Source organism: Anser anser, assembly GCF_964211835.1.
Source record: "Anser anser genome assembly, contig: HAP1_SCAFFOLD_312, whole genome shotgun sequence".
Taxonomy (NCBI): domain Eukaryota; kingdom Metazoa; phylum Chordata; class Aves; order Anseriformes; family Anatidae; genus Anser; species Anser anser.
In genome coordinates, this window is record NW_028153783.1 from 1 (window position 1) to 62,500 (window position 62,500).

Here is a 62,500-nt window from a genome sequence, read left to right on the forward strand (position 1 = left end):
TCCTTAATTATCCTATTGCCCCCCCCCCCCAATTAATTAACCCCCCCTCATTAATTAATCACAGCTTTGGCCGCATCGGGCGCCTGGTGCTGCGCGCCTGCCTGGAGAAGGGGCTGCGCGTGGTGGCCATCAACGACCCCTTCATCGACCTCAACTACATGGTGAGGGGGGGCTGGGGAAGCAGGGACCCCCCCCACCCAATTAACACCCCCCCCTAATTAATACCCCCCCCCCAGGTGTATATGTTCAAGTACGATTCCACCCACGGGCGCTTCGGGGGCGAGGTGAAGGCGGAGGATGGGAAGCTGGTGGTGGACGGCGCCGAGATCAGCGTCTTCCAGTGGTGGGGGGGCGTTGGGGACACGGGGGGGGGGGGGACGTTGGGGACATGGGAGGGGCTTTGGGGACGCCTCCGGGGGGGGGCAAGGGGCTGGGGGGACATCGGGGTGGGTGCTGGGGTCGGTGTCCTGGGGGGACATCATTGGGGAGGGGGGGACACCGGGAGCAGGGTCTTCCAGTGGTGGGGGGGGCATTGGGGACGTGGGGAGGGGACCTTGGGGACACCTTGGGGGGGGGACAAGGGGGTGGTGGGGTCAGTGTCCTCCTGGGGGGGAACATCGGGGAGGGGTTGATACCGAGACCAGCACCCCCCGGTGGGACAGGGGGATGTGGGGGGAGGGGGTCAGAGATGCCCCAAGGACTTTGAGGGGGGCTCCCCGGGTGTCCCCCCCCGCGTCACCGTCCTTGTCACCTTTGTCCCCAGCATGAAGCCCAGCGAGATCCCCTGGGGTGACGCGGGCGCCCTCTACGTGGTGGAGTCCACCGGGGTCTTCCTCACCGTCGACAAGGCCTCGGCGAGTGTCACCGTCACCAGCTGGGGGCGCGGGGACAAGGGGGGGGGGGGGGACGGGGGGTTTTGGTGGCCCTCAAGGCTTGGAATTGGTGGCCTTTAGGTACGGGGGGTGGCCACCCTGGGGGACGAGGTCTGGTGGCCCTCGGGGACGTGGGGTGGCCACCCTCGGGGGTGAGGTTTGGTGGCCCTTAGGAACAGGGGTGGCCACCTTTGGGGTCGGGAGCTGGTGGCCCTGGAGAATGGGAGCTGTTGGCCCTGGGGGACGGGATTTGGTGGCCCTCGGGGACGTGTTGGTGACACCCCGTCCCCCCCCCCCAGGCCCACCTGCAGGGCGGCGCGCGGCGTGTGGTGATCAGCGCCCCGTCCCCCGACGCCCCCATGTTCGTCATGGGGGTCAACGAGGACGCCTACGACCCCGCCACCATGCCGGTGGTCAGGTGAGGTGGGGGACCGAGGTGGGGACACCTTGGGGACAGCGGCGTCCCCGCACTGACGTCCCCCCTCCGTGCCCCCAGCAACGCCTCGTGCACCACCAACTGCCTGGCGCCGCTGGCCAAGGTCGTCCACGACAACTTCGGCATCGTTGAGGGGCTGATGGTGAGCGGGTCCCCAGGGCTGGTGGCACGTCCCCAGGGCTGGTGGCACGTCCCCAGGGCTGGTGGCACGTCCCCAGGGCTGGTGGCACGTCCCTGACGTGTCCCCGTGTCCCCAGACCACGGTGCACGCCTACACGGCCACCCAGAAGACGGTGGACGGGCCCTCGGGCAAAGCGTGGCGCGACGGCCGCGGCGCCCACCAGAACATCATCCCCGCCGCCACCGGCGCCGCCAAGGCCGTGGGCAAGGTCATCCCCGAGCTCAACGGGTGCGTGTCCCCTCCCTGTCCCCTCGTGTCCCCTCCCTGTCCCCTCCTTGGCACCTCCTGCCACCTCCCCGCCACCGCCGTGGTGCTGGTGGGGGGCTTCTGGCCACGGGGCGCTCATCCTGAGGGGCTTTGGGGTGTCACCGGGGCGTCCCCAAGGTGTCGTGACATCCCTGGGCTGTTCCAGAGGTGCCGCCGTGTCCCTAAGGTGTCACCAAGGTGTCCCCGTGTCCCCTAGGGGATGGCAGGGCGGAGACCCTGCTCCCCACGCGCCACCACCGTCCTCCCCGGAGGTCCCCGAGGTGTCCCGGGGCGCACCCCAGGGTGCCGCTCTCGGCTCCGGGTGCCAGCCCGCTGTCCCCCCCCGCTGTCCCCTGTGTCCCCAGGCGGCTGACGGGGATGGCGTTCCGCGTGCCGGTGGCCGACGTCTCGGTGGTGGACCTGACGTGCCGCCTGGCGACCCCCGCCTCCTACGGGGACATCAAGGACGCCGTCAAGCGCGCGGCCGCCGGGCCGCTGGCCGGGATCCTGGGCTACACCGAGGACCAGGTTGGGGACGTCGGGGGGGGGAAGGGGTGGAGTTTGGGGACGCGGGGACGTTGGGGACCCCCGAGCGTGACGCCGCCGTCCCCAGGTGGTGTCGTCGGACTTCGTGGGTGACAGCCACTCGTCCATCTTCGATGCCGCCGCCGGCATCGCCCTGAGCGACAACTTCGTCAAGCTGGTGGCGTGGTGCGTCCCCGTCCCCGCGTGTCCCCGAGGGGTGGCACCGTACGCGCGTGTCCCCCCCCCCACCCCACCCCCCCCGGTGCGTGACGCCGCCCCTTGTCCCCCTGCAGGTACGACAACGAGTACGGGTACAGCAACCGCGTGGCCGACCTGCTGAGCCACATCTACTCCCGGGAGATCTGAGCGCCGCCGTGTCCCCGTGTCCCCCGCCGTCACCGTGTCCCCCTGTCACCAGGACCCCCCAGGCGTGCCCCCGCAGTCACTGGGACGCCCAGGCCCTGTCCCTGCTGTCGCCGTGTCCCCCCACTCGTGTCGCCGTGTCCCCGTGGCACCCCGGTAGTGTCACTGTGACCCCCGGTCATGCCCCCAGTGTCACCAGGACGCCCCCAGTTGTGTCCCCGCTGTCACTGGGGCACCCCACTTGTGTCCCTGTGTCCCCCCCCCCCCCGTGCCCCAATGTCCCCAGGCTGTCCCCAGCCCCCCCCCCCCCCCCAATAAAGCTCCCACCCGTGACTGTCCCGTGTGGTGCTGGTGCCGTGTGGGGGGCGTGGCCTAACGCGGAGGGGGCGTGGCCTAACGCGGAGGGGGCGTGGCCTCATCGCGGGGGCGTGGCCTCATGGGGAGGGGCGTGGCCTCACGGCGGGGGCGTGGCGTCGCCTCGGGGGAGGCTCGCTGCGTGGGGGTGTGCCCAAGAGGGGGTGGGCTTCTGACGTCACTGTGGGCGTGGCGCGGGGCGCGCTGGGAGTTGTAGTCCCGCGGGGGCGGGGCCTTCCCGCCGTGCACCGCGCTGGGAGGGGGGAGGGGGAGGGGGAGGCGCGTCCCCGTGCGCGTCCCCGCGGCCGTGGCCGGTGCCCGGCGCGTGCCCGGCGCCATGACGCTGTTCCACTTCGGGAACTGCTTCGCCCTGGCTTACTTCCCCTACTTCATCACCTACAAGTGCAGCGGGCTGTGCGTGCGGGCGGGGGGCGCTGGGAGGCGCTGGGCCTTACTGGGAGTGGACCGGGAGGGACTGGGAGGGCGCTGGGAGGGACTGGGAGGGGACTGGGGGGCGCTGGGCCTTACTGGGAGAGCGCCGGAGGGACTGGGAGGGGACTGGGGGCACTGGGCCTTACTGGGAGGGAGTGGGAAGGGACTGGGGGCGCTGGGAGGGACTGGGGAGAGACTGGGGGTCTCTGGGCCTTACTGGGAGGGACTGGAATGGACTGGGAAAGGGCTGGGGGAGACTGGGTGGTTGTACTGGGAGGGAGTAGGGGGGACTTCAGGGGAAATGGGAGGGACTGGGGGAGACCGGGTTGTACTGGGAAGGGGGCAGGAGCACTGGAGGGGGACCAGGAGGGACTGGTGCGTACTGGGAGGTGGCTAAGAGGGAGTGGGAGGGACTGGGAGGCACTGGGTTGCACTGGGAGGGATGGGAGGAGGGGATTAGAGGAGATTGGAGGGGACTGGGAGGCACTGGGGAAGGTTGGGGTGCCCTCGGAGGGGGGACTGGGGAGGTGCGAGTAGGGATGCTGTAGGACTGGGGTATACTGGGAGGAGACTGGGGCAAACTGGGGACACGGGGAAGGGCACACGGGTAAACTGGGATGCACTGGGGGAAAGCAGAGGGGCACTGGGGGGGGGGACATGAGGGCATTGCGGGGAACTGGGCATCCCGAGGGGCTCCTGGGCGGGCTTGGGGGGCTGTTACTGGTGAGCACTGGGACGTACTGGGATTTACTGGTCCTGCGCACCGCAGCTCGGAGTACAGCGCCTTCTGGCGCTGTGTGCAGGCGGGAGCCACCTACCTGCTGGTGCAGCTGGGGAAGGTGAGGCCGGCTCCCTTGGGCCGGGGGCGGGCGCGGGGGGGTCCCTGGGAGCCTGGAGGACCCCCCCCCCGAATTTTGAGACCCCCCCAACCCCCTCTTTCCCCCCCCCCAGATGCTGTTCCTGGCCACCTTCTTCCCCACCTGGGAGGGTCCCTCAGGCGGCTACGACCTGGTGGGGTAAGTCGGGGGGGGCTATAAGGGAAAAGGGGGGTCGTGCCCCCCACCCCCCCCATACGTTGTGCCCCCCCCCCCTGTGTTTTGTGTGCCCCTCCCCCAGGAGTTCCTGAAGGCCACGGTGGACGTGGCCGACCTGGGGGGGCTGCAGCTGGCGCTGGGCCGGGGCGCGGGGAAGGGGAGCACCGCATCCTGGTGGCCGCCATGGGCTGGGCCACGGCCGAGCTGCTCACGTCCCGGTGCGTGGTGGGGGCTATAGGGGGGCTGCGGGGACGTATGGACATCTATAAGGGTCAGGGGGGGCTGTATGGGACCCTGTGGGGGGCTATAGGGGATTGTTAGGGTTGGAGGAGGCTTAAAGGGGGGTGGTGAGGGGGCTGTGGGGAGGACTGGAGGGTTGTGAGGGATCTATAGGGGATTTTGGTACCTATAGGGTGGCTATAAGAGCTTGTAGAGGCATATGGTCCTTCGGGAGGGTTACGGGGAGGGCTATAGGGGCTTTTGGAGCCTATAGGGTGGCTGTAACAGTCTATAGGGGCTCGCAGAGCAATATGGGGCCCTTAGGAGGGGGGGTCTATAGGGGATTTTGGTGCCTATAGGGTGGGTGTAAGGCCCTATAGGAGTCTGTAGTGGGATATGGGGCCCTTTGGGGGGAGTGGGGGGCATCTATAGGGACCTGGGGGCATCTGTAGGGACCTGTGATGGGTGGCTGTAACAGTCTATAGGGCTCGCAGAGCAATATGGGGCCCTTTAGGAGGGGCTATGGGGGGGTCTATAGGGGATTTTGGTGCCTATAGGGTGGGTGTAAGGCCCTATAGGAGTCTGTAGTGGCATATGGGGCCCTTTGGGGGGAGTGGGGGGCATCTATAGGGACCTGGGGGCATCTGTAGGGACCTGTGATGGATGTGGGAGATGCGGGGTGGTGCTATAGGGGGCTGGGGGGTTCTATAGGGGACTGGGGCGGGGGCTACGGGGGGTTTTGGGCACGTTCCTAAGGTTTTTGGTCCCCCCCACCCAGCTGCGTCCCGTTGTGGGTGGGGGCGCGTGGCATCGAGTTTGACTGGCGCCACGTGCAGATGGGGCTGGACTCCAACATCAGCCTGGTAAGGGGGGGGGCTTTTTTTTTGGGGGGGGGGCGGGGCAGGAATCCCATTTATTGCGGGGGGGGGGGGGCATCTGCCCCAGGGATGGGGGGGGGACAGGGGGCAAATGGGGAGGGCAAAGGGGCAGGGGAAGTGTCCCTGGGGGGGTTATTGTCTTTGGGGGGGGGGGGTTATTGCCCTTAAGGGGGGGGGTTTGTCCTTGGGAGCGTTGTTATTGCCCCTAAGCGGGGATATTGTCCTTGGGGGGGGGGCTATTTTCCTTAGGGGGGCGATTATTGCCTCTTGGGGGTGGGTTATTGCCCCTGGGGGGGGATTTATTGCCCCTGGGGGGGGATTTATTGCCCCTGGGGGGGATTTATTGCCCCTGGGGGGGTGTTATTGCCCCCTCCCCCCGGTGATGTTGCCCCCCCCCCCAGGTGCGCCACGTGGCGGCAGCAGCACTGCTCTGGGCCTCGGGGCGCCACGACCTCCCCCCCCGCCTGCGCCTGCCCCTGGGGGGGCTCCTGGTGGCCGCTGCCTACGAGGGCTTCCTCACCGGGTGGGCGGGGCTTGAAGGGGGCGGGCTTGAAGGGGGAGGGGCTTGAAGGGGGAGGGGCTTGAAGGGGGCGGGGCTTGAAGGGGTGCTTAAGGGGGAGGGGCTTGAAGGGGGCGGGGCTTGAAGGGGGCGGGGCTTGAAGGGGGCGGGGCTTGAAGGGGGCGGGGCTTGAAGGGGTGCTTAAGGGGGCGGGGCTTGAAGGGGGCGGGGCTTGAAGGGGGCGGGGCTTAAAGGGGGCGGGGCTTAAAGGGGCGGGGCTTAAAGGGGGCGGGGCTTAAAGGGGGCGGGGCTTAAAGGGGGCGGGGCTTAAAGGGGTGCTTAAGGGGGCGGGCTTAAAGGGAGGGGCGTGAAGGGGCGGGGCTTAAAGGGAGGGGCTTGAAGGGGGCGGGGCTTAAAGGGGGCGGGGCTTAAAGGGGTGCTTTAAGGGGGCGGAGCTTAAAGGGGCGGGGCCTGGGGAGAATCAGGGGGCAGGGCTTCTTTGGTGGGGTGGGGCTTCCGTGGGGGCGGGGCTTCCTTGGAGTGGGCGGGGCTTCCTCGTTGGGGGCGGGGCTTCCGGGGGTGGGTGGGGCTTATGCGGGGGCTGGAGCTTCTGCTGGGGGTGGGCGGAAGTGGGGGGGGGGGGCGTGTCTCCGTAGGGGAGGGGCCTTGGGGCGGGGCTTGAGGGAGGGAGGTGGCTCCAGGGCCCAATAGGAAAAGGGAGGGGCGTGGGGGCGGGGCTTGAAAAGGGGGGGCGGGGCTTGAAAAGGGGGGGCGGGGCTTGAAAAGGGGGGGTGGGGCGTGGTAAAGGGGGGGCGGGGCTTGAGGAAGGGGGAGGCGGGGCTTGAGGAAGGGGAGGCGGGGCTTGAGGAAGCGGGTGGGGCCTACAAGTTCACCCTGGGGGGCCTCGGTGGGGATGGGCGGGGGCCTTGCCCCCCCCCCCCGGAGGGGGCATGCCCCACTGAGGCCCCGCCCCTTTTCCCACAGGTGGGCGGGGCAGGCGCTGGCGCTGGGGCCCTGGGGGGCGCTGGGGGTGCGGGCGCTGGGGGCGGCGGCGCTGGGGCTGGGGGCGCTGCGGCTGCTGGTGCCCCTCCTGCCCCCCCCCTGAATAAAGCCTGCGGTGTCTCTGACTCCTTTATTGTCACGCTGGGGGGGGGGGGGGGGGGGGGGTACGTTTTGGGGAGGGGTCCCAGAGTTCGGGGGGGGGGGGGGTGTCCTGGAGGGGGTCCTGGTCTCCTGGGGGGGGTCCTGGTGTCCTGGAGGGGGGCATCCTGGAGTTCTGGGGTGGGTCCCAGTGTCCCAGGGGGCGTCCTGGAGTCCTGGGGGGGGTCCCGGTGTTGTGGGGGGGTCCAAGTGTCCTGGGGGGGGCATGGATGCCCCCGTGCCCCTTGCAGGGTGGCAGCCTCAGTAGTAGAGCTCACGATCCCACCAGCCTGGGGGGAAAAAGGGGGTGAGGGGGGGTCCTGGGACCCCAAGGGGGGTTACAGGGCCCCCGGGGGGGGGTACAGGACCCCCGGGGGGGCACAGGACCCCTGCTGGGGGGAACTGACTCCCTGGGTGCCGCCGCACGCCCAGCTTGCGGATCTCGTCGTAGATGAGGATGAGGAGGCCGAAGGGCATGGGCACGAACCACCACTGGAACCTGCAGGGAGGGGTCGCTCAGGGTATGCCTGTTTTTTAGGGGGGGGACACAACATACCGTGGGGGGGGGGGCCCCCACCGGATGGGCATGAAGTTGAAGATGTTGGGCATCCCGGGGCAGTAGCAGAGGAAGCAGCCGATGGACACCTGGAAGACGATGGCGATCACCAGGATGTGGTTCCTGCCGGGACACGGAGGGGGGGTGGGTGTAAGACAGGGCCCTTATAGCCCCCATGGGTGCTGCTGGGCCCCTATAGCCCCCGTAGGCACCGGAAGAGGCCCTGCTGCAGCAGGGAGAGGCGCCGGGTCTTGCGGATGAGGACGTCGGCGATCTGGCACATCTCGATGCTGATGAAGAAGACGGTGTAGCATGTGTACTGCTGGTAGCGGCGCTGCTCGAAGGTCTGTGGGGAGACCGGAGAGAGGCCATATAGGGCCATGTGGGGCTGTATGGAGGCGTATGGGGCTGCATGGGGACCATATAGGGGCCGTATGGGGCCATATGGAGTTGTATAGGGGCTGTATGGGGCCATATGGGGGCTGTATAGAGCCATAAGGGGCTGTATAGGGGCTGTATGGGGATGTATGGGGGTTCTATGGGGCAGTATGGAGCCATATGGAGCTATACAGGGGCTGTATGGGCCCATATAGGGGCCATATGAGGCTGTGTGGGGCCCTATAGGGGCCATATGGGGGCCATGGGGGGGCGTTTAGGGGCCATATGTGGCCACAGGGGGCTGTATAGGGGCCATATGAGGACATGTGGGGCTGTATGGGGGCTGTATAGGGCCATATGGGGGCCGCACGCACCCACTGCTGCCCGTAGCTGTCCTGCAGCTCCTGCTCGTGCGTGTCCTCCCAGCGCGGGCGCAGCCCCAGGCAGAGCAGCGGCCACCAGCCCTCCTGCGCCATGGCCACGAAGTAGTCGGTGAAGCCGGCGAACGACTGGATGGCGCCTGCAGGGACGGTGGGCACGCTGTCTGTGTCCCCCCCACACCACCCCCTACCTCCGGGGGGGTCCGGGCCACTCCCCCGCCAGCTCGGGGACCCCCCCCCCCCCTCACCGATCTGGAAGTAGGAGTAGGCAGCCAGGGGCTCGTTCACCAGGCGGTCGCGGCGGGGGTTGCGCGGCTTCAGGTGCATGATGTCGCTCTCGGCGCGCTCGTAGGCCAGGGACACCGAGGGGAACTGCGGGGACATTGGGGACATCGATGGGCGGGTGTCGGGGACGCCGGGTGGCAGGGACGCCGGGGACACGGGCACTCACGATGTCGGTGCAGAGCTCGATGAAGAGGATGGTGATGCAGCCCAGCGGCAGCGGCACGCTGGCCGTGATGTAGATGAGGTAGGGCGTCAGCTCGGGGATGTTCTTGGTCAGCGTGTAGGCGATGGACTTCTTCAGGTTGTCGAAGATCAGGCGGCCTTTGGGGGGGGGGTGGCGGGGTCAGCTCAATGTCCCTCGTCCCCCCCCCAGATTTTTCTGTCCCCCTCCCCGTGTCCCACCTTGCTCCACGCCGGTGACAATGGAGGCGAAGTTGTCATCCAGCAGGATCATGTCGGCCGCGTTCTTGGCGGCGTCGGAGCCAGCGATGCCCATGGCCACCCCGATGTCGGCGCGCTTGAGCGCTGGGGAGTCGTTCACCCCGTCCCCCGTCACTGCCACGATGGCGCCCTGGGGACACGGACTTGGGGACACCAGCCGGGGGGGTGCTGGGCCGCACCCAATGTCCTCCCAGTGCCCCCGAACCCACCCAACGTCCCCAGATCCCCCAAAGCTTTCGAGTTGTCCCCGTGTCCTCAGTGTCCCCCTATTCCCTGGTGTCCCCCCATGTCCACAGTGCCCCCCCATGTCCCCACCAGCCGCTGGCAGCTCTCCACGATGACAAGCTTCTGCTGCGGTGATGTCCGGGCAAAGACCATCTCCGGGTGGGCGCGCAGGATCCCCTCGAGGACGCCCGGCTCCATGCCAGCCAGCTCGGCCCCCGTCACCACTCGTGCCCGCGCCTGCCTGGGGACACCGGACACTGGGTCCCCCGGTCTGGGTGCTCCCCTGTCACCCCCCCAACCCTGGGGACGTCGGGTCCCACCTGGGGTCCACCTGCTCCAGGGGCACCCGCAGCCGTGCCGCCACGTCCTCGGGGGTCTCGCTGCCCTCCGAGATGATGCCGACGGCAGCAGCGATGGCCTTGGCCGTGATGGGGTGGTCACCGGTCACCATGATCACCTGGGGGGGACAAGGGGGACGCTGGCGTGGTCCTGCTGTGCCCTCACATCCCTGTCCCCATGTCCCCCACGTCCCCTGTGTCCCCCCTCCGTTTTTCTCCTCGCTCGTCCCCATCCCCATGTCCCTTCCGTGTCCCCCCCACATCCCCTCCATGTCCCTCCCCAGCCCCTCCGTGTCCCCCCATGTCCCCTCTGTGTCCTCCCCCGTCCTCATTTCCCTCCCCATCCCCTCCATTCCCTTCCCGTCCCCGCTGTCCCCGTGTCCCACCCTGATGCCAGCCGTGCGGCACTTGAGCACGGCGCGGGGCACGGTGGCCCGCGGGGGGTCGATCATGGCCACCAGCCCGGCGAAGCAGAGGCCCACGGCCACCTCGGGCAGCGCCTCGGGGTCCGTCCCCGCCGCCACTGTCCCTGCGGGCAGCCAGCGCGCGCAGAACCCTGGGGACACAGCAGAGACATGGCAGAGACAGGGGGACATGGGAGCACGACCCATTTCCCCCCATGTCCCTATTCCCCCCTCCCAGTCCTATTATGTCCCCCATTCCCTCCCTGTCCCACTATGTCCACATGTCCCCCCTTGTCCCCGTGTCCCCCCATGTCCCTATTTCCTCTCTCAGTCCTGTTATGTCCCCCATTCCCCCATGTCCCCCCCATTCCTCCCCATTGTCCCCAATTCCCCCCATACCCCACAATGTCCCCCATATCCCCACACCCCGCCATGCCCCCCTATGTCCCCCACGTCCCCCATGGTGCCACTCACCCAGGACGCGCTCCCCGCGGCCCCCCAGGTCGGCGTAGGCCCCCTCGAAGGCCTCCCGCCACTGGGCGTCGAGCGGCAGCTCCTGCCCCTTGATCATGACGGTGCTGCAGCGCTCCAGCACCCGCTCAGGGGCCCCCTTCAGCACCAGCAGCTGGCGGTCCCCCGCCGTGTGCACCGAGAGCTGCAAGGGTCCCCTCCTGGTCACCTCGACCCACGCCCTGACCGGCACCCCAGGTTGTCCTCCCCCCTCCTTGGTGCCCCGGGAACCCACCTGGAACTTGTTGGTGGAGTTGAAGGGCAGCTCGGCCACCTTGGGGAAGCGTCCCCGTGCCTCCGACACCGTCCCTACCGTCACCTCCGCGAATTTCAGCAGCGCCGTCTCCGAGGCGTCGCCGATGACCTCGCGCTGTGGGAGCGGGGCTTGGTGGTGTCCTCTACAGGGTTCCCGGCCCATAGGACCCTCTAAGCCCACCATGGCCCCACCATGGCCCCTCCATGGCCCCCCCATGGCCCCACCTTAGCCACGGGGACGTTCTCCTGGCCAGACTTGAACTGGGCCCTGTTACAGAGGGTGACGACGCGGCTCAGCAGCGTCCACGTCTCCGATGACTGGTCAAAGCTCTGACCTGGTGGAGGGGACGTGGGTCACTGTGGGGTCCCCACAGAGGTCGACGGAGGGGAGGCGGGCGCCCGACTCACCCGACTGGTCCTCGGTGGTGTCGGCCGTGTGGATCTGGTTGTCGAACCAGAGGTGTGCCACCGTCATGCGGTTCTGGGTGAGGGTCCCGGTCTTGTCAGAGCAGATCACCGAGGTGGAGCCCAGCGTCTCCACCGCCTCCAGGTTCTTCACCACGCAGTTCTTCCGTGCCAGCCGCTTTGCCGTCAGTGAGAGGCAAACCTGGTGCAGGGGCACCCTGTCAGGGCTCTGGGGAACCCTGGAGGTCCTCGAGCCCCCGTGTGATCCTTGGGACCTTCTGGAGCTCCTGTGGTGGCCTTGGAGCCACAGCGACCTCCTGAAGGGCACTTGATACTCACAGACCCACACAACCCCCTTGGGCCCATATGGCACTCACGTTTTGTGATGGACCCATGGGGACTTCCTGGGTCTCATGGGATGTCCAAGGACCCACGGGGAGTCCCAGTCCCCTGTAGCACCCATGGGACCCACCCACAGCCCAGGCTGCGCTATAGCCCTTCCCACAATGTCCCAAGCCATACTGTGACAGTGGCCAGCAGCCCCTCGGGGACATAGGCCACGACGATGGCCATGAAGAAGACCATGGCACGGAGGAAGGGGTATCCGATGACCATGGCCACCACGAAGAAGGTGGCGCCGAAGAAGATGGCAAGGCCAGCGATGATGTCAACGAAGTGCTCGATCTCGATGGCGATGGGCGTCTTCTCGTTCTCCACACCCGAGGCCAGGCTGGCGATGCGCCCAATGATGGTCCGGTCACCCGTGTTGATCACCAGCCCCGTGGCGGTCCCTGCAGGGGAAGCCAGGTGTCAGGATGGGGACTGGGTGGGATGTGAGGTGCCTGGGTGACATCTGGCCCACCTTCCAGGCACATGGTGGAGAAGAAGGCGATGTTGCGGGTCTCCAGGGGTGAGTCGTGGGTGCACTCAGGTGACCGCGTCTGCGGCTCAGACTCCCCCGTCAGCGACGAGTTGTCCACCTGGAAAGGGGGGGGATACGGCTCAGCCAAGGGTACCCAGGCATCCTGGTGCCCATTTCCCCTCCAGCTGACCCATGTGCCTGGGCCCACCTTGCAGCCCTGGGCTGAGATGATGCGGATGTCTGCAGGCACCCGGTCCCCGCCTTTGATCTCCACCAGGTCCCCAACCACCAGCTCATTGGCGTTGATCTGCAGCTTGTCCCCTTCCCGGATCACTGTGGCTTGCTGCAGGTGACACAGGGACCCTGTGGGATGAGGGACAGGGTCCCATCGCATGCTTCAGGGTCCCAGGTCGTGGGTACGCCCCCCCTCACCTGGGGGACGAGGTTCTTGAAGCTGGCAATGATGTTGGTGCTCTTGAACTCCTGGTAGTAGCCAAAGCAGCCAGTGACGACAACAACGGCAATGAGGGCGATGGCGAGGTAAAGCTGGGGGGGTAAGGGAGAGAGGATCAGGCCACAGGACAGCTCCCACAGTGGGATACCCCTCCCAAAACCCACCCCATAGAGGTTGTGAGGACACAGGTGTCCAGGTATCCCCACCAAGGGGGTGGGGGCATCTCCCTGGCCAAGATGGACCCAGGTATCCCTCTGCCCTCAATGTGCCCCAACTCCCCAGAGGGTCCCAGGTGTCCTTACGCCTCCGGAGGGCCCCAGGCACCCATACTCTCTCCCACAAAGGGTCCCTGGTGTCCCCCACCTCCAGCACCACAAGGGACCCAGGCATCCAGGTACCCCCCAGAAGGTCCCAGGAACTTGGGGACTCCCTGGAGCCACCCACATTCCCCTCTCCCAAAGACCCCTGGCTTCCAGGTGTCCCCCCACCAGGTGTCACCCCCCCAGCTATCCGCCCCAGGCCTACGTTGTCAGCGCTGCCGCGATCGCCCTGCCCCTCCTGCACGCCGTAGGCGATGAGGCAAATGGCCGCTGCTACCCACATCAGGCACTGGAGCCCCCCAGCCAGCTGCCGCCCAAACTTGACGCACTCAGGGGTCCCCCGGGGGGGGCGCAGCTCGTTGGGGCCATCCCGCAGCAGCCGCTCAGCCGCCACCGCCCCCACCAGGCCCTGCGGGGGTCAGCATGGTTGTGAGGTCAACAGGGACCATGGGGGTTGTGGGGTATAAGGGCTGTGGGGTTGGTGGGGTCAACGGGGTTGTTGCGGTCAACGGGGTTGATCAGTGGGGTTGAAGGGTTGAGGGGTTGGTGGGATCAACAGGGCTCATGAGGGTCATGGGGTTGATCAATGGGGTTGAAGGGTTGTGGGGTCAGCAGGGTCAACGAGGCTGATTGGGGTCAACATGACAGGTGGGTTAATGGGGTTGTTAGGGTCGGCACGGGTCATAGATCGGGGGCTGCCCACCTTGGTGATGCTGGTGCTGTACTTGGCCTCCAGGTCGGGCAGTTCGAGCTTGTGGTCATCCTGGGGGCACCAGCCTCAGCGCTGACCCCTGGACTCCGCGTCCTCCGGTGTCCCCCCAGTATTGCCCAGTGACTCTACCAGTGCCCTATGGACCTGCCCAGTCCCCTCTTGACCCTTGACCCAGTCCTCTCCATTGACCCCTCCCGGTCCCTCCCAGTGACCCAATAACATTTGTTGACCTCCCAGTCCCACCAGTTGACCTCCCAGTGCCCTCCACTGACCCTCCCTAGTCCCTTACCATTGTCCCCCACTGGTACCCATTCCCTCCCAGTGCCCCATACCACATCCATCTCCTTCTTCATGTCCTCCAGCTGCTCCTTCTTGCGGCGGCCGCGGCCCTTTGGTGCTTTGGGGGGGGCTGGGCCCCGCGGCCCCAGCTCGTAGCTCTCCTGGGGGTCAGGAATTGGGGGTCAGAGGTTCGGCTGGGGTTGGGGGTGGTCCCTCCATCCTTACAGCATCCCACTGCCATCTCTCCCCTCATCTCTTGCCTCCTCCTCTCCCTCCGGGTGTCCTGCTGTCTGTCCCTCCATCCACCTGGCCCTCTGTCCATCCATTCTTCCCTCTCATGGCCCATTTCCGGCCCACAGCCCATCTCCATCTCTCTCCATCTCCATCTCCATCTCCATCTCCATTTACCCCATGTCTCCTGCGCCCCCAGCCCTCACCTCCTTCCCCATGGCGGCTCCTGGCAGCTCCCAGCAGCTCCCAGTGGCTCCCAGTCTGCTCCTGACCTCCCCTTATAGCCCCGGGAACCGCCCCAAGGTGACCTCGCCCTGAGTCCCTCCTGCTGCGGGGGGGGCATTGGGTGCCCGGGTCCCCTTGGAGGGATGGTGGGGGCAGGGGCCAGGATGCCTGGGTCCCCCCTGTGCTCGCTGAGGGGCTCCTCCCTGAATCCCCTGGGGGCAGAGGGATGTGGGGCTGCCTCACTGAGGAGCAGGGAGCCTGGGTCCCCTGGAAATTAGGGTTGGGGTCCCCTTGGTGTTGGGATCGGGGTGGGGGCAGCAGGAAGCTGGGGTTTGTGGGGGACACTGAGGGACACCTGGGTCCCTTGGGGGGGGGGCAGCAGGGTGGGCTCCCAGACACCAGGGTCCCCCCCCGAGCCCAGCTGCCCTCAGAGTGCCCTTGGTGCTCTTGCCCCCCCCCCCCCCCCCCCTTATCAGTTGCTTTCTTATCAGCCCGGGGAGGGACGGATGCTGGGTCCTACCTGTCACTTGTTAATGGTTAATTACTGATAGCTTATCAGCCTCCTCCTGGTGCCTCTGGGAGGGGGGCAGTGGGGGGCATTTAGGGGTCCTGGAGAGGTTTTTGGGGACCCAGGTGGTGTGGGGGTACCCCCCTGAAGTGCCCCTGGGGGACTGGGCTCCTGTCATGCCCCTCTCTGCCCCCACGCTTCCCCCCAAGGGAACTGAGAGCATCTGGGCTCCCATGCTGCCCTGCTCGGCTCCCCGGGGAACCCCAGCAGCTGGGCTCCCAGCAGGCCTTGCGAGGTGGGGGGGGGGGGATGTTAATGGCAGAAGGCTGTGGGGGTCACGGAGACCCCTTTGGGCAGGGGGCCTATGGGGTGGCACTTGGGGTAGGGGGCCTATGGGGTGGCACCAGGGGAGCCTGTGAGGTGGTTCCAGTGACACCGAGACCCCTGGGTCCCCTTGGGGCTGGGGGGGGATCTGTGGGGTGGCCCCCAGGACTCCTTGGGCGGGGGGGGGTCTATGGGGAGGCCCCCAGAACCCTGGGACCCCTAGGGTTGGGGGGTCTGGGGGGTGGCCCCCAGACCTCTCCCTTCCCTTTAGAGCCACGTGTGTACGGGGAAGCCCCGACAGCAACCGAGCCCCCTGGAGAAGGGGGAAGGAAGTGGGCTCGGCTGCCTTTGAGCGGGGGAGGATGTTGGCACCCGGACGCTTGGGCCCCCCCAGTGCCCCAAAGGGGCGGGGAGTGGGGATGGGGCCAAACGCAGACAATGGGCACCCCAAACGCCTGGGTCCCCCAAACTCCTGGGTCTCCCCCCCCTGCAGCAGCTTTGGTCTCCCCAGCCATGCGGTTCTTCATCTGCCTCTTCTTCCTCATCCCAGGTAGGAACTGAGGGGGGCATGGGGGCATTTGGTGGGGAAGTGGGGCCCCGAAAATGGAGGCGGGTCCTGGGGGAGATGGACAGGGGGGCTCCACACTGCTCCAGGGGACCCTGGTGGACAGGGTCCCCACCTGGCAGTGCTGCGGGCGGGGTGCCAGCTCCGGGGTCCCTGCTGCCCTTGGCAGGTGCTGCCCCAGCCTCCTGCCCGAAGCCGGTGACGGGCCCGGAGGAGGTGGTGGCTGGGCTGGGCTCCTGCGTCCTCATCCCCTGCCGCTACAACTTGTGCCAGGCGGGACCCGGCACCCGCCTGCCCGCCCTGCGCTGGCTGCAGAAGCCTGTCTACGACCACGGCCGCCGCGACTACCTGGGGGGGCTGCTGGTGAGCACCAGCACTGGTGCCACCAGCTCCAGGGCCAGGATAGGGGTCGCGGGGCCCCCCCACGCTCCCACTGCCGACACCGCCTCTGGGGAGGGGGACTGCAGCCTGGTCCTGTCCCATGTCCGAGCGGAAGATGCCGGTGAATACGGGCTGCGGCTGGAGGCCAACGGCACCCGCCCTAACCGTGGCCTGCGCTGGTTCCACAAAGTTGTCCTCAACGTCACTGGTAGGGACCGGCTGCCCGCTCTGCCCCCCGCTCTGCCCCCATTGTTGCAACCAACCCTACACTGGTGCCTCTTGCAGATGCTCCCCCTGCTCCCCGCCTCTGGCCAGACCCGCAACACCTCACCGAAGGGCGCATAACCACCCTGGGGTGCTGGGTGCCCCCTGCCTGCCCTGAGGACACTGTCGCCCTTGCCTGGGATGGGCCAGCCTCCAGAGTGGCAGGGGCAAAAGTGCAACCCTGGACCCCTCCAGACCTCACTGTGTTCCCCCCGGCCACTGGCATCAGCTTGGACTTCAACCCCACCTGGTACCATGACAAGTCCAACCTCAGCTGCCTCCTGCGGGGGGCTGATGGGAAGACTGTGGCCCAGACAACCCGCCAGCTCCAGGTCCACTGTGAGACTTGCGGGGGGTGTGTGTGCGTATGTGCATCCCTAGGGGGTCCTGGGGTGGCTACCGGGGGGGGGGGGGAGAGGGGGGCGGGGTTCAGTGGTGATATGTGTTTGTGCTCTTTGTGGGCCAAGAGAGGTCCCTAGGATGAATGTTCTGGGGATCAACAGGGGGCTGAGGGGATCCCTCAAAGGTCCCGTGGGGACCCTCCAGGGTGTTCTGGAGGGATTCTGGAGGTTTCTGGGGTGTCTGTAGGGTTCTGGGGGTGTGCATAGGGCTTGTACTGCTCCATACTGGTCCGTACTGGTCCCACCAGATGCTCCGCGGGATGTACGGGTGGAGGTGATGCCGACGTCCCCAGTCCACGAGGGCCGGCAGGTGACGCTGAGCTGCCACGACTCCGCCAACCCCCCATCCTTCGCCTATTCCTGGAGCCTGAATGGCCTGGTGCTGCCCTCCAGAATGGACAAGGTCCTCCTGCAGTCAGTCCAGGTCCACGATGGCGGTGCCTACCACTGCCATGCCACCAACATTGTGGGGACGATTGCGTCCCATCCCACCATCCTCGAGGTCTACTGTGAGTAGGACAAGGTGGTGGCATGGGAGGGGGTGGTGGTGATTGTATTGGGGGGGGCACAATAGCTGTCAATGACCCCTAGACCCACCCCTTGACCAACCTGTCAATCATCCATAGCCCCACCCCTTGAGGAAGCTCTGTCATCTCTAGCCCCATCCTTTGGGGTCCCACTGCCCATCATTGCTGGCTTCACCCTTTCCAAGACACCTGCCCATCTCACCTCCCCTTGTCCCAGGAGACACCTGACAATTCCCCTTCGCTCCTCCCCTTTCTGTCCATGTGGGCGTGGCTATCCTACCACTGCCCCCAACCAATATGGCTGTCCCTAGATGCCCCGCGGGATGTGCGGGTGGAGGTAACGTCCCCTGTCCATGAGGGCTGGGAAGTGACGCTGAAGTGCCGCGACTCTGCCAACCCCCCGTCCCGCACCTATGCCTGGAGCCTGGAAGGCCAGATCCTGCCTCACAGCTCAGCCCAGCTCCGTCTGTGGCCAGTCCGGGAAGCGGACGGTGGCTCCTACCGCTGTCAGGCCACCAATGTCATAGGGACGGCTGATTCCCCCCCAACTCTCCTTGAGGTCTACTGTGAGTGAGGCAAGATGGTGGTACAGGTGGGGGGTGGCCTAGATGGCCATGGGGCAGTCGGGGTGGTGGTAGGGGTGGCCTAGATGGCTGTGGAGCAGTCATGGTGGTGGTAGGGGTGGCCTAGATGGCCACAAGGTAGTCAAGGTGGTAGTAGGTGTGGTCTAGATGGCCCCGGGGCATCTAAGGTGGTAGTAGGGGTGGTGTAGATTGCCATAGAGCTGTCAGGGTGGTAGTAGGGGTGGCCTAGATGGCCACAAGGTAGTCAGGGTCGTGGAAGGGGTGGCCTATATGGCCATGAGGTAGTTGGGGTGATAGTAGGGGTGGCCTAGATGGCCACGGGGAGGCTGAGGTGATGGTAGGGGTGGCTTAGATGCCCCTGGGGTTCCCTGCCTTAACCCCACTGCCCCACACCAGACCGGCCCAGGAATGCCACCCTGACGGTGCTGACCCCCCTGCCGGTGCTGGCGGGGACCCATGTATCGCTGCACTGTGAGCTTGGCCTGGCCCACCCGCCTCCGTCCACCATCCAATGGCTGCGCAACGACCGCCATGAGGCCAACACCATCGGCCCCACCTTCAGCTTCATCGCCGAGCCCACCCGAGCCAGCACCTACCGCTGCGTTGGCCAAAACGTCGCTGGCTCCACCCAATCCCCGCCCCTTGCTGTCATCGTCTGGTGTGAGTGGTGGTTTCGAGACACCCCCCCAGTCAACACCGGGCTCCCCGTGGGGCTTTGTGCCCTCGTGCTTTGTGCCTCCCCGTTGCCGTTCTGCCCCCCAGTGGTGGTTTTGAGCCCCTAAAATGACCGTTTGGGGTTCTTCAACACCACGTGAAGGTTTCAAGCCCTGTCATGGCAGTTTTGAGACACCCCCCCCCCAGCCCTAAATGATGGTTTCATTGCCCCTCTCCCCCCCTTGCCATTTTGTGAGTGCTCAAGGGACAGTTGTGATCTCCCAGTCACTGTTTCAACGCCCCCAAAATGTTGGTTTCTCTCCCTGCAGATCCTCCCCAGGCTGCTTGGGTGCGGCAGAGCCCCAGGGGAGAGCTGGTGGCTGGGAGAGGCCCGGTTCGGCTGCGCTGTGAGGCTGGGGTGGCCGAGCCCCCCCTCTACAACATCAGCTGGTTCAAGGGGGGAGAGCGGCTGCCAGCCTCCGGCCCCAACCTGCTGCTGCCCGGTCCTGAGCCCGCCGATACTGGCACCTACATCTGCGAGGTCCGAAATGTCGCAGGGGCTGCCCGCAGCGCCCCCACCACCCTCAACATTCTCTGTGAGTTACAACCCCCCCCCCCAGGGTCTGGGTGAGGGACCCCCAAAGGTCCCCCAAAGGGACCCAGGCAACCCCAGGGTCTGGGTGAGGGACCCTGACACCTCCAAAGTGACCCAGGGGACCCCAACACCCCCCTGAGACCCAGTGGGACCCTAATGCCCCCAGTGGGACCCTGGTGGCCATGCCCCCCACCGGGGAGCTGGGTCCCCAGGCACTGATGCTGGGTACAGTTGGGCCACGGTCGGTGGAGCTTGTGCCGGAGCCAGGAGAGGACGTGTATGAGATGACCAGCGTGGCCCTGCACTGCCGCGTGTCTGCCCAGCCCCTGCCCGATGCCTTTGAGTGGTTTCGTGATGGTCGAACCCTGGGCCGGGCCTCCAAGGACCTGTGGGTGCTGCGTGCCGTGGGCATCCAAGCATCTGGGCGCTACCGCTGCCGCGCCACCAACTCCATCGCCTCTGCCGACTCCCCTGATGTCACCATCACAGTCTACTGTAAGGGATACGGACTCCCTTGGGATGCCTTTGGGACACCCTCCTGGCCTGGGTGGCTGGGAAGGATGCGGGTGTCTTCATCTTCCTGTTGCCTCTCCCTTGTAGACACCAGGGCCACCATCCTGCGAAAGACCTTCCTGGGCCTCGGTGTGGGGCTGAGCAGCCTCCTGCTGCTGGGCACCCTTGGGTGCTTCCTCCGCCGCCGGTGAGACTGAGCACCCGGGTGTCCAATCGTCACTGCTGCTCCCTGGCTACCCGGCTGCTCCTGGGGCCCCCAGGTGCCACCGCGTCAACCCCAGGGGACCCAGCTACCCAAGTGTCCCTGCAGGTGGCAGCGGCAGATGGCAGCTGATGAGGAGCCAGTCGTGGAGCCATCAGGGACCTTCTTCCTCCGCAACAAAAAGGTACCAGACCCCTTCCCGGCCATGGCCAACTGGGTCACTCTTGGGTCACCCAAGGGCCCACACCCACAGCTGGGTCCCTCCTGCAGCCTCGTCCACCCGCGTCCCCACAGCCACCCCACACTGCTGATGACACCATCAGTTACTCATCACTGGTGTCCCCTCCCGGCTCTGGACCTGTCCCCAGGTAATGTTTCCCCCTCCAGTCTTGCCCTTTCTGGACAGGACACAGGCATCATGGCACCCCTGATTCCCCCCCACCCCCCCTCCCACCCCATTGTTTACTCTTTCCCCATGCAGGGTGCAAGGGGACACTGTGGTCTACAGCATCCTCAAGAGGAACGATGGCGCTGCAAAGGTACCCTTATGTCCCCACCATGTCACCCTGTGTTCCTCCACGCACCCAGTGTCCTTCATACCCCCCAGTAACCTCCACGTCACCCCGTGTCCCATCACATCCACCATCTATCCCCACAGGCCACCGAAGGACCCGACTATGAGAACGTCCCCTCTGGTCCCAGGGGCAGAGCTGGGGACAGGGATGGCGATGGGGACGGGACACTGCTCTATGCTGCTCTGGCGCTGTGCCCCCCAGTGACACCCCAGGAACATGCTGGGGGCATGGGAGACACTGTTGAATACGCAGCCCTGCGGCACTGAGCCCTTGGGGACATGGGGAACATCAGAACAAAGGAAGGTGGCCACCAGGGTGATGTGGGGACATCAGGAAATATCCACTGGGACATGGGCAAAGTGGGGATATGGGGACACAGGACAACGGCCACCACAGAGGACATGGGAACAGGGGACGTGGGGACTCGGGCAAATGACCACCGCAGAGACGTGGTCACAAGGGGAGTCACAGCCAGATGGTGACATTGAGGGCAGGGGGACTCCAGAGCTGTGGCCACTGCAGGGGCATGGCCTCGACCATCGTGACATGTCACCACGGGGGGGGGGTGGGGGGTGGGGGGGTGGGGAGGGACACACATGCAAAACCAATGCCAGGACCACGGCCACCACTACTGTTGGGCACTTGCCAGGACAGGGCTGTGCTGGGGACATGCTGGGGACATGTCACAGCCACTGAGGGAGCTGCCACCACCAATAAATTCCTCCTCTGGGTTAATTGAGTGTCCCCTCTCCAGCCGTGATGGCTGGTCCCATGGTCACACTGGGGGGGGGGGGGGGGGGGCAGCTGGGGAATGAGAGGAGTGGCAGCCCAGGTCCCTTGGGTGCTGAAGGGCAGGGATGGGGGTATTTATTCTTGTCTGTCCCTCCCCGCTGCTGTCCGTCCATCCGTCTGCTGCCACGGTAGGGTTCATTCTCCTCCTCCTTTTCAACAGCCCCCCCTTGCCCTCTCTCCCAACCTGGGCTCCCCAACCCGGAGTCCTGTCCCCTCCCCTCCCCCTGACCTTCTGGCACCCCCCAGATTACCCTGGAAGCCCCCAGCCACCCTCCTAAGACCTCCACCCCCAACTCAGGGACCTGCTGCCCTGAACCCTGATAGACCCCGACCGCCATTTGCCACCCCGAGGGAGCCTGAGCAGATTGTGGCCCCCATCGGCTGCCCCATCTCGAGGCCCACCGGATCCCGGCTGCCATGTCGCCCCCCCCCTTTGCCATCAACCACCGCCTGTGCCTGGTGGTCTATGCCGGCGCCTTCACCCTGGGGCTGCCCCTCAACCTGGTGGCCCTGGTGGCCCTGGGGGTGGCAGTGCGGCGCCGGCATCTGCTGCCCGCTGATGTCCTCCTCCTCAACCTGACCGTGGCCGACCTGGCACTGGTGGCCTCCCTGCCTGTCCGCATGGCTGAGGCTGCCTGGGAGGCCACCTGGAAGCTGCCACCGGCCCTCTGCCCGCTCTTTGTCTTCCTCTTCTTCACCAGCGTCTACCTCACCACTCTCTCCCTCACTGCCCTCAGTGTCGACCGCTACCTCAGCGCTGCCTTCCCTGTCCAGTACCGCCAGCGCCGGCGTGCGGCCCACGCTGCTGTGGCTGCTGCTGGCTCCTGGGCAGCTGCCTTGGGCCACTGCAGTGTGGTCTACGTGGCTCAGCCCGGCCCGGCGGGCAATGGCACGGCCTGCTACATCCGCTTCGCTGGCCCGCAGCTGGCCACCTTGCTGGCCCTCCGCCTGGAGATCTTCCTGGTGCTCTTCTGCCTGCCCCTGGCCATCACCGCCTTCTGCTACGGCCGTCTGGTCTGCATTGTGGCTGCCCTCCCCACCGCTGCCCTGGGCAGGAAGCGGCGGGTGGTGGCCCTGGCAGCTGCCACCACAGCGGCCTTCGTCCTCTGCTTTACCCCCTTCAACGTCTCTCACGTGGTGGGGTACCTGCGGCGGGAGAACCCGCCCTGGAGGGCCTACGCCGTGCTGCTCACCACCCTCAATGCCTGCCTCGACCCCCTCATCTTCTGCTTCTCCTCTGCCGCCCTGCGACGGGGCCTCCGGCAAGTCTGGGATGCGATGGGGCTCGGTTGGCTCCGGGCCAGGTGCCGGGCACCCTCTGAGCGAAGTGGGGGTATGGCTGGGGGGGCTGGAGGTGAGGCGTTGGGCTTGTTGGCTTGTCTGGGGGTCGGTGGCACTGAGCTGGAGGCATCTCAGCGGGCTTCAGGCCTAAGAGAGCCCCAAGGCAGGGCTTTGGAGGCTTGGGGCAGCTGTGGGGGTCCCCAGACATCTGGGGATGGTCTTGGGGGAGACAAGGGGCAAAGCCAGGCTGGAGCTTCTGGGGTGGCTGCGGATCCTTGGGCTGGGCTCTGTGACCTGGGTTGAGTCAGCCCCTTCCACCCTTCCCCCTTCCCTTGCCTTCACCCCCTCCCCCCCCAAGGTTCAGGGCCATGGGGGGGTTGTGTGTGTGGTGGAACGGGCACGGATGCCTGAGTCCTCTCCTGGTTCCAGGAGAGCCAAGTGGGTGAAGGTACGGGATGGGGTGGGAACCTGGGCGTCTGCATCCTCTCCAAGCTCCAGGAGAGCCAAGCGGGTGAAAGGAGGCTGGGGGGGGGTGGGGTGGAGGGGGGGTGTGTGGAAGCATGGTTTCCTCCGTGGTTCCTCCACTCCCAGGAAGCTTCCGGGGGCTCTCCACGTGCCCTGGGGCTAGGCTGGGCAGGTGCCCCCTCCCCGTTATCAGAGCAGTGCCTGGGGAGGAGTCACTTCCCCACTGCTGTCCCAGATGGCCAGGCAGTACCCTAAACCTAACCCTAACACCCTAACCCTAACCCAACCCTAACGGTCCTCCCCGTCCGCCCAACCATGGGGGTCTCCGGCTGCGAGGCATGATCCCAGGCATCTGGGCCAGCCCCTAACTCAGGCGAGCTGTGGCACCGGGAAGGGGAGGGAAAGGGGGGGGGGGGGGGGGGGGGGTGTCTCTCTCTCCCCTGTGGCTAAATAAACATCCCTCATCCAGTGGTTAAAAATAGCTCGGTGGCTATTCCCAGGCCCTTCCCCACCCTCTCTCTCCTCCCCTTCCCACAGTATGTTTTCCCTCCCTACCGTACCCACCCTCCCTCCGGTCTGCCAGTTTGGTGATGAGGCCACCAGTGGGCCCTGGGATGCTGGGGAATGAGGGGGGGGAGATGGGGAAGGCACCAGGGGGGCGATTGGGGGCACCCAGTGGAAATGGAGCCCTCCCCCCCCAGCTTCTCCCTCACCCCCCACTTCTGCTGGTTCCTCTGCGGACGTGTGCCCATGAACGTGGCTTCTGTCTGCGGTCAGGAAACTTCAAACTTCCTCAACGTAGTTCAAAGCCACTTCCCTCCCCCCCCCCCCCGCACCACCCCCGGGGGACACAGACGTCCTGGGAACCCATCGGTCTGGGATTTCCCCCTCTGCTCCCCAGACATACACACACCCCAGGCAGACACAGGCATCCCAGGGACCCCAGCATCCAGGTGCCCCCCAGGACGTGTCCTCCACCCCAGAGGCTCCCAGAAGAGGCAAGCTCCCATCAGGGACCCCCCCCCCCCCCACCCCCCCCCCCTTCCACCCCAGACCGTGGCCCCTCCCCAGGGAGTGCCCTGGGCTGTAACAGGAGGCACCCAGATACCTGGGTCCCATTGGTGCCAGGAGCTGAGGTGAGCACAGGATGGGGTCCGGACAGCGCGGGGGGGGTGGGGGTGGGGTGGGGTGTGTGTGTGTGTGTGAAGGGGGCAGGGGATGGATGATGGACAGGGACTGAGGGACTGGGACACAGCTGGATGGGGGGATGTTTTGGGTCCTCTTCCCCCAGGCTAGGGAAGGATGCCTGGGAGGTCATGGGGGGAGACAGACACCTGGTTTCCCCACAGTTGGAGGGGGGGTTGGTACTGGAAGGAACTGGAAGAAACTGGGGGGGGCGGGGGGACTGGAACACAGGTGCCATAGGAAGTCGACCTGGTGTAGGGGAGGGGGCAGGAGTGGGGCTGGAGGCTGCTTGGGATGCTCAGGTCCAGCCCTCCTCACCTCTAAAGTGTGTGGGAGACACAGGTCTCCCACAAGGGGGTGGTGGGAGTGGGTGGGTGGGTGGGAGAGATCAGACTCTTTGGTCGTCCTTATCCCACTCCATCCCTGATAAGTGACTCAGGGGCTTGGCAGAGGAGACCCAGGCACATGTCCAGCTGCTACCTCCCCCCCCACCCCCAACCCCCTCCCCATCACCACCACCCCATGCCGAGCAGGAAATGAGTTAAACAAATCAGGGTGGCACCAGATGCCCTGGTGTCTGGGTCGCCTCTGGGAGTGGGAGGAAGTGGTGGAGCCAGGAGAGCTGCTTGGACACCTGAATCCCCTCAGGGTGCACCAGTAGGGGCAGCACAGGACCCCCCCCCCCCACCTCCAGATGCCTCTGTCCTCTCCAAGTCCCCTCTGGGTCCATTGGTTGGAGTAGGACAAGCCACCCAGCTGTCTGCATCTCCCCCCAAATATGAGTCACAGCACGTAGCATTGTGTACCCCTTCCACCCACCCTGTCCTCCCCACATCCCTTTTACAGGCCTATGTCTCTCTGCAGCCCTGTCCTGCCACCATGTTGATCCTCATTGCCTATGTGTTGACCTTCATTGTGGGCTTGCCAGCCAACATCTTCACCTTTGTTACCCTCCTGGGCAAGGCACGCCGCCGTGTCAACCCTGCTGACATCCTCCTGCTCAACCTGACCATCGCTGACCTCCTCCTCCTCCTCTTCCTCCCTTTCAAGATGGCAGAAGCAGCTGCTGACATGACCTGGCCCTTACCGATTGTCCTCTGCCCTGTGGCCAACTTCTGCTTCTACTCCAGCATCTATCTCAGCAGTCTCTTCTTGGCAGCACTCAGCGTTGAGCGCTATCTTGGTGTTGTCTTCCCCCTGCAGTTCAAGAACAGGCAGAGGCTGGGGCGGACAATGGCTGCCAGTGCCATCCTCTGGCTTTTGGCCTGTTCTCATTGCTCCATTGTCTTTGTGGCACAATATCATGGTGATGGTAGTAGGCAGTCCACGGTCTTGAAGCTTGGTAGCTTTGTGGACAACGGGTCTCGGGGCTTTAGACCAGATGGCTCCATGGTCAATGGGTTCAAGCCTGGTGGCTATGGGATGTCCAACCCTGATGGCTTCAACCCCAACAGCTTTAACCCCAGTGGCCCCAGAATCTCCAGCTCTGATGGCCCCATCTCTACTGGCTTCAGCCCAAGTAGCTCTGGAATCTCCAGTCCTGATGGCTTCAACCCCAAGGTCTTCAAGATCTACAACCCCAATGGCTTCATGGTCAATGGTTCCAAGACTTCCAATGGTGACATCTCCATCCCCAATGGCTCCAGGATCTCCAGTCCCAGTGGCCCCAAGACCTATAACTCCAAAGTCTTCACCAACAATGTCACAACCATCCCTGGCATCTCCACCATTGCTGATGTCTCCTGGACCTCCAACATCCACAGCACGGCTGTTCCCAACCATCTTGCTGCTTCTAGCAGCCACAGTGATACCAATAGCAACAGTACCTACAAGTGCTATGATGACTTCTCAAAGGAGCAGCTGAGCTTTGTCCTCCCACTGCGGCTGGAGCTATTTCTTGTTCTCTTCCTCCTACCGTTTGCTGTTACCGTTTTCTGCTACATCAACTTCGTGCGGGCTCTCCTTGCCCGGCCTAATATCCCGCTGGAGAAGAAGCAACGGGCTGTGGGTTTGGCTGTGGCCACCATGGTCGATTTTGGGGTTTGCTTTGCACCCTACAACATCTCGCATGTGGTAGGCTTTGTGCTGCATGAGAGCCCAGCATGGAGGTCCTATATTTTGTTCCTCACCAGTCTCAATGCTGCTCTTGACCCTTTCATCTTCTACTTCTCCTCCACGGCTATACAGAGGGCTGTGGCTGGGGTGGTGGTGGCTGTGCGGGACAAGCTACGAGCCATGGTGGTCTGTTGTTATGGGGAGTGACCCATGAGCACACCCTGCCCAGGAAGTGGCTTGCTGACACAAGGTTTTTGGGGGGTGGGGTGGGGGACATGACACGGACGTGCACGGACAAAGGGCCTCACCGTAGGGGCTATGGATTTGATTGGGTAAGGGCAAGTGGGGGGTCTGGATTTGGGGGTGGGGTGGGGTTGCTCTTTGAAGGGCTTTCGAAAATGGTGATATTTCCAATGTCCATGGGGTTGTAGTCAGCTTGGACCAGTGGATCTGAGTCATGGCATCAATCAATGTCAGGTCATGATGATATCTCCAATGTCTTTGGGGCCACGCTGATGAGTTTGAAGTTGATGGTTTCTACAGGTCTGTGATCTCCATGGGACCAAGGCCTCTTTGGTGCCACGAGGCCAAGGCCTCTGTGGGTCGGAGGGTCTACAAGGATCCATGTGGACATCTTGATCTCTGACCTCTGTGGATTGCGGGCCTCTGTCCCTTGTGGCCCACACCATCCCCACCACCCCACTCTCTGCGCACCGAGCAAGGAATCTGGAACTGCTGGACTGGCTGCAGAGCCACATGCCGGGCCCCATGGAGGTGGTTCTGGTGGCCACCAGCCCGCTGCTGTAGGAGCAGATGGCAACGGCACTTCCTGTGGGTTCTGCACTGTCTGCACCCTCCCCCCTCCCCCCTTGCTGAGTACTTGGAGCAGGACAGAACAACAATAGCTTGCCTGCAGAGAGAATAAATATGGAGAAACAACTGAAATCTGAGGCTTTGGCTCTGTCACAGACCTTCCCCCCCCCCAATAAAAAAAATAAAAAAACCTTAAGTTCCTCCCTCCCAGATCCAGAGCGTTCAATCCCCAGAATGTCTGTCTGTCCCCCTGTAGAAGCCCCCTACTGTGTCTCCCTCCCTCCCCCCCCCCCGAAACCCCTGTGACACCCCCCCCCCCCATCAGCCCTATTTGTTCTCCATTCATGAGGGTCTTGGGGAGCTCTGGGTGGTCCTGACTGTGCAAGAACATTCAGGAGTCTGGGGTACATTTGTGTCCAGATGGGTTCTGAGGGGGTTGTAGGGGCAGTGTGTGTTTTATGGGGGGGGGGGGGGGCGGGAATGGGGTGACACTCAACACATTAACAGAAAGGCAATAGAAGTGCATGGAAATAGTAATGTTTGACATTATCTGTTATTTAAATGTCCATATTGCTGTTATTTATCCCTCCATGCTTGTTGGTAACATCTCAGTACCTTCCTGCTGCTGTCTAGAGCCTTCCAGAAGCATCTAGGGCACACTGGGAGGCCTCTACGGTGTTCAAGAGAGCATTTTCGGACTTGGAAGACCTCTAGAGTGCACTAGACGACACTAGAGTGCTGTGTAAAGCTAACAGTACACTCCGAGTACTGTCTAGAGACCCCAGTACCTTCCAAGAACCCTCTAGCGTTGTGTAGAGACCCTCTCAGGGCCTCTCCAGTGACCCCAGTGCTCCCTACAGCATCCTAGAACAATCCCAGTACTACACAACTGCAGAGGATCTAGAGAACAGCGGAGGAACACAGGAGGCCTCCAGTGTGCCAGAGAAAGCAGTAGAGAGCCCTGTGATGCCTTGAGAGGCTTCCGTTGGGAGCACGTTTTGATGGGAGAAAGTGGCGCTGTACATGTTGTCTAGGGTCCTACTTAGGTTTCGGCTCAGTGTTCCGGTTGGGGTTACGTTTAGGGTTGTTTGGAAAGAGAGAAGGTGCAGAGTCCTGTTGCGTGTGGGGTTGCATAAAGGCTCCCCAAGGAGTTCAGGTGTACCCAAAAGCTTCCATTGGGAGCACTTTTTGATGGGAAATGTGGGCAGGGAAATGATGTCTATACTAAGTATGTTGTTTACAGGGGAAGAAATTAGAATGATCAGGAGGAGAGCCGCTATACAAGAATGGGAAGGAGCTCATCCTGACGCGCGGAAAAGACTCCACAACCGTAGGGTTGTAAAGTAGGTATACTTTATTGCGGTACACTGGCCGCACTGGGAATAGCTTCCCTCAAAAAGGTGCGCACCTGCCTGGTCGTCTATCATAATTGTATACATGAATACTGTTACATATTACATGAGCTCTAATACATATTCATTATTTTCCCCGAAAAGGCAGACCTCTTCCAAGTACTCATTTCCATACTCCCCGCCCTTAGCTCCTTCCGGTTGCGCCTGCGCAATGTAGCCTGGTGGTCGCGGGAAGGGGTCTTTCAGGATGAAGGCAATGAGGAAGAGGAGGTTAAACTTTTTACCTTTCTGGACTTTGACCTTCTGTTGGACAGTATTTAGGCATTTTTTGCTTATTTTTGCCTTGTTTCCTGCCAACAAGTTGTTCAGTCTTCCCTAACGAGTTGTTCACTCTTCCCTCATCCATTGGCCTTGAGCAATATCTTCTTTTTACATCTGCTTCTCATAAGGTTCTCATCTACATCCCCGGTAATTAAGATATTTTACCATATATGTAGCTAAATACTAATTTGGATAAGTTTTATCTTCCCCATCTCAGTCCTCTGGGACTGGGGGTAATACTTGCAGAGCAGGGGTGCCGACTTGCCGATCATGGCTGGAGTGGTGACAGTGCGCAGCACAGGGGTCATGTGGGAGACTTGGGGTCGGGGTGGGGGAGTGCTTGGGGTGAGTCCCGGGGACCCGGAGTCCCAGGGGCTCTTGAAAGTTCATTTTGTGGTTGGAGCCTGGCCACTTCAGGTAGGAATGTCTGGAGGGGAAGAAGGAGGAAAGAAGGAAAATGGGAGGAAATATGGTATACTGATATGTTGTTTCAGCATCCTGGAGGGAGAAAGGTATGGAATTAAGTTGGCCCCTGACTGAGACTTTGGTGAAAGTACAGGCTGTAGAAAGATAAAAAGAAGTGTTAAAAGGGTTATTGAAGGTGTTAAAGGTGTGGTATATAGTGTTTGACAGAGCTGTTTGAAGTTGAATGAGCAGGGAAAGAGGATGTAGGCATTATCTAAGTAACAGTCTAGAAGTTTTGGTATATTTGCTGTGGTGTTTGGTTAGTTTTCCAAGTATCGTGGGGGTGGGGACAAGGGGGACAGGCTGCTCCACCAGGGGCCACGGCGGGGCTTCAGCTCCAGCGCCTGGAGCGCCTCCTCCCCCTCTTTCTGCGCTGACTTTGGTGTCTGTGGGGAAGTTTCTCGCTCCTCGCTCTCCCAACTGCTGTTGAGCAGCAGGTTTTTGTTTGTTTTTCGTTTTCTTGGATGAAAGAAATGCTTTATTTGGATGAAAGAAAGTCCATGCCTCTCACAGAGGCATGGACTGTCTTGCTCATGGCTTGGCTCTGGGCAGCGGTGGGCCCCTTTGGGGCCGGATGAAATTGTCCCTTATCTGCCACAGGGAGGCTTCTGGATTCTCCTCGCGGGGGCTGCCACTGCAGCCTCCCCCCCTTCCCCCCCGAACCTTGCCATTGAACCCAATACACTGGGGCAGCTAGGTCATTACTGGCCTGTAAAGTATCAGGGATTAAATTAACTAATGAAACCCTAAAAGTGATGGGGGTAGAAGGGGCTGGGATAACAGTGCCACTTTTGGGGGATACCAAGCTGAGACTAGGGGAAAAAATGATCACTGGGCAATTATTGTATATACCTAAGGCAGGAACTAACTTGTTGGGAAGAGATTTGATGATGAAATTGGGCATTCAAATAGTAAATTGTTAGACTGGAATAACAGTGCAAAGATACATTCACCTCTGAGAGCAAAGATACATTCACCTCTGACTGGAAAGACCCTGAAATGGGTGTGGAAGCAACAATACAGATGGACAGTTTTACCTCAGGGGTTTACAGGGCTACCAAATTATTTGGGCAAGTTCTAGAACAGATTCTGGGGCAATTCCAACCTCCCAAGGAGGTATTACTGTTACAAATATATGGATGATCTTTTATTGTCAGGACAGGAGAAAAGAGTTGTGAAGGAAGCTACTAACAAGTTATTCAACTTTCTGGGAAAACAGGGCTTGGGAGTACTGAAAAATAAATTACCATATGTAGGGAAAAAAGTCAAGTATTTAAGGCATCTAATGTCTGAGGGAAAACGAAGAATAAATCCAGAGAGGATTCAGGGAATAGTTGAAAACTAAGAAAGAACTAAAAAGTTTTAAGAGAAAGATTTTTTTAAGGAATCAGGAGCCACGAAGTCTGAAGGAAAATGGATACTCCCTGATGGGAAAGAAATGCTGAATAAAGAACCAATGAGGCAAATATTAACTGTTTTACATCAAGAGAGTCATTGGGAGGTGCAAGCAATCTGTGATGTTGTGCTAAGAAAGTTTGTCTGTGTAGGAATATACACTTTAGTGAAGCAAATATGTAGAGGATGTACCATATGTCAAAAGGTAAATAAAAAGGTCATCCGTAACCCACTTAGAGGGGGACGGGAGCCAGGGATTCGACCTTTCCAAAGTATACAGGTAGACTTTACTGAGTTACCTAAAGTAGGGAGACTGGATGGGTGTAAGCTTTCCCGTTGGTATCTACCACTGCAAACACGGTGGCTAAGGTATCACCGGAGCAAATAGTCCCTAGATACGGGATAGTTGAAAACATTGATTCAGATCAAGGAAGTCATTTCACTTCACAAGTACTGCAAGGGTTAACGCAGGCCTTAGAGATTGAATGGGATTTTCACACCCCCTGGCACCCCTCCTCTTCTGGGAAGGTAGAGTGAATGAAATTAAAGAAGCAATTAACCAAATTAGTGTTAGAAACCCATCTTCCTTGGGTAAAATGCTTACCTTTAGCACTCCCACAGGTTCAAACAGGGTTAGGGTTAGGGTTAGGGTTAGGGTTAGGGTTAGGGTTAGGGTTAGGGTTAGGATTTGTGTTAGGGGTCAGGGTTCATAGGGGTTAGGGATTAGGCCTTATATTAGGGCAGAAGACCAAAATAGGAGGGTTGGGGACCCCAAAATTAGGGTTAAAAAATTAGGGAATAGGTTAGGTTTTTGTTAGGGGTAGAATTTAGGGTTAGGGTTAGGGTTAGGTTTAGGGGGAGCGTTATGGTTAGGGTTATGCTTAGTGTTAGGGTTAGATTTGGTTAGGGTTAGGGCTAGAGTTAGGGTTTAGGGTTAGGGTTAGGGTTTAGGGTTAGGGTTTAGGGTTAGGATTGTTAGGTCTAGGATTAGGCCTAGGGTTAGGCCTAGGCCTAGGTACTAGACCTATGGTTAGGCCTAGACCTAGGTTTTCCTAGGGTCATGGTCAGGGTTAGGAGTTTGGGGTTAGGGCTTAGTGTTAGGGTTAGGGTTATTTCATTGCTATTAGTTTAAGGGTTATGGTTATGGTTATGGTTATGCTTAGGTTAGGGTTAGGCTTATGCTTAGGGTTAGGGATATGGTTAGGGTTAGGGTTTAGGGTTAGTGGTAGGGGTAGTGTTAGGGTTAGGGTTTAGGGTTAGGGTTTAGGGTTAAGAGTTAGGATTCTTAGGCCTATGCCTATGCCTAGGGTTAGGTCTAGCTGTAGGTGTAGGCCTAGGCCTTAGCCTAGGGTTAAGCAAAGGGTAGGGTCCGGCTTAGGGTCATGGTCAGGGTCTGGGTTTTGGTGTTAGTGTTTAGGGTTAGGGTTAGAGTTAGGGTTATTTCAGTGCTATTAGGGTAAGGGTTAGGGTTTGTGTACCAAGGTATGGTTTGGTTTCCTTTGCTTTGCTTTTCATTTTTTTTCCATTTTTTTTCAGGAAGGGGTAGAGTAGGAGGAGGAGGCACACTGGTCTTTGGTTAACTTGATAGCCAGATAGATTCTGAATTCTGGGGTTAGGGTTAGATCCCTGGGTGCCGTAGAGTTAGGGGTCAGGGTTCTTAGGGGTTAGGTCTAATATTAGGGCGGAAGGCCAAAATAAGAGGGTGGGAGCCCCCCCAAAATTGAAGGGTTGAAGCCCCAAGTTAGGGGAAGGAACCTCAAAATCGTGGGGTCCCCCAAAATTGGGTGGAAGAACTCTTAATATTAGGGGGAAACCCAAAAAAGGAGGGTGGAGGACTCTAAAATTGGGGGGGACCCCCAAAATTGGTCGGGTCCCCCCATATTAGGGGAGGAACCCCCAAAATTGGGTGGGACAACCCCCAAATTGAGGGGAAGAACACTTAAATGGAAGTGTGAAATTCCAGAATTGAATGTGGACCCCCCAGAACTGGGGAAGAATCCCCAAAATTGGGGGGGAACCCCAAAACTGGGGGGGCGAAGCACCAAATTAGGGGAAGGAAGGGAAGCAACCCCAAAAATTGTGGGGAAGAATCCTGAAATGGAGAAGTGAAAACCCGAAATTGAGGGGAAACACCCAAAACGGCAGGAAAACCTCCAACACAAAACAGAACGGGGAATGTAACAGAGCAAAAAATGGCGTCCGACGGCAGGCTGCGAGGCTCAATTTTCTGGGGAGTGCTGGGAAATGTAGTTCTTGGGCACGGGGTTTCTGGGAGGCCATGTTGACTTCCCAGAGCATGTCGGGAGATGTAGTTTTCCAGCACTGGACTTCCGGGAGGCCATATTGGATTAGGGTTAGGGTTAGGGTTAGGATTTTTAGGCCTAGGGTTAGGCCTAGGGTTAATCCTAGGGTGAGGGTTAGGGTTAGGATTAGGGTTTCGGGCTTGGGTTAGGTTTAGCGTTAGGGTTAGGGGTTAGGGTTAGGGGTAGGGTTGGGTTAGAGTTAGGGTTAGTGTTAGTGTTTAGTAGTCAGGGGTTAGTTTTAGGGTTAGGTTTAGGGTTTAGGCTTACGGTTTAGGGTTTAGGGTTAGGATTATTTGGCCTAGGGTTAAGCCTAGGCCTCGGGTTAGACCTACAGTTAGGCCTATGCCTAGGGTTAGTCTTAGGGTTACGGTTAGGGTTAGGGTCTAGGGTTAAGGGTTAGGGGTTAGGGTTAGCGTTTAGGGTTAGGGTTAGTGTTTAGGAGTCAGGGGTTAGGGTTAGGGTTTAGGGTTTAGGCTTACGATTGTTAGGCCTAGGGATAGGCCTACGGTTAGGCTTAGGCCTCGGGTTAGACCTACGGTTTGGCCTAGGCCTAGGGTTAGCCCTAGGGTTACTGTTAGGGTTAGGGTTAATGGTTGGGGTGGGGGTTAGGTTTAGGGTTAGTGTTTAGGAGTCATTAGGGTTAGGGTTAGGGTTTAGGGCTAGGGGTTAGGGGTTAGAGTTTGGGTTGGGGTTAGGGTTAGGGTTAGGGTTAGGGTAAGGGTTAGGGTTAGGTTGGGGGTTAGGGTTAGGGTTAGGGTGGGGGTTAGGGTTAGGGTTAGAGTTAGGGTTAGGGTTAGGGTTTTTTCGGGTCTAACTCGGGTTCAGCTTCTTGTTGCGGTTAGGGTTATGTTTAGGGTTGTTAGGAAAGAGTGAAGACGCAGAGTCCTGTTGAGTGTGGGGTTGCGTAAAGGCTCCCCCAGGGAGTTCAGGTGTACCCAAAGGCTTCCGCTGAGAGCACTTTTTGATGGCAGAAAGTGGCACCGTACGTGTTTTTTCGGGTCTAACCCGGGTTCAGCTTCTTGTTCCGGTTAGGGTTATGTTTAGGGTTGTTAGGAAAGAGTGAAGACGCAGAGTCCTGTTGAGTGTGGGGTTGCGTAAAGGCTCCCCCAGGGAGTTCAGGTGTACCCAAAGGCTTCCGCTGAGAGCACTTTTTGATGGCAGAAAGTGGCACCGTACGTGTTTTTTCGGGTCTAACTCGGGTTGAGCTTCTTGTTGCGGTTAGGGTTATGTTTAGGGTTGTTAGGAAAGAGTGAAGACGCAGAGTCCTGTTGAGTGTGGGGTTGCGTAAAGGCTCCCCCAGGGAGTTCAGGTGTACCCAAAGGCTTCCGCTGAGAGCACTTTTTGATGGCAGAAAGTGGCACCGTACGTGTTTTTTCGGGTCTAACTCGGGTTCAGCTTCTTGTTGCGGTTAGGGTTATGTTTAGGGTTGTTAGGAAAGAGTGAAGACGCAGAGTCCTGTTGAGTGTGCGGTTGCGTAAAGGCTCCCCCAGGGAGTTCAGGTGTACCCAAAGGCTTCCGCTGAGAGCACTTTTTGATGGCAGAAAGTGGCACCGTACGTGTTTTTTCGGGTCTAACTCGGGTTGAGCTTCTTGTTGCGGTTAGGGTTATGTTTAGGGTTGTTAGGAAAGAGCGAAGACGCAGAGTCCTGTTGAGTGTGGGGTTGCGTAAAGGCTCCCCCAGGGAGTTCAGGTGTACCCAAAGGCTTCCGCTGAGAGCACTTTTTGATGGCAGAAAGTGGCACCGTACGTGTTTTTTCGGGTCTAACTCGGGTTGAGCTTCTTGTTCCGGTTAGGGTTATGTTTAGGGTTGTTAGGAAAGAGTGAAGACGCAGAGTCCTGTTGAGTGTGGGGTTGCGTAAAGGCTCCCCCAGGGAGTTCAGGTGTACCCAAAGGCTTCCGCTGAGAGCACTTTTTGATGGCAGAAAGTGGCACCGTACGTGTTTTTTCGGGTCTAACTCGGGTTCAGCTTCTTGTTGCGGTTAGGGTTATGTTTAGGGTTGTTAGGAAAGAGTGAAGACGCAGAGTCCTGTTGAGTGTGCGGTTGCGTAAAGGCTCCCCCAGGGAGTTCAGGTGTACCCAAAGGCTTCCGCTGAGAGCACTTTTTGATGGCAGAAAGTGGCACCGTACGTGTGTTTTCGGGTCTAACTCGGGTTCAGCTTCTTGTTGCGGTTAGGCTTATGTTTAGGGTTGTTAGGAAAGAGTGAAGACGCAGAGTCCTGTTGAGTGTGGGGTTGCGTAAAGGCTCCCCCAGGGAGTTCAGGTGTACCCAAAGGCTTCCGCTGAGAGCACTTTTTGATGGCAGAAAGTGGCACCGTACGTGTTTTTTCGGGTCTAACTCGGGTTCAGCTTCTTGTTGCGGTTAGGGTTATGTTTAGGGTTGTTAGGAAAGAGTGAAGACGCAGAGTCCTGTTGAGTGTGGGGTTGCGTAAAGGCTCCCCCAGGGAGTTCAGGTGTACCCAAAGGCTTCCGCTGAGAGCACTTTTTGATGGCAGAAAGTGGCACCGTACGTGTTTTTTCGGGTCTAACTCGGGTTGAGCTTCTTGTTGCGGTTAGGGTTATGTTTAGGGTTGTTAGGAAAGAGTGAAGACGCAGAGTCCTGTTGAGTGTGGGGTTGTGTAAAGGCTCCCCCAGGGAGTTCAGGTGTACCCAAAGGCTTCCGCTGAGAGCACTTTTTGATGGCAGAAAGTGGCACCGTACGTGTTTTTTCGGGTCTAACTCGGGTTCAGCTTCTTGTTGCGGTTAGGCTTATGTTTAGGGTTGTTAGGAAAGAGTGAAGACGCAGAGTCCTGTTGAGTGTGGGGTTGCGTAAAGGCTCCCCCAGGGAGTTCAGGTGTACCCAAAGGCTTCCGCTGAGAGCACTTTTTGATGGCAGAAAGTGGCACCGTACGTGTTTTTTCGGGTCTAACTCGGGTTCAGCTTCTTGTTGCGGTTAGGGTTATGTTTAGGGTTGTTAGGAAAGAGTGAAGACGCAGAGTCCTGTTGAGTGTGGGGTTGCGTAAAGGCTCCCCCAGGGAGTTCAGGTGTACCCAAAGGCTTCCGCTGAGAGCACTTTTTGATGGCAGAAAGTGGCACCGTACGTGTTTTTTCGGGTCTAACTCGGGTTCAGCTTCTTGTTGCGGTTAGGGTTATGTTTAGGGTTGTTAGGAAAGAGTGAAGACGCAGAGTCCTGTTGAGTGTGGGGTTGCGTAAAGGCTCCCCCAGGGAGTTCAGGTGTACCCAAAGGCTTCCGCTGAGAGCACTTTTTGATGGCAGAAAGTGGCACCGTACGTGTTTTTTCGGGTCTAACTCGGGTTCAGCTTCTTGTTGCGGTTAGGCTTATGTTTAGGGTTGTTAGGAAAGAGTGAAGACGCAGAGTCCTGTTGAGTGTGGGGTTGCGTAAAGGCTCCCCCAGGGAGTTCAGGTGTACCCAAAGGCTTCCGCTGAGAGCACTTTTTGATGGCAGAAAGTGGCACCGTACGTGTTTTTTCGGGTCTAACTCGGGTTCAGCTTCTTGTTGCGGTTAGGGTTATGTTTAGGGTTGTTAGGAAAGAGTGAAGACGCAGAGTCCTGTTGAGTGTGGGGTTGCGTAAAGGCTCCCCCAGGGAGTTCAGGTGTACCCAAAGGCTTCCGCTGAGAGCACTTTTTGATGGCAGAAAGTGGCACCGTACGTGTTTTTTCGGGTCTAACTCGGGTTCAGCTTCTTGTTCCGGTTAGGCTTATGTTTAGGGTTGTTAGGAAAGAGTGAAGACGCAGAGTCCTGTTGAGTGTGGGGTTGCGTAAAGGCTCCCCCAGGGAGTTCAGGTGTACCCAAAGGCTTCCGCTGAGAGCACTTTTTGATGGCAGAAAGTGGCACCGTACGTGTTTTTTCGGGTCTAACTCGGGTTCAGCTTCTTGTTGCGGTTAGGCTTTTGTTTAGGGTTGTTAGGAAAGAGTGAAGACGCAGAGTCCTGTTGAGTGTGCGGTTGCGTAAAGGCTCCCCCAGGGAGTTCAGGTGTACCCAAAGGCTTCCGCTGAGAGCACTTTTTGATGGCAGAAAGTGGCACCGTACGTGTTTTTTCGGGTCTAACTCGGGTTGAGCTTCTTGTTGCGGTTAGGGTTATGTTTAGGGTTGTTAGGAAAGAGTGAAGACGCAGAGTCCTGTTGAGTGTGGGGTTGCGTAAAGGCTCCCCCAGGGAGTTCAGGTGTACCCAAAGGCTTCCGCTGAGAGCACTTTTTGATGGCAGAAAGTGGCACCGTACGTGTTTTTTCGGGTCTAACTCGGGTTCAGCTTCTTGTTGCGGTTAGGGTTATGTTTAGGGTTGTTAGGAAAGAGTGAAGACGCAGAGTCCTGTTGAGTGTGGGGTTGCGTAAAGGCTCCCCCAGGGAGTTCAGGTGTACCCAAAGGCTTCCGCTGAGAGCACTTTTTGATGGCAGAAAGTGGCACCGTACGTGTTTTTTCGGGTCTAACTCGGGTTGAGCTTCTTGTTGCGGTTAGGGTTATGTTTAGGGTTGTTAGGAAAGAGTGAAGACGCAGAGTCCTGTTGAGTGTGGGGTTGCGTAAAGGCTCCCCCAGGGAGTTCAGGTGTACCCAAAGGCTTCCGCTGAGAGCACTTTTGGATGGCAGAAAGTGGCACCGTACGTGTTTTTTCGGGTCTAACTCGGGTTCAGCTTCTTGTTGCGGTTAGGGTTATGTTTAGGGTTGTTAGGAAAGAGTGAAGACGCAGAGTCCTGTTGAGTGTGGGGTTGCGTAAAGGCTCCCCCAGGGAATTCAGGTGTACCCAAAGGCTTCCGCTGAGAGCACTTTTTGATGGCAGAAAGTGGCACCGTACGTGTTTTTTCGGGTCTAACTCGGGTTGAGCTTCTTGTTCCGGTTAGGGTTATGTTTAGGGTTGTTAGGAAAGAGTGAAGACGCAGAGTCCTGTTGAGTGTGGGGTTGCGTAAAGGCTCCCCCAGGGAGTTCAGGTGTACCCAAAGGCTTCCGCTGAGAGCACTTTTTGATGGCAGAAAGTGGCACCGTACGTGTTTTTTCGGGTCTAACTCGTGTTCAGCTTCTTGTTCCGGTTAGGCTTATGTTTAGGGTTGTTAGGAAAGAGTGAAGACGCAGAGTCCTGTTGAGTGTGGGGTTGCGTAAAGGCTCCCCCAGGGAGTTCAGGTGTACCCAAAGGCTTCCGCTGAGAGCACTTTTGGATGGCAGAAAGTGGCACCGTACGTGTTTTTTCGGGTCTAACTCGGGTTGAGCTTCTTGTTGCGGTTAGGGTTATGTTTAGGGTTGTTAGGAAAGAGTGAAGACGCAGAGTCCTGTTGAGTGTGGGGTTGCGTAAAGGCTCCCCCAGGGAGTTCAGGTGTACCCAAAGGCTTCCGCTGAGAGCACTTTTGGATGGCAGAAAGTGGCACCGTACGTGTTTTTTCGGGTCTAACTCGGGTTGAGCTTCTTGTTGCGGTTAGGGTTATGTTTAGGGTTGTTAGGAAAGAGTGAAGACGCAGAGTCCTGTTGAGTGTGGGGTTGCGTAAAGGCTCCCCCAGGGAGTTCAGGTGTACCCAAAGGCTTCCGCTGAGAGCACTTTTTGATGGCAGAAAGTGGCACCGTACGTGTTTTTTCGGGTCTAACTCGGGTTCAGCTTCTTGTTGCGGTTAGGGTTATGTTTAGGGTTGTTAGGAAAGAGTGAAGACGCAGAGTCCTGTTGAGTGTGGGGTTGCGTAAAGGCTCCCCCAGGGAGTTCAGGTGTACCCAAAGGCTTCCGCTGAGAGCACTTTTTGATGGCAGAAAGTGGCACCGTACGTGTTTTTTCGGGTCTAACTCGGGTTGAGCTTCTTGTTGCGGTTAGGGTTATGTTTAGGGTTGTTAGGAAAGAGTGAAGACGCAGAGTCCTGTTGAGTGTGGGGTTGCGTAAAGGCTCCCCCAGGGAGTTCAGGTGTACCCAAAGGCTTCCGCTGAGAGCACTTTTGGATGGCAGAAAGTGGCACCGTACGTGTTTTTTCGGGTCTAACTCGGGTTCAGCTTCTTGTTGCGGTTAGGGTTATGTTTAGGGTTGTTAGGAAAGAGTGAAGACGCAGAGTCCTGTTGAGTGTGGGGTTGCGTAAAGGCTCCCCCAGGGAATTCAGGTGTACCCAAAGGCTTCCGCTGAGAGCACTTTTTGATGGCAGAAAGTGGCACCGTACGTGTTTTTTCGGGTCTAACTCGGGTTGAGCTTCTTGTTCCGGTTAGGGTTATGTTTAGGGTTGTTAGGAAAGAGTGAAGACGCAGAGTCCTGTTGAGTGTGGGGTTGCGTAAAGGCTCCCCCAGGGAGTTCAGGTGTACCCAAAGGCTTCCGCTGAGAGCACTTTTTGATGGCAGAAAGTGGCACCGTACGTGTTTTTTCGGGTCTAACTCGTGTTCAGCTTCTTGTTCCGGTTAGGCTTATGTTTAGGGTTGTTAGGAAAGAGTGAAGACGCAGAGTCCTGTTGAGTGTGGGGTTGCGTAAAGGCTCCCCCAGGGAGTTCAGGTGTACCCAAAGGCTTCCGCTGAGAGCACTTTTGGATGGCAGAAAGTGGCACCGTACGTGTTTTTTCGGGTCTAACTCGGGTTGAGCTTCTTGTTGCGGTTAGGGTTATGTTTAGGGTTGTTAGGAAAGAGTGAAGACGCAGAGTCCTGTTGAGTGTGGGGTTGCGTAAAGGCTCCCCCAGGGAGTTCAGGTGTACCCAAAGGCTTCCGCTGAGAGCACTTTTGGATGGCAGAAAGTGGCACCGTACGTGTTTTTTCGGGTCTAACTCGGGTTGAGCTTCTTGTTGCGGTTAGGGTTATGTTTAGGGTTGTTAGGAAAGAGTGAAGACGCAGAGTCCTGTTGAGTGTGGGGTTGCGTAAAGGCTCCCCCAGGGAATTCAGGTGTACCCAAAGGCTTCCGCTGAGAGCACTTTTTGATGGCAGAAAGTGGCACCGTACGTGTTTTTTCGGGTCTAACTCGGGTTCAGCTTCTTGTTGCGGTTAGGGTTATGTTTAGGGTTGTTAGGAAAGAGTGAAGACGCAGAGTCCTGTTGAGTGTGGGGTTGCGTAAAGGCTCCCCCAGGGAATTCAGGTGTACCCAAAGGCTTCCGCTGAGAGCACTTTTTGATGGCAGAAAGTGGCACCGTACGTGTTTTTTCGGGTCTAACTCGGGTTCAGCTTCTTGTTGCGGTTAGGGTTATGTTTAGGGTTGTTAGGAAAGAGTGAAGACGCAGAGTCCTGTTGAGTGTGGGGTTGCGTAAAGGCTCCCCCAGGGAGTTCAGGTGTACCCAAAGGCTTCCGCTGAGAGCACTTTTTGATGGCAGAAAGTGGCACCGTACGTGTTTTTTCGGGTCTAACCCGGGTTCAGCTTCTTGTTCCGGTTAGGGTTATGTTTAGGGTTGTTAGGAAAGAGTGAAGACGCAGAGTCCTGTTGAGTGTGGGGTTGCGTAAAGGCTCCCCCAGGGAGTTCAGGTGTACCCAAAGGCTTCCGCTGAGAGCACTTTTTGATGGCAGAAAGTGGCACCATACGTGTTTTTTCGGGTCTAACTCGGGTTCAGCTTCTTGTTGCGGTTAGGCTTATGTTTAGGGTTGTTAGGAAAGAGTGAAGACGCAGAGTCCTGTTGAGTGTGGGGTTGCGTAAAGGCTCCCCCAGGGAGTTCAGGTGTACCCAAAGGCTTCCGCTGAGAGCACTTTTTGATGGCAGAAAGTGGCACCGTACGTGTTTTTTCGGGTCTAACTCGGGTTCAGCTTCTTGTTCCGGTTAGGCTTATGTTTAGGGTTGTTAGGAAAGAGTGAAGACGCAGAGTCCTGTTGAGTGTGGGGTTGCGTAAAGGCTCCCCCAGGGAGTTCAGGTGTACCCAAAGGCTTCCGCTGAGAGCACTTTTTGATGGCAGAAAGTGGCACCGTACGTGTTTTTTCGGGTCTAACCCGGGTTCAGCTTCTTGTTCCGGTTAGGGTTATGTTTAGGGTTGTTAGGAAAGAGTGAAGACGCAGAGTCCTGTTGAGTGTGGGGTTGCGTAAAGGCTCCCCCAGGGAGTTCAGGTGTACCCAAAGGCTTCCGCTGAGAGCACTTTTTGATGGCAGAAAGTGGCACCGTACGTGTTTTTTCGGGTCTAACCCGGGTTCAGCTTCTTGTTCCGGTTAGGGTTATGTTTAGGGTTGTTAGGAAAGAGTGAAGACGCAGAGTCCTGTTGAGTGTGGGGTTGCGTAAAGGCTCCCCCAGGGAGTTCAGGTGTACCCAAAGGCTTCCGCTGAGAGCACTTTTTGATGGCAGAAAGTGGCACCATACGTGTTTTTTCGGGTCTAACTCGGGTTCAGCTTCTTGTTCCGGTTAGGCTTATGTTTAGGGTTGTTAGGAAAGAGTGAAGACGCAGAGTCCTGTTGAGTGTGGGGTTGCGTAAAGGCTCCCCCAGGGAGTTCAGGTGTACCCAAAGGCTTCCGCTGAGAGCACTTTTTGATGGCAGAAAGTGGCACCGTACGTGTTTTTTCGGGTCTAACTCGGGTTCAGCTTCTTGTTCCGGTTAGGGTTATGTTTAGGGTTGTTAGGAAAGAGTGAAGACGCAGAGTCCTGTTGAGTGTGGGGTTGCGTAAAGGCTCCCCCAGGGAGTTCAGGTGTACCCAAAGGCTTCCGCTGAGAGCACTTTTGGATGGCAGAAAGTGGCACCGTACGTGTTTTTTCGGGTCTAACTCGGGTTCAGCTTCTTGTTGCGGTTAGGGTTATGTTTAGGGTTGTTAGGAAAGAGTGAAGACGCAGAGTCCTGTTGAGTGTGGGGTTGCGTAAAGGCTCCGCCAGGGAGTTCAGGTGTACCCAAAGGCTTCCGCTGAGAGCACTTTTTGATGGCAGAAAGTGGCACCGTACGTGTTTTTTCGGGTCTAACTCGGGTTGAGCTTCTTGTTCCGGTTAGGGTTATGTTTAGGGTTGTTAGGAAAGAGTGAAGACGCAGAGTCCTGTTGAGTGTGGGGTTGCGTAAAGGCTCCCCCAGGGAGTTCAGGTGTACCCAAAGGCTTCCGCTGAGAGCACTTTTTGATGGCAGAAAGTGGCACCGTATGTGTTTTTTCGGGTCTAACTCGGGTTCAGCTTCTTGTTGCGGTTAGGGTTATGTTTAGGGTTGTTAGGAAAGAGTGAAGACGCAGAGTCCTGTTGAGTGTGGGGTTGCGTAAAGGCTCCCCCAGGGAGTTCAGGTGTACCCAAAGGCTTCCGCTGAGAGCACTTTTGGATGGCAGAAAGTGGCACCGTACGTGTTTTTTCGGGTCTAACTCGGGTTGAGCTTCTTGTTGCGGTTAGGGTTATGTTTAGGGTTGTTAGGAAAGAGTGAAGACGCAGAGTCCTGTTGAGTGTGGGGTTGCGTAAAGGCTCCCCCAGGGAGTTCAGGTGTACCCAAAGGCTTCCGCTGAGAGCACTTTTGGATGGCAGAAAGTGGCACCGTACGTGTTTTTTCGGGTCTAACTCGGGTTGAGCTTCTTGTTGCGGTTAGGGTTATGTTTAGGGTTGTTAGGAAAGAGTGAAGACGCAGAGTCCTGTTGAGTGTGGGGTTGCGTAAAGGCTCCCCCAGGGAATTCAGGTGTACCCAAAGGCTTCCGCTGAGAGCACTTTTTGATGGCAGAAAGTGGCACCGTACGTGTTTTTTCGGGTCTAACTCGGGTTCAGCTTCTTGTTGCGGTTAGGGTTATGTTTAGGGTTGTTAGGAAAGAGTGAAGACGCAGAGTCCTGTTGAGTGTGGGGTTGCGTAAAGGCTCCCCCAGGGAATTCAGGTGTACCCAAAGGCTTCCGCTGAGAGCACTTTTTGATGGCAGAAAGTGGCACCGTACGTGTTTTTTCGGGTCTAACTCGGGTTGAGCTTCTTGTTGCGGTTAGGGTTATGTTTAGGGTTGTTAGGAAAGAGTGAAGACGCAGAGTCCTGTTGAGTGTGGGGTTGCGTAAAGGCTCCCCCAGGGAGTTCAGGTGTACCCAAAGGCTTCCGCTGAGAGCACTTTTTGATGGCAGAAAGTGGCACCGTACGTGTTTTTTCGGGTCTAACTCGGGTTGAGCTTCTTGTTCCCGTTAGGGGTATGTTTAGGGTTGTTAGGAAAGAGTGAAGACGCAGAGTCCTGTTGAGTGTGGGGTTGCGTAAAGGCTCCCCCAGGGAGTTCAGGTGTACCCAAAGGCTTCCGCTGAGAGCACTTTTGGATGGCAGAAAGTGGCACCGTACGTGTTTTTTCGGGTCTAACCCGGGTTCAGCTTCTTGTTCCGGTTAGGGTTATGTTTAGGGTTGTTAGGAAAGAGTGAAGACGCAGAGTCCTGTTGAGTGTGGGGTTGCGTAAAGGCTCCCCCAGGGAGTTCAGGTGTACCCAAAGGCTTCCGCTGAGAGCACTTTTTGATGGCAGAAAGTGGCACCGTACGTGTTTTTTCGGGTCTAACTCGGGTTGAGCTTCTTGTTGCGGTTAGGGTTATGTTTAGGGTTGTTAGGAAAGAGTGAAGACGCAGAGTCCTGTTGAGTGTGGGGTTGCGTAAAGGCTCCCCCAGGGAGTTCAGGTGTACCCAAAGGCTTCCGCTGAGAGCACTTTTTGATGGCAGAAAGTGGCACCGTACGTGTTTTTTCGGGTCTAACTCGGGTTGAGCTTCTTGTTGCGGTTAGGGTTATGTTTAGGGTTGTTAGGAAAGAGTGAAGACGCAGAGTCCTGTTGAGTGTGGGGTTGCGTAAAGGCTCCCCCAGGGAGTTCAGGTGTACCCAAAGGCTTCCGCTGAGAGCACTTTTGGATGGCAGAAAGTGGCACCGTACGTGTTTTTTCGGGTCTAACTCGGGTTGAGCTTCTTGTTCCGGTTAGGGTTATGTTTAGGGTTGTTAGGAAAGAGTGAAGACGCAGAGTCCTGTTGAGTGTGGGGTTGCGTAAAGGCTCCCCCAGGGAGTTCAGGTGTACCCAAAGGCTTCCGCTGAGAGCACTTTTTGATGGCAGAAAGTGGCACCGTACGTGTTTTTTCGGGTCTAACTCGGGTTCAGCTTCTTGTTGCGGTTAGGGTTATGTTTAGGGTTGTTAGGAAAGAGTGAAGACGCAGAGTCCTGTTTAGTGTGGGGTTGCATAAAGGCTCCCCCAGGGAGTTCAGGTGTACCCAAAGGCTTCCGCTGAGAGCACTTTTTGATGGCAGAAAGTGGCACCGTACGTGTTTTTTCGGGTCTAACTCGGGTTCAGCTTCTTGTTGCGGTTAGGGTTATGTTTAGGGTTGTTAGGAAAGAGTGAAGACGCAGAGTCCTGTTGAGTGTGGGGTTGCGTAAAGGCTCCCCCAGGGAGTTCAGGTGTACCCAAAGGCTTCCGCTGAGAGCACTTTTTGATGGCAGAAAGTGGCACCGTACATGTTTTTTCGGGTCTAACTCGGGTTCAGCTTCTTGTTGTGGTTAGGGTTATGTTTAGGGTTGTTAGGAAAGAGTGAAGACGCAGAGTCCTGTTGAGTGTGGGGTTGCGTAAAGGCTCCCCCAGGGAATTCAGGTGTACCCAAAGGCTTCCGCTGAGAGCACTTTTGGATGGCAGAAAGTGGCACCGTACGTGTTTTTTCGGGTCTAACTCGGGTTGAGCTTCTTGTTGCGGTTAGGGTTATGTTTAGGGTTGTTAGGAAAGAGTGAAGACGCAGAGTCCTGTTGAGTGTGGGGTTGCGTAAAGGCTCCCCCAGGGAGTTCAGGTGTACCCAAAGGCTTCCGCTGAGAGCACTTTTGGATGGCAGAAAGTGGCACCGTACGTGTTTTTTCGGGTCTAACTCGGGTTCAGCTTCTTGTTGCGGTTAGGGTTATGTTTAGGGTTGTTAGGAAAGAGTGAAGACGCAGAGTCCTGTTTAGTGTGGGGTTGCATAAAGGCTCCCCCAGGGAGTTCAGGTGTACCCAAAGGCTTCCGCTGAGAGCACTTTTTGATGGCAGAAAGTGGCACCGTACGTGTTTTTTCGGGTCTAACTCGGGTTGAGCTTCTTGTTCCGGTTAGGGTTATGTTTAGGGTTGTTAGGAAAGAGTGAAGACGCAGAGTCCTGTTGAGTGTGGGGTTGCGTAAAGGCTCCCCCAGGGAGTTCAGGTGTACCCAAAGGCTTCCGCTGAGAGCACTTTTTGATGGCAGAAAGTGGCACCGTACGTGTTTTTTCGGGTCTAACTCGGGTTGAGCTTCTTGTTGCGGTTAGGGTTATGTTTAGGGTTGTTAGGAAAGAGTGAAGACGCAGAGTCCTGTTGAGTGTGGGGTTGCGTAAAGGCTCCCCCAGGGAGTTCAGGTGTACCCAAAGGCTTCCGCTGAGAGCACTTTTTGATGGCAGAAAGTGGCACCGTACGTGTTTTTTCGGGTCTAACTCGGGTTGAGCTTCTTGTTGCGGTTAGGGTTATGTTTAGGGTTGTTAGGAAAGAGTGAAGACGCAGAGTCCTGTTGAGTGTGGGGTTGCGTAAAGGCTCCCCCAGGGAGTTCAGGTGTACCCAAAGGCTTCCGCTGAGAGCACTTTTGGATGGCAGAAAGTGGCACCGTACGTGTTTTTTCGGGTCTAACTCGGGTTCAGCTTCTTGTTCCGGTTAGGGTTATGTTTAGGGTTGTTAGGAAAGAGTGAAGACGCAGAGTCCTGTTGAGTGTGGGGTTGCGTAAAGGCTCCCCCAGGGAATTCAGGTGTACCCAAAGGCTTCCGCTGAGAGCACTTTTTGATGGCAGAAAGTGGCACCGTACGTGTTTTTTCGGGTCTAACTCGGGTTCAGCTTCTTGTTGCGGTTAGGGTTATGTTTAGGGTTGTTAGGAAAGAGTGAAGACGCAGAGTCCTGTTGAGTGTGGGGTTGCGTAAAGGCTCCCCCAGGGAGTTCAGGTGTACCCAAAGGCTTCCGCTGAGAGCATTTTTGGATGGCAGAAAGTGGCACCGTACGTGTTTTTTCGGGTCTAACTCGGGTTGAGCTTCTTGTTGCGGTTAGGGTTATGTTTAGGGTTGTTAGGAAAGAGTGAAGACGCAGAGTCCTGTTGAGTGTGGGGTTGCGTAAAGGCTCCCCCAGGGAGTTCAGGTGTACCCAAAGGCTTCCGCTGAGAGCACTTTTGGATGGCAGAAAGTGGCACCGTACGTGTTTTTTCGGGTCTAACTCGGGTTGAGCTTCTTGTTGCGGTTAGGCTTATGTTTAGGGTTGTTAGGAAAGAGTGAAGACGCAGAGTCCTGTTGAGTGTGGGGTTGCGTAAAGGCTCCCCCAGGGAATTCAGGTGTACCCAAAGGCTTCCGCTGAGAGCACTTTTTGATGGCAGAAAGTGGCACCGTACGTGTTTTTTCGGGTCTAACTCGGGTTCAGCTTCTTGTTGCGGTTAGGGTTATGTTTAGGGTTGTTAGGAAAGAGTGAAGACGCAGAGTCCTGTTGAGTGTGGGGTTGCGTAAAGGCTCCCCCAGGGAATTCAGGTGTACCCAAAGGCTTCCGCTGAGAGCACTTTTTGATGGCAGAAAGTGGCACCGTACGTGTTTTTTCGGGTCTAACTCGGGTTCAGCTTCTTGTTGCGGTTAGGGTTATGTTTAGGGTTGTTAGGAAAGAGTGAAGACGCAGAGTCCTGTTGAGTGTGGGGTTGCGTAAAGGCTCCCCCAGGGAGTTCAGGTGTACCCAAAGGCTTCCGCTGAGAGCACTTTTTGATGGCAGAAAGTGGCACCGTACGTGTTTTTTCGGGTCTAACTCGGGTTCAGCTTCTTGTTGCGGTTAGGCTTATGTTTAGGGTTGTTAGGAAAGAGTGAAGACGCAGAGTCCTGTTGAGTGTGGGGTTGCGTAAAGGCTCCCCCAGGGAGTTCAGGTGTACCCAAAGGCTTCCGCTGAGAGCACTTTTTGATGGCAGAAAGTGGCACCGTACGTGTTTTTTCGGGTCTAACTCGGGTTGAGCTTCTTGTTGCGGTTAGGGTTATGTTTAGGGTTGTTAGGAAAGAGTGAAGACGCAGAGTCCTGTTGAGTGTGGGGTTGCGTAAAGGCTCCCCCAGGGAGTTCAGGTGTACCCAAAGGCTTCCGCTGAGAGCACTTTTTGATGGCAGAAAGTGGCACCGTACGTGTTTTTTCGGGTCTAACTCGGGTTCAGCTTCTTGTTGCGGTTAGGGTTATGTTTAGGGTTGTTAGGAAAGAGTGAAGACGCAGAGTCCTGTTGAGTGTGGGGTTGCGTAAAGGCTCCCCCAGGGAGTTCAGGTGTACCCAAAGGCTTCCGCTGAGAGCACTTTTGGATGGCAGAAAGTGGCACCGTACGTGTTTTTTCGGGTCTAACTCGGGTTCAGCTTCTTGTTGCGGTTAGGGTTATGTTTAGGGTTGTTAGGAAAGAGTGAAGACGCAGAGTCCTGTTGAGTGTGGGGTTGCGTAAAGGCTCCCCCAGGGAGTTCAGGTGTATCCAAAGGCTTCCGCTGAGAGCACTTTTGGATGGCAGAAAGTGGCACCGTACGTGTTTTTTCGGGTCTAACCCGGGTTCAGCTTCTTGTTCCGGTTAGGGTTATGTTTAGGGTTGTTAGGAAAGAGTGAAGACGCAGAGTCCTGTTGAGTGTGGGGTTGCGTAAAGGCTCCCCCAGGGAGTTCAGGTGTACCCAAAGGCTTCCGCTGAGAGCACTTTTTGATGGCAGAAAGTGGCACCGTACGTGTTTTTTCGGGTCTAACTCGGGTTCAGCTTCTTGTTGCGGTTAGGGTTATGTTTAGGGTTGTTAGGAAAGAGTGAAGACGCAGAGTCCTGTTGAGTGTGGGGTTGCGTAAAGGCTCCCCCAGGGAGTTCAGGTGTACCCAAAGGCTTCCGCTGAGAGCACTTTTTGATGGCAGAAAGTGGCACCGTACGTGTTTTTTCGGGTCTAACTCGGGTTCAGCTTCTTGTTGCGGTTAGGGTTATGTTTAGGGTTGTTAGGAAAGAGTGAAGACGCAGAGTCCTGTTGAGTGTGGGGTTGCGTAAAGGCTCCCCCAGGGAGTTCAGGTGTACCCAAAGGCTTCCGCTGAGAGCACTTTTTGATGGCAGAAAGTGGCACCGTACGTGTTTTTTCGGGTCTAACTCGGGTTGAGCTTCTTGTTGCGGTTAGGGTTATGTTTAGGGTTGTTAGGAAAGAGTGAAGACGCAGAGTCCTGTTGAGTGTGGGGTTGCGTAAAGGCTCCCCCAGGGAGTTCAGGTGTACCCAAAGGCTTCCGCTGAGAGCACTTTTTGATGGCAGAAAGTGGCACCGTACGTGTTTTTTCGGGTCTAACTCGGGTTCAGCTTCTTGTTGCGGTTAGGGTTATGTTTAGGGTTGTTAGGAAAGAGTGAAGACGCAGAGTCCTGTTGAGTGTGGGGTTGCGTAAAGGCTCCCCCAGGGAGTTCAGGTGTACCCAAAGGCTTCCGCTGAGAGCACTTTTTGATGGCAGAAAGTGGCACCGTACGTGTTTTTTCGGGTCTAACTCGGGTTCAGCTTCTTGTTGCGGTTAGGGTTATGTTTAGGGTTGTTAGGAAAGAGTGAAGACGCAGAGTCCTGTTGAGTGTGGGGTTGCGTAAAGGCTCCCCCAGGGAGTTCAGGTGTACCCAAAGGCTTCCGCTGAGAGCACTTTTGGATGGCAGAAAGTGGCACCGTACGTGTTTTTTCGGGTCTAACCCGGGTTCAGCTTCTTGTTCCGGTTAGGGTTATGTTTAGGGTTGTTAGGAAAGAGTGAAGACGCAGAGTCCTGTTGAGTGTGGGGTTGCGTAAAGGCTCCCCCAGGGAGTTCAGGTGTACCCAAAGGCTTCCGCTGAGAGCACTTTTTGATGGCAGAAAGTGGCACCGTACGTGTTTTTTCGGGTCTAACTCGGGTTCAGCTTCTTGTTGCGGTTAGGGTTATGTTTAGGGTTGTTAGGAAAGAGTGAAGACGCAGAGTCCTGTTGAGTGTGGGGTTGCGTAAAGGCTCCCCCAGGGAGTTCAGGTGTACCCAAAGGCTTCCGCTAAGAGCACTTTTTGATGGCAGAAAGTGGCACCGTACGTGTTTTTTCGGGTCTAACTTGGGTTCAGCTTCTTGTTGCGGTTAGGGTTATTATTAGGGTTGTTAGGAAAGAGTGAAGACGCAGAGTCCTGTTGAGTGTGGGGTTGCGTAAAGGCTCCCCCAGGGAGTTCAGGTGTACCCAAAGGCTTCCGCTGAGAGCACTTTTGGATGGCAGAAAGTGGCACCGTACGTGTTTTTTCGGGTCTAACTCGGGTTGAGCTTCTTGTTGCGGTTAGGGTTATGTTTAGGGTTGTTAGGAAAGAGTGAAGACGCAGAGTCCTGTTGAGTGTGGGGTTGCGTAAAGGCTCCCCCAGGGAGTTCAGGTGTACCCAAAGGCTTCCGCTGAGAGCACTTTTTGATGGCAGAAAGTGGCACCGTACATGTTTTTTCGGGTCTAACTCGGGTTCAGCTTCTTGTTGCGGTTAGGGTTATGTTTAGGGTTGTTAGGAAAGAGTGAAGACGCAGAGTCCTGTTGAGTGTGGGGTTGCGTAAAGGCTCCCCCAGGGAATTCAGGTGTACCCAAAGGCTTCCGCTGAGAGCACTTTTGGATGGCAGAAAGTGGCACCGTACGTGTTTTTTCGGGTCTAACTCGGGTTGAGCTTCTTGTTGCGGTTAGGGTTATGTTTAGGGTTGTTAGGAAAGAGTGAAGACGCAGAGTCCTGTTGAGTGTGGGGTTGCGTAAAGGCTCCCCCAGGGAGTTCAGGTGTACCCAAAGGCTTCCGCTGAGAGCACTTTTTGATGGCAGAAAGTGGCACCGTACGTGTTTTTTCGGGTCTAACTTGAGTTCAGCTTCTTGTTGCGGTTAGGGTTATGTTTAGGGTTGTTAGGAAAGAGTGAAGACGCAGAGTCCTGTTGAGTGTGGGGTTGCATAAAGGCTCCCCCAGGGAGTTCAGGTGTACCCAAAGGCTTCCGCTGAGAGCACTTTTTGATGGCAGAAAGTGGCACCGTACGTGTTTTTTCGGGTCTAACTCGGGTTCAGCTTCTTGTTGCGGTTAGGGTTATGTTTAGGGTTGTTAGGAAAGAGTGAAGACGCAGAGTCCTGTTTAGTGTGGGGTTGCATAAAGGCTCCCCCAGGGAGTTCAGGTGTACCCAAAGGCTTCCGCTGAGAGCACTTTTTGATGGCAGAAAGTGGCACCGTACGTGTTTTTTCGGGTCTAACTCGGGTTCAGCTTCTTGTTGCGGTTAGGGTTATGTTTAGGGTTGTTAGGAAAGAGTGAAGACGCAGAGTCCTGTTGAGTGTGGGGTTGCGTAAAGGCTCCCCCAGGGAATTCAGGTGTACCCAAAGGCTTCCGCTGAGAGCACTTTTTGATGGCAGAAAGTGGCACCGTACGTGTTTTTTCGGGTCTAACTCGGGTTGAGCTTCTTGTTCCGGTTAGGGTTATGTTTAGGGTTGTTAGGAAAGAGTGAAGACGCAGAGTCCTGTTGAGTGTGGGGTTGCGTAAAGGCTCCCCCAGGGAGTTCAGGTGTACCCAAAGGCTTCCGCTGAGAGCACTTTTTGATGGCAGAAAGTGGCACCGTACGTGTTTTTTCGGGTCTAACTCGGGTTCAGCTTCTTGTTGCGGTTAGGGTTATGTTTAGGGTTGTTAGGAAAGAGTGAAGACGCAGAGTCCTGTTGAGTGTGGGGTTGCGTAAAGGCTCCCCCAGGGAGTTCAGGTGTACCCAAAGGCTTCCGCTGAGAGCACTTTTTGATGGCAGAAAGTGGCACCGTACGTGTTTTTTCGGGTCTAACTCGGGTTCAGCTTCTTGTTCCGGTTAGGGTTATGTTTAGGGTTGTTAGGAAAGAGTGAAGACGCAGAGTCCTGTTGAGTGTGGGGTTGCGTAAAGGCTCCCCCAGGGAGTTCAGGTGTACCCAAAGGCTTCCGCTGAGAGCACTTTTTGATGGCAGAAAGTGGCACCGTACGTGTTTTTTCGGGTCTAACTCGGGTTGAGCTTCTTGTTGCGGTTAGGGTTATGTTTAGGGTTGTTAGGAAAGAGTGAAGACGCAGAGTCCTGTTGAGTGTGGGGTTGCGTAAAGGCTCCCCCAGGGAGTTCAGGTGTACCCAAAGGCTTCCGCTGAGAGCACTTTTTGATGGCAGAAAGTGGCACCGTACGTGTTTTTTCGGGTCTAACTCGGGTTCAGCTTCTTGTTGCGGTTAGGGTTATGTTTAGGGTTGTTAGGAAAGAGTGAAGACGCAGAGTCCTGTTGAGTGTGGGGTTGCGTAAAGGCTCCCCCAGGGAGTTCAGGTGTACCCAAAGGCTTCCGCTGAGAGCACTTTTGGATGGCAGAAAGTGGCACCGTACGTGTTTTTTCGGGTCTAACCCGGGTTCAGCTTCTTGTTCCGGTTAGGGTTATGTTTAGGGTTGTTAGGAAAGAGTGAAGACGCAGAGTCCTGTTGAGTGTGGGGTTGCGTAAAGGCTCCCCCAGGGAGTTCAGGTGTACCCAAAGGCTTCCGCTGAGAGCACTTTTTGATGGCAGAAAGTGGCACCGTACGTGTTTTTTCGGGTCTAACTCGGGTTCAGCTTCTTGTTGCGGTTAGGGTTATGTTTAGGGTTGTTAGGAAAGAGTGAAGACGCAGAGTCCTGTTGAGTGTGGGGTTGCGTAAAGGCTCCCCCAGGGAGTTCAGGTGTACCCAAAGGCTTCCGCTAAGAGCACTTTTTGATGGCAGAAAGTGGCACCGTACGTGTTTTTTCGGGTCTAACTTGGGTTCAGCTTCTTGTTGCGGTTAGGGTTATGTTTAGGGTTGTTAGGAAAGAGTGAAGACGCAGAGTCCTGTTGAGTGTGGGGTTGCGTAAAGGCTCCCCCAGGGAGTTCAGGTGTACCCAAAGGCTTCCGCTGAGAGCACTTTTTGATGGCAGAAAGTGGCACCGTACGTGTTTTTTCGGGTCTAACTCAGGTTCAGCTTCTTGTTGCGGTTAGGGTTATGTTTAGGGTTGTTAGGAAAGAGTGAAGACGCAGAGTCCTGTTGAGTGTGGGGTTGCGTAAAGGCTCCCCCAGGGAGTTCAGGTGTACCCAAAGGCTTCCGCTGAGAGCACTTTTTGATGGCAGAAAGTGGCACCGTACGTGTTTTTTCGGGTCTAACTCGGGTTCAGCTTCTTGTTGCGGTTAGGGTTATGTTTAGGGTTGTTAGGAAAGAGTGAAGACGCAGAGTCCTGTTGAGTGTGGGGTTGCGTAAAGGCTCCCCCAGGGAGTTCAGGTGTAGCCAAAGGCTTCCGCTGAGAGCACTTTTTGATGGCAGAAAGTGGCACCGTACGTGTTTTTTCGGGTCTAACTCGGGTTCAGCTTCTTGTTGCGGTTAGGGTTATGTTTAGGGTTGTTAGGAAAGAGTGAAGACGCAGAGTCCTGTTGAGTGTGGGGTTGCGTAAAGGCTCCCCCAGGGAGTTCAGGTGTACCCAAAGGCTTCCGCTCAGAGCACTTTTGGATGGCAGAAAGTGGCACCGTACGTGTTTTTTCGGGTCTAACTCGGGTTCAGCTTCTTGTTGCGGTTAGGGTTATGTTTAGGGTTGTTAGGAAAGAGTGAAGACGCAGAGTCCTGTTGAGTGTGGGGTTGCGTAAAGGCTCCCCCAGGGAGTTCAGGTGTACCCAAAGGCTTCCGCTGAGAGCACTTTTTGATGGCAGAAAGTGGCACCGTACGTGTTTTTTCGGGTCTAACTCGGGTTGAGCTTCTTGTTGCGGTTAGGGTTATGTTTAGGGTTGTTAGGAAAGAGTGAAGACGCAGAGTCCTGTTGAGTGTGGGGTTGCGTAAAGGCTCCCCCAGGGAGTTCAGGTGTACCCAAAGGCTTCCGCTGAGAGCACTTTTTGATGGCAGAAAGTGGCACCGTACGTGTTTTTTCGGGTCTAACTCGGGTTCAGCTTCTTGTTGCGGTTAGGGTTATGTTTAGGGTTGTTAGGAAAGAGTGAAGACGCAGAGTCCTGTTGAGTGTGGGGTTGCGTAAAGGCTCCCCCAGGGAGTTCAGGTGTACCCAAAGGCTTCCGCTGAGAGCACTTTTTGATGGCAGAAAGTGGCACCGTACGTGTTTTTTCGGGTCTAACTCGGGTTCAGCTTCTTGTTGCGGTTAGGGTTATGTTTAGGGTTGTTAGGAAAGAGTGAAGACGCAGAGTCCTGTTGAGTGTGGGGTTGCGTAAAGGCTCCCCCAGGGAGTTCAGGTGTACCCAAAGGCTTCCGCTGAGAGCACTTTTTGATGGCAGAAAGTGGCACTGTACGTGTTTTTTCGGGTCTAACTCGGGTTCAGCTTCTTGTTGCGGTTAGGGTTATGTTTAGGGTTGTTAGGAAAGAGTGAAGACGCAGAGTCCTGTTGAGTGTGGGGTTGCGTAAAGGCTCCCCCAGGGAGTTCAGGTGTACCCAAAGGCTTCCGCTGAGAGCACTTTTTGATGGCAGAAAGTGGCACCGTACGTGTTTTTTCGGGTCTAACTCGGGTTGAGCTTCTTGTTCCGGTTAGGGTTATGTTTAGGGTTGTTAGGAAAGAGTGAAGACGCAGAGTCCTGTTGAGTGTGGGGTTGCGTAAAGGCTCCCCCAGGGAGTTCAGGTGTACCCAAAGGCTTCCGCTGAGAGCACTTTTTGATGGCAGAAAGTGGCACCGTACGTGTTTTTTCGGGTCTAACTCGGGTTGAGCTTCTTGTTGCGGTTAGGGTTATGTTTAGGGTTGTTAGGAAAGAGTGAAGACGCAGAGTCCTGTTGAGTGTGGGGTTGCGTAAAGGCTCCCCCAGGGAGTTCAGGTGTACCCAAAGGCTTCCGCTGAGAGCACTTTTGGATGGCAGAAAGTGGCACCGTACGTGTTTTTTCGGGTCTAACTCGGGTTCAGCTTCTTGTTGCGGTTAGGGTTATGTTTAGGGTTGTTAGGAAAGAGTGAAGACGCAGAGTCCTGTTGAGTGTGGGGTTGCGTAAAGGCTCCCCCAGGGAGTTCAGGTGTACCCAAAGGCTTCCGCTGAGAGCACTTTTTGATGGCAGAAAGTGGCACCGTACGTGTTTTTTCGGGTCTAACTCGGGTTCAGCTTCTTGTTGCGGTTAGGGTTATGTTTAGGGTTGTTAGGAAAGAGTGAAGACGCAGAGTCCTGTTGAGTGTGGGGTTGCGTAAAGGCTCCCCCAGGGAGTTCAGGTGTACCCAAAGGCTTCCGCTGAGAGCACTTTTGGATGGCAGAAAGTGGCACCGTACGTGTTTTTTCGGGTCTAACTCGGGTTCAGCTTCTTGTTGCGGTTAGGGTTATGTTTAGGGTTGTTAGGAAAGAGTGAAGACGCAGAGTCCTGTTGAGTGTGGGGTTGCGTAAAGGCTCCCCCAGGGAGTTCAGGTGTACCCAAAGGCTTCCGCTGAGAGCACTTTTTGATGGCAGAAAGTGGCACCGTACGTGTTTTTTCGAGTCTAACTCGGGTTCAGCTTCTTGTTGCGGTTAGGGTTATGTTTAGGGTTGTTAGGAAAGAGTGAAGACGCAGAGTCCTGTTGAGTGTGGGGTTGCGTAAAGGCTCCCCCAGGGAGTTCAGGTGTACCCAAAGGCTTCCGCTGAGAGCACTTTTGGATGGCAGAAAGTGGCACCGTACGTGTTTTCTCGGGTCTAACTCGGGTTGAGCTTCTTGTTCCGGTTAGGGTTATGTTTAGGGTTGTTAGGAAAGAGTGAAGACGCAGAGTCCTGTTGAGTGTGGGGTTGCGTAAAGGCTCCCCCAGGGAGTTCAGGTGTACCCAAAGGCTTCCGCTGAGAGCACTTTTTGATGGCAGAAAGTGGCACCGTACGTGTTTTTTCGGTTCTAACTCAGGTTCAGATTCTTGTTGCGGTTAGGGTTATGTTTAGGGTTGTTAGGAAAGAGTGAAGACGCAGAGTCCTGTTGAGTGTGGGGTTGCGTAAAGGCTCCCCCAGGGAGTTCAGGTGTACCCAAAGGCTTCCGCTGAGAGCACTTTTTGATGGCAGAAAGTGGCACCGTACGTGTTTTTTCGGGTCTAACTCGGGTTCAGCTTCTTGTTGCGGTTAGGGTTATGTTTAGGGTTGTTAGGAAAGAGTGAAGACGCAAAGTCCTGTTGAGTGTGGGGTTGCGTAAAGGCTCCCCCAGGGAGTTCAGGTGTACCCAAAGGCTTCCGCTGAGAGCACTTTTTGATGGCAGAAAGTGGCACCGTACGTGTTTTTTCGGGTCTAACTCGGGTTGAGCTTCTTGTTGCGGTTAGGGTTATGTTTAGGGTTGTTAGGAAAGAGTGAAGACGCAGAGTCCTGTTGAGTGTGGGGTTGCGTAAAGGCTCCCCCAGGGAGTTCAGGTGTACCCAAAGGCTTCCGCTGAGAGCACTTTTGGATGGCAGAAAGTGGCACCGTACGTGTTTTTTCGGGTCTAACTCGGGTTGAGCTTCTTGTTGCGGTTAGGGTTATGTTTAGGGTTGTTAGGAAAGAGTGAAGACGCAGAGTCCTGTTGAGTGTGGGGTTGCGTAAAGGCTCCCCCAGGGAGTTCAGGTGTACCCAAAGGCTTCCGCTGAGAGCACTTTTGGATGGCAGAAAGTGGCACCGTACGTGTTTTTTCGGGTCTAACTCGGGTTCAGCTTCTTGTTGCGGTTAGGGTTATGTTTAGGGTTGTTAGGAAAGAGTGAAGACGCAGAGTCCTGTTGAGTGTGGGGTTGCGTAAAGGCTCCCCCAGGGAGTTCAGGTGTACCCAAAGGCTTCCGCTGAGAGCACTTTTTGATGGCAGAAAGTGGCACCGTACGTGTTTTTTCGGGTCTAACTCGGGTTCAGCTTCTTGTTGCGGTTAGGGTTATGTTTAGGGTTGTTAGGAAAGAGTGAAGACGCAGAGTCCTGTTGAGTGTGGGGTTGCGTAAAGGCTCCCCCAGGGAGTTCAGGTGTACCCAAAGGCTTCCGCTGAGAGCACTTTTGGATGGCAGAAAGTGGCACCGTACGTGTTTTTTCGGGTCTAACTCGGGTTCAGCTTCTTGTTGCGGTTAGGGTTATGTTTAGGGTTGTTAGGAAAGAGTGAAGACGCAGAGTCCTGTTGAGTGTGGGGTTGCGTAAAGGCTCCCCCAGGGAGTTCAGGTGTACCCAAAGGCTTCCGCTGAGAGCACTTTTTGATGGCAGAAAGTGGCACCGTACGTGTTTTTTCGAGTCTAACTCGGGTTCAGCTTCTTGTTGCGGTTAGGGTTATGTTTAGGGTTGTTAGGAAAGAGTGAAGACGCAGAGTCCTGTTGAGTGTGGGGTTGCGTAAAGGCTCCCCCAGGGAGTTCAGGTGTACCCAAAGGCTTCCGCTGAGAGCACTTTTGGATGGCAGAAAGTGGCACCGTACGTGTTTTCTCGGGTCTAACTCGGGTTGAGCTTCTTGTTCCGGTTAGGGTTATGTTTAGGGTTGTTAGGAAAGAGTGAAGACGCAGAGTCCTGTTGAGTGTGGGGTTGCGTAAAGGCTCCCCCAGGGAGTTCAGGTGTACCCAAAGGCTTCCGCTGAGAGCACTTTTTGATGGCAGAAAGTGGCACCGTACGTGTTTTTTCGGTTCTAACTCAGGTTCAGATTCTTGTTGCGGTTAGGGTTATGTTTAGGGTTGTTAGGAAAGAGTGAAGACGCAGAGTCCTGTTGAGTGTGGGGTTGCGTAAAGGCTCCCCCAGGGAGTTCAGGTGTACCCAAAGGCTTCCGCTGAGAGCACTTTTTGATGGCAGAAAGTGGCACCGTACGTGTTTTTTCGGGTCTAACTCGGGTTCAGCTTCTTGTTGCGGTTAGGGTTATGTTTAGGGTTGTTAGGAAAGAGTGAAGACGCAAAGTCCTGTTGAGTGTGGGGTTGCGTAAAGGCTCCCCCAGGGAGTTCAGGTGTACCCAAAGGCTTCCGCTGAGAGCACTTTTTGATGGCAGAAAGTGGCACCGTACGTGTTTTTTCGGGTCTAACTCGGGTTGAGCTTCTTGTTGCGGTTAGGGTTATGTTTAGGGTTGTTAGGAAAGAGTGAAGACGCAGAGTCCTGTTGAGTGTGGGGTTGCGTAAAGGCTCCCCCAGGGAGTTCAGGTGTACCCAAAGGCTTCCGCTGAGAGCACTTTTGGATGGCAGAAAGTGGCACCGTACGTGTTTTTTCGGGTCTAACTCGGGTTGAGCTTCTTGTTGCGGTTAGGGTTATGTTTAGGGTTGTTAGGAAAGAGTGAAGACGCAGAGTCCTGTTGAGTGTGGGGTTGCGTAAAGGCTCCCCCAGGGAGTTCAGGTGTACCCAAAGGCTTCCGCTGAGAGCACTTTTTGATGGCAGAAAGTGGCACCGTACGTGTTTTTTCGGGTCTAACTCGGGTTGAGCTTCTTGTTGCGGTTAGGGTTATGTTTAGGGTTGTTAGGAAAGAGTGAAGACGCAGAGTCCTGTTGAGTGTGGGGTTGCGTAAAGGCTCCCCCAGGGAGTTCAGGTGTACCCAAAGGCTTCCGCTGAGAGCACTTTTTGATGGCAGAAAGTGGCACCGTACGTGTTTTTTCGGGTCTAACTCGGGTTCAGCTTCTTGTTGCGGTTAGGGTTATGTTTAGGGTTGTTAGGAAAGAGTGAAGACGCAGAGTCCTGTTGAGTGTGGGGTTGCGTAAAGGCTCCCCCAGGGAGTTCAGGTGTACCCAAAGGCTTCCGCTGAGAGCACTTTTTGATGGCAGAAAGTGGCACCGTACGTGTTTTTTCGGGTCTAACTCGGGTTCAGCTTCTTGTTGCGGTTAGGGTTATGTTTAGGGTTGTTAGGAAAGAGTGAAGACGCAGAGTCCTGTTGAGTGTGGGGTTGCGTAAAGGCTCCCCCAGGGAGTTCAGGTGTACCCAAAGGCTTCCGCTGAGAGCACTTTTTGATGGCAGAAAGTGGCACCGTACGTGTTTTTTCGGGTCTAACTCGGGTTCAGCTTCTTGTTGCGGTTAGGGTTATGTTTAGGGTTGTTAGGAAAGAGTGAAGACGCAGAGTCCTGTTGAGTGTGGGGTTGCGTAAAGGCTCCCCCAGGGAGTTCAGGTGTACCCAAAGGCTTCCGCTGAGAGCACTTTTGGATGGCAGAAAGTGGCACCGTACGTGTTTTTTCGGGTCTAACTCGGGTTCAGCTTCTTGTTGCGGTTAGGGTTATGTTTAGGGTTGTTAGGAAAGAGTGAAGACGCAGAGTCCTGTTGAGTGTGGGGTTGCGTAAAGGCTCCCCCAGGGAGTTCAGGTGTACCCAAAGGCTTCCGCTGAGAGCACTTTTTGATGGCAGAAAGTGGCACCGTACGTGTTTTTTCGGGTCTAACTCGGGTTCAGCTTCTTGTTGCGGTTAGGGTTATGTTTAGGGTTGTTAGGAAAGAGTGAAGACGCAGAGTCCTGTTGAGTGTGGGGTTGCGTAAAGGCTCCCCCAGGGAGTTCAGGTGTACCCAAAGGCTTCCGCTGAGAGCACTTTTTGATGGCAGAAAGTGGCACCGTACGTGTTTTTTCGGGTCTAACTCGGGTTGAGCTTCTTGTTGCGGTTAGGGTTATGTTTAGGGTTGTTAGGAAAGAGTGAAGACGCAGAGTCCTGTTGAGTGTGGGGTTGCGTAAAGGCTCCCCCAGGGAGTTCAGGTGTACCCAAAGGCTTCCGCTGAGAGCACTTTTTGATGGCAGAAAGTGGCACCGTACGTGTTTTTTCGGGTCTAACTCGGGTTGAGCTTCTTGTTGCGGTTAGGGTTATGTTTAGGGTTGTTAGGAAAGAGTGAAGACGCAGAGTCCTGTTGAGTGTGGGGTTGCGTAAAGGCTCCCCCAGGGAGTTCAGGTGTACCCAAAGGCTTCCGCTGAGAGCACTTTTTGATGGCAGAAAGTGGCACCGTACGTGTTTTTTCGGGTCTAACTCGGGTTCAGCTTCTTGTTGCGGTTAGGGTTATGTTTAGGGTTGTTAGGAAAGAGTGAAGACGCAGAGTCCTGTTGAGTGTGGGGTTGCGTAAAGGCTCCCCCAGGGAGTTCAGGTGTACCCAAAGGCTTCCGCTGAGAGCACTTTTTGATGGCAGAAAGTGGCACCGTACGTGTTTTTTCGGGTCTAACTCGGGTTCAGCTTCTTGTTGCGGTTAGGGTTATGTTTAGGGTTGTTAGGAAAGAGTGAAGACGCAGAGTCCTGTTGAGTGTGGGGTTGCGTAAAGGCTCCCCCAGGGAGTTCAGGTGTACCCAAAGGCTTCCGCTGAGAGCACTTTTGGATGGCAGAAAGTGGCACCGTACGTGTTTTTTCGGGTCTAACTCGGGTTCAGCTTCTTGTTGCGGTTAGGGTTATGTTTAGGGTTGTTAGGAAAGAGTGAAGACGCAGAGTCCTGTTGAGTGTGGGGTTGCGTAAAGGCTCCCCCAGGGAGTTCAGGTGTACCCAAAGGCTTCCGCTGAGAGCACTTTTGGATGGCAGAAAGTGGCACCGTACGTGTTTTTTCGGGTCTAACTCGGGTTCAGCTTCTTGTTGCGGTTAGGGTTATGTTTAGGGTTGTTAGGAAAGAGTGAAGACGCAGAGTCCTGTTGAGTGTGGGGTTGCGTAAAGGCTCCCCCAGGGAGTTCAGGTGTACCCAAAGGCTTCCGCTGAGAGCACTTTTTGATGGCAGAAAGTGGCACCGTACGTGTTTTTTCGGGTCTAACTCGGGTTCAGCTTCTTGTTGCGGTTAGGGTTATGTTTAGGGTTGTTAGGAAAGAGTGAAGACGCAGAGTCCTGTTGAGTGTGGGGTTGCGTAAAGGCTCCCCCAGGGAGTTCAGGTGTACCCAAAGGCTTCCGCTGAGAGCACTTTTTGATGGCAGAAAGTGGCACCGTACGTGTTTTTTCGGGTCTAACTCGGGTTCAGCTTCTTGTTGCGGTTAGGGTTATGTTTAGGGTTGTTAGGAAAGAGTGAAGACGCAGAGTCCTGTTGAGTGTGGGGTTGCGTAAAGGCTCCCCCAGGGAGTTCAGGTGTACCCAAAGGCTTCCGCTGAGAGCACTTTTGGATGGCAGAAAGTGGCACCGTACGTGTTTTTTCGGGTCTAACTCGGGTTCAGCTTCTTGTTGCGGTTAGGGTTATGTTTAGGGTTGTTAGGAAAGAGTGAAGACGCAGAGTCCTGTTGAGTGTGGGGTTGCGTAAAGGCTCCCCCAGGGAGTTCAGGTGTACCCAAAGGCTTCCGCTGAGAGCACTTTTTGATGGCAGAAAGTGGCACCGTACGTGTTTTTTCGGGTCTAACTCGGGTTCAGCTTCTTGTTGCGGTTAGGGTTATGTTTAGGGTTGTTAGGAAAGAGTGAAGACGCAGAGTCCTGTTGAGTGTGGGGTTGCGTAAAGGCTCCCCCAGGGAGTTCAGGTGTACCCAAAGGCTTCCGCTGAGAGCACTTTTTGATGGCAGAAAGTGGCACCGTACGTGTTTTTTCGGGTCTAACTCAGGTTCAGCTTCTTGTTGCGGTTAGGGTTATGTTTAGGGTTGTTAGGAAAGAGTGAAGACGCAGAGTCCTGTTGAGTGTGGGGTTGCGTAAAGGCTCCCCCAGGGAGTTCAGGTGTACCCAAAGGCTTCCGCTGAGAGCACTTTTTGATGGCAGAAAGTGGCACCGTACGTGTTTTTTCGGGTCTAACTCGGGTTCAGCTTCTTGTTGCGGTTAGGGTTATGTTTAGGGTTGTTAGGAAAGAGTGAAGACGCAGAGTCCTGTTGAGTGTTGGGTTGCGTAAAGGCTCCCCCAGGGAGTTCAGGTGTACCCAAAGGCTTCCGCTGAGAGCACTTTTTGATGGCAGAAAGTGGCACCGTACGTGTTTTTTCGGGTCTAACTCGGGTTCAGCTTCTTGTTGCGGTTAGGGTTATGTTTAGGGTTGTTAGGAAAGAGTGAAGACGCAGAGTCCTGTTGAGTGTGGGGTTGCGTAAAGGCTCCCCCAGGGAGTTCAGGTGTACCCAAAGGCTTCCGCTCAGAGCACTTTTTGATGGCAGAAAGTGGCACCGTACGTGTTTTTTCGGGTCTAACTCGGGTTCAGCTTCTTGTTGCGGTTAGGGTTATGTTTAGGGTTGTTAGGAAAGAGTGAAGACGCAGAGTCCTGTTGAGTGTGGGGTTGCGTAAAGGCTCCCCCAGGGAGTTCAGGTGTACCCAAAGGCTTCCGCTGAGAGCACTTTTGGATGGCAGAAAGTGGCACCGTACGTGTTTTTTCGAGTCTAACTCGGGTCAGCTTCTTGTTCCGGTTAGGGTTATGTTTAGGGTTGTTAGGAAAGAGTGAAGACGCAGAGTCCTGTTGAGTGTGGGGTTGCGTAAAGGCTCCCCCAGGGAGTTCAGGTGTACCCAAAGGCTTCCGCTGAGAGCACTTTTTGATGGCAGAAAGTGGCACCGTACGTGTTTTTTCGGGTCTAACTCGGGTTGAGCTTCTTGTTGCGGTTAGGGTTATGTTTAGGGTTGTTAGGAAAGAGTGAAGACGCAGAGTCCTGTTGAGTGTGGGGTTGCGTAAAGGCTCCCCCAGGGAGTTCAGGTGTACCCAAAGGCTTCCGCTGAGAGCACTTTTTGATGGCAGAAAGTGGCACCGTACGTGTTTTTTCGGGTCTAACTCGGGTTCAGCTTCTTGTTGCGGTTAGGGTTATGTTTAGGGTTGTTAGGAAAGAGTGAAGACGCAGAGTCCTGTTGAGTGTGGGGTTGCGTAAAGGCTCCCCCAGGGAGTTCAGGTGTACCCAAAGGCTTCCGCTGAGAGCACTTTTTGATGGCAGAAAGTGGCACCGTACGTGTTTTTTCGGGTCTAACTCGGGTTCAGCTTCTTGTTGCGGTTAGGGTTATGTTTAGGGTTGTTAGGAAAGAGTGAAGACGCAGAGTCCTGTTGAGTGTGGGGTTGCGTAAAGGCTCCCCCAGGGAGTTCAGGTGTACCCAAAGGCTTCCACTGAGAGCACTTTTGGATGGCAGAAAGTGGCACCGTACGTGTTTTTTCGGGTCTAACTCGGGTTCAGCTTCTTGTTGCGGTTAGGGTTATGTTTAGGGTTGTTAGGAAAGAGTGAAGACGCAGAGTCCTGTTGAGTGTGGGGTTGCGTAAAGGCTCCCCCAGGGAGTTCAGGTGTACCCAAAGGCTTCCGCTGAGAGCACTTTTTGATGACAGAAAGTGGCAGCGTACGTGTTTTTTCGGGTCTAACTCGTGTTCAGCTTCTTGTTGCGGTTAGGGTTATGTTTAGGGTTGTTAGGAAAGAGTGAAGACGCAGAGTCCTGTTGAGTGTGGGGTTGCGTAAAGGCTCCCCCAGGGAGTTCAGGTGTACCCAAAGGCTTCCGCTGAGAGCACTTTTGGATGGCAGAAAGTGGCACCGTACGTGTTTTTTCGGGTCTAACTCGGGTTCAGCTTCTTGTTGCGGTTAGGGTTATGTTTAGGGTTGTTAGGAAAGAGTGAAGACGCAGAGTCCTGTTGAGTGTGGGGTTGCATAAAGGCTCCCCCAGGGAGTTCAGGTGTACCCAAAGGCTTCCGCTGAGAGCACTTTTTGATGGCAGAAAGTGGCACCGTACGTGTTTTTTCGGGTCTAACTCGGGTTCAGCTTCTTGTTGCGGTTAGGGTTATGTTTAGGGTTGTTAGGAAAGAGTGAAGACGCAGAGTCCTGTTGAGTGTGGGGTTGCGTAAAGGCTCCCCCAGGGAGTTCAGGTGTACCCAAAGGCTTCCGCTGAGAGCACTTTTGGATGGCAGAAAGTGGCACCGTACGTGTTTTTTCGGGTCTAACTCGGGTTCAGCTTCTTGTTGCGGTTAGGGTTATGTTTAGGGTTGTTAGGAAAGAGTGAAGACGCAGAGTCCTGTTGAGTGTGGGGTTGCGTAAAGGCTCCCCCAGGGAGTTCAGGTGTACCCAAAGGCTTCCGCTGAGAGCACTTTTTGATGGCAGAAAGTGGCACCGTACGTGTTTTTTCGGGTCTAACTCGGGTTCAGCTTCTTGTTGCGGTTAGGGTTATGTTT

General features: G+C 56.9%; 5 protein-coding genes across 11 annotated transcripts; 4 read left to right on the forward strand and 1 right to left on the reverse strand.

Annotated features, from left to right (window-relative positions):
- The first annotated feature begins 46 nt into the window (after positions 1 to 46).
- Positions 47 to 2,961, forward strand: LOC310891463 (glyceraldehyde-3-phosphate dehydrogenase 2). The gene is made up of 9 exons (XM_083853732.1): positions 47 to 161; positions 237 to 343; positions 764 to 854; positions 1,172 to 1,290; positions 1,369 to 1,450; positions 1,566 to 1,717; positions 2,101 to 2,263; positions 2,349 to 2,446; positions 2,554 to 2,961. Exons 1-9 carry the CDS (start codon positions 159 to 161, stop codon positions 2,624 to 2,626), a joined length of 888 nt encoding a protein of 295 aa, XP_083709858.1. The 5' UTR covers positions 47 to 158; the 3' UTR covers positions 2,627 to 2,961.
- Positions 2,962 to 3,314: 353 nt separating this feature from the next.
- Positions 3,315 to 7,166, forward strand: TMEM147 (transmembrane protein 147; the record flags this gene model as incomplete). Its single annotated transcript, XM_083853731.1, is given in 8 exon segments — positions 3,315 to 3,391; positions 4,179 to 4,248; positions 4,361 to 4,420; positions 4,526 to 4,589; positions 4,592 to 4,661; positions 5,441 to 5,525; positions 5,942 to 6,063; positions 7,024 to 7,166. Coding segments are annotated over 8 exon segments (669 nt in total). The 3' UTR covers positions 7,145 to 7,166.
- A 115-nt stretch (positions 7,167 to 7,281) lies between these two features.
- On the reverse strand, positions 7,282 to 14,797 carry ATP4A (ATPase H+/K+ transporting subunit alpha). 3 transcript variants are annotated; one of them, XM_083853741.1, is made up of 23 exons: positions 14,421 to 14,797; positions 14,037 to 14,144; positions 13,696 to 13,755; positions 13,198 to 13,401; positions 12,651 to 12,764; positions 12,427 to 12,561; positions 12,219 to 12,336; positions 11,879 to 12,147; positions 11,360 to 11,558; positions 11,177 to 11,286; positions 10,932 to 11,066; positions 10,661 to 10,841; positions 10,169 to 10,338; positions 9,765 to 9,901; positions 9,535 to 9,685; positions 9,181 to 9,349; positions 8,945 to 9,099; positions 8,742 to 8,865; positions 8,488 to 8,633; positions 7,948 to 8,081; positions 7,757 to 7,858; positions 7,587 to 7,678; positions 7,282 to 7,469 (listed from the first exon to the last, which is right to left on the reverse strand). In XM_083853741.1, the coding sequence occupies exons 1-23, from the start codon at positions 14,430 to 14,432 to the stop codon at positions 7,441 to 7,443; spliced, it is 3,054 nt and encodes a 1,017-aa protein (XP_083709867.1). In that variant the 5' UTR covers positions 14,433 to 14,797; the 3' UTR covers positions 7,282 to 7,440. The 3 variants fall into 3 exon arrangements, with proteins under 3 accessions (XP_083709867.1, XP_083709866.1, XP_083709865.1); XM_083853740.1 differs by having other exon boundaries at positions 9,765 to 10,338; positions 10,661 to 11,066; XM_083853739.1 differs by having other exon boundaries at positions 8,742 to 9,099; positions 9,765 to 10,338; positions 10,661 to 11,066.
- Positions 14,798 to 15,369: 572 nt separating this feature from the next.
- On the forward strand, positions 15,370 to 21,726 carry CD22 (CD22 molecule). 3 transcript variants are annotated; one of them, XM_083853733.1, is made up of 13 exons: positions 15,382 to 15,821; positions 16,006 to 16,425; positions 16,503 to 16,820; positions 17,131 to 17,391; positions 17,721 to 17,975; positions 18,390 to 18,653; positions 18,977 to 19,243; positions 19,474 to 19,737; positions 19,843 to 19,942; positions 20,066 to 20,141; positions 20,228 to 20,325; positions 20,439 to 20,496; positions 20,616 to 21,722. In XM_083853733.1, exons 1-13 carry the CDS (start codon positions 15,710 to 15,712, stop codon positions 20,796 to 20,798), a joined length of 2,676 nt encoding a protein of 891 aa, XP_083709859.1. In that variant the 5' UTR covers positions 15,382 to 15,709; the 3' UTR covers positions 20,799 to 21,722. The 3 variants fall into 3 exon arrangements, with proteins under 3 accessions (XP_083709860.1, XP_083709859.1, XP_083709861.1); XM_083853735.1 differs by having other exon boundaries at positions 15,480 to 15,821; positions 16,304 to 16,425; positions 20,616 to 21,725; XM_083853734.1 differs by lacking the exons at positions 17,721 to 17,975; positions 18,390 to 18,653 and having other exon boundaries at positions 15,370 to 15,821; positions 20,616 to 21,726.
- Positions 21,727 to 22,524: 798 nt separating this feature from the next.
- LOC310891465 (free fatty acid receptor 2-like) lies at positions 22,525 to 27,250 on the forward strand. Of its 3 annotated transcripts, none has more exons than XM_083853738.1 (2): positions 22,525 to 22,678; positions 25,102 to 27,250. In XM_083853738.1, the coding sequence occupies exons 1-2, from the start codon at positions 22,526 to 22,528 to the stop codon at positions 26,515 to 26,517; spliced, it is 1,569 nt and encodes a 522-aa protein (XP_083709864.1). In that variant the 5' UTR covers position 22,525; the 3' UTR covers positions 26,518 to 27,250. The 3 variants fall into 3 exon arrangements, with proteins under 3 accessions (XP_083709864.1, XP_083709862.1, XP_083709863.1); XM_083853736.1 differs by lacking the exon at positions 22,525 to 22,678 and adding an exon at positions 23,493 to 24,206; XM_083853737.1 differs by lacking the exon at positions 22,525 to 22,678 and adding an exon at positions 23,493 to 24,206 and having other exon boundaries at positions 25,120 to 27,250.
- Positions 27,251 to 62,500: the final 35,250 nt, after the last annotated feature.

Bases quoted from the DNA above. Each gene is read 5' to 3' on its own strand.
- LOC310891465 (XM_083853736.1), top strand. From the start codon at position 23,661: ATGAGGCCACCAGTGGGCCCTGGGATGCTGGGGAATGAGGGGGGGGAG. The intron at 24,207-25,101 runs GTGAGCACAGGA...TCCCTTTTACAG, and splicing joins CATTGGTGCCAGGAGCTGAG to GCCTATGTCTCTCTGCAGCC.
- LOC310891463 (XM_083853732.1), top strand. The intron at 1,451-1,565 runs GTGAGCGGGTCC...CCGTGTCCCCAG, and splicing joins GCATCGTTGAGGGGCTGATG to ACCACGGTGCACGCCTACAC. The intron at 2,264-2,348 runs GTTGGGGACGTC...CGCCGTCCCCAG, and splicing joins TGGGCTACACCGAGGACCAG to GTGGTGTCGTCGGACTTCGT.
- CD22 (XM_083853733.1), top strand. From the start codon at position 15,710: ATGGGCACCCCAAACGCCTGGGTCCCCCAAACTCCTGGGTCTCCCCCC. The intron at 17,976-18,389 runs GTGAGTGAGGCA...GCCCCACACCAG, and splicing joins AACTCTCCTTGAGGTCTACT to ACCGGCCCAGGAATGCCACC. The intron at 19,943-20,065 runs GTGAGACTGAGC...GTGTCCCTGCAG, and splicing joins GGGTGCTTCCTCCGCCGCCG to GTGGCAGCGGCAGATGGCAG.
- ATP4A (XM_083853739.1), bottom strand. The intron at 13,402-13,695 runs GTGGGCAGCCCC...TGACCCCCGCAG, and splicing joins ACAGCACCAGCATCACCAAG to GGCCTGGTGGGGGCGGTGGC. The intron at 7,859-7,947 runs GTGCCTACGGGG...GTGTCCCGGCAG, and splicing joins CTGCAGCAGGGCCTCTTCCG to GAACCACATCCTGGTGATCG.